At 41.8% G+C, this 67,741-nt stretch overlaps 3 protein-coding genes across 6 annotated transcripts; 1 reads left to right on the top strand and 2 right to left on the bottom strand.

Annotated features, from left to right (window-relative positions):
• Window positions 1-845: 845 nt before the first annotated feature.
• Window positions 846-12,483, bottom strand: LOC306916451 (uncharacterized protein). 3 transcript variants are annotated; one of them, XM_079494312.1, is made up of 18 exons: window positions 12,300-12,483; window positions 11,740-11,843; window positions 11,320-11,495; window positions 10,553-10,660; window positions 10,089-10,144; window positions 9,632-9,708; window positions 8,777-8,827; window positions 8,059-8,394; window positions 7,478-7,795; window positions 6,343-7,233; window positions 5,810-5,902; window positions 5,488-5,673; window positions 4,648-4,851; window positions 4,314-4,418; window positions 3,898-4,089; window positions 3,187-3,306; window positions 2,128-2,245; window positions 846-1,055 (listed from the first exon to the last, which is right to left on the bottom strand). In XM_079494312.1, the coding sequence occupies exons 2-18, from the start codon at window positions 11,837-11,839 to the stop codon at window positions 938-940; spliced, it is 3,249 nt and encodes a 1,082-aa protein (XP_079350438.1). In that variant the 5' UTR covers window positions 11,840-11,843; window positions 12,300-12,483; the 3' UTR covers window positions 846-937. The 3 variants fall into 3 exon arrangements, with proteins under 3 accessions (XP_079350438.1, XP_079350439.1, XP_079350437.1); XM_079494313.1 differs by having other exon boundaries at window positions 6,343-7,215; window positions 7,478-7,813; XM_079494311.1 differs by having other exon boundaries at window positions 7,478-7,813.
• Window positions 12,484-13,802: 1,319 nt separating this feature from the next.
• On the bottom strand, window positions 13,803-23,917 carry LOC306916088 (protein mono-ADP-ribosyltransferase PARP11-like). Of its 2 annotated transcripts, none has more exons than XM_079493822.1 (8): window positions 23,849-23,917; window positions 22,921-23,051; window positions 19,991-20,111; window positions 19,746-19,821; window positions 19,155-19,227; window positions 18,476-18,603; window positions 17,278-17,429; window positions 13,803-16,751 (listed from the first exon to the last, which is right to left on the bottom strand). In XM_079493822.1, the coding sequence occupies exons 2-8, from the start codon at window positions 23,038-23,040 to the stop codon at window positions 16,435-16,437; spliced, it is 987 nt and encodes a 328-aa protein (XP_079349948.1). In that variant the 5' UTR covers window positions 23,041-23,051; window positions 23,849-23,917; the 3' UTR covers window positions 13,803-16,434. The 2 variants fall into 2 exon arrangements, with proteins under 2 accessions (XP_079349948.1, XP_079349949.1); XM_079493823.1 differs by having other exon boundaries at window positions 23,565-23,900.
• A 1,872-nt stretch (window positions 23,918-25,789) lies between these two features.
• Window positions 25,790-60,440, top strand: LOC306916364 (sodium- and chloride-dependent betaine transporter-like; the record flags this gene model as incomplete). The annotated part of the gene is made up of 15 exons (XM_079494197.1): window positions 25,790-25,997; window positions 29,757-29,891; window positions 31,928-32,068; window positions 34,245-34,365; window positions 34,835-34,885; window positions 38,621-38,750; window positions 39,191-39,325; window positions 46,809-46,912; window positions 47,540-47,664; window positions 51,940-52,052; window positions 52,888-53,019; window positions 53,239-53,341; window positions 55,134-55,234; window positions 58,551-58,697; window positions 59,949-60,440. The coding sequence occupies 15 exons, from the start codon at window positions 25,790-25,792 to the stop codon at window positions 60,111-60,113; spliced, it is 1,911 nt and encodes a 636-aa protein (XP_079350323.1). The 3' UTR covers window positions 60,114-60,440.
• Between the last annotated feature and the right edge of the window lie 7,301 nt (window positions 60,441-67,741).

Below are 67,741 nucleotides of genomic sequence, written 5' to 3' on the forward strand. Positions count from 1 at the left end.
TTTGGGGACCCCCAGTTTTGCACACTGCAGAATGATCACTTTATATTCACTCGCACATCCATGGTTTAGTCTATACAATAGCATAGAAGCAACAATGGTTGATCATATTGCTATAATATGCAGTATTTTCTAAATATGCCTACTCACTGTATAAAGCGGAAAGCCTAGTGACACTGCATGATCTGCATGATCCTATCCAAACACTTCTAGTAGGCCTAGAACAGTGGTTTCCAAACCTTCATGTCAAGGACCCCAAAATTGACACCAATTAGCCCACAGACCCCCATTTGAAAAGATATGCCAGGGACCCCCCCCCCATAAGAGAATATTTTCACGGATCTAGCAGTGATTCTCAACCCGTTTAATTTCAAGGACCCCCAGTTTGACATGCATTAGTCTACAGATGTTGATGTTAATTTAACTCAGTGTAGAAATGGAACCAAATGGACCAGTTAGTCCATTTGTACACTCTCAGAGTTACAGAACCATAACGGTCATCCATTTGGTTCCCATCTATCATTTAGCTGGGGACCCACTGGAACTCCCTCAAGGACCCCGGACCCAACTTTGGAAACCACTGGCCTAGAAGACTATCCATCCCATCTATAATGGAAGTCCATGGTATTGGATGGCAGTTGAAAACATGTACGGAGTATAGTATGAGGCTGCAATCTGGGAACTCACCGGAACCGCACGCGTCCCAGTGTGAAGTTGGATGTCTGCCCATTCACTCTCCTTCAGCCCAACTTCCGGTGATGCTTTGTTTTCAATCCCACTATCTATACACGTAACGGGAGTTGTTGACAGATTCAGCTGCATCTGTCTTGAGATTAATGAGGCTGTGATAATAATAATGTTCTTTAATAAAACAGTGACAAAACAGTATAAAATGGAAAAATGCAAATTAAAAAACAATGGCCAAGATGTAAGACCAAAATCACTGCAGAACAGTTTTCTTTGCAGATTTCTTGGCTTTCTTTTCAGGTTTCTTGGCTTTGAATGTTGGGGATCTCAGGAACTGTGTGTCCGTCCATTTGTCTCCACGCCTCAGTTTGCTAAACAAAGACAATCACAATTTAGGACTCTTGCGCATTATATTTCCTGGACAAGAGTCTGTAGTGAAAAGTACTAAATAAATCATTAATATCAGTATGAATAAATGCACTGTGGGTTATGTTACCCAGTTAAGGTAATTACTTTAAAGAGCGTTGCAGTCCCACCCCCTTTCATGACGACGACAGACCCAAGAAATAATTCCCCATGCATTTGTCTGATAGACATTTCAAAAAGTATACATTTAAAGACCTTTAAAGTCTCAAACAAAGCCAACTCGGATCGTGACAAATAATTACAACACACTTTATTGGGCCGAACAAATAATTACAAAGAAAAAAGGGCAGGGTACAAGACTTTGTTGATTCTCTTTGAAATAATTTGTTCGGCCCAAAATATTGTGTCGTCATGATTTGTCACAATCCGAGTTGGATTTGTCTGTGGCTTTAAATAAATACTTTTTTGAAATGTCTATGGGAAAAAAAATTGGGGAATTATTTCCTGGGCCTGTCGTCTTGAAAGGGGGCAGGACTGCGACACTATGTTAAGACACTTTATTGATTTACCAGAGATACTGCAAGGAGGCAGTCAAATCTTTGTGTGATAGGGACTTTATATCTACATTAATCACTTGAACACTTTCTCCAGCCTGGGGCAGAATTTTAGCTGAAAATGACAGATCTACAAGTGTGTAGATCAGCAATTTTTGACGAAAAGGTTGTGTACAGGGAAAAAAAGAGCAGACCAAGTACAGAGCCAACGGTCAAGTTTACAAAGCACTGAGGGTTAAGTGGTTAAATGTCTGAAAACACACATTTAACATTAATCCAGTATGTAGTGGAGGGTCCCCGCTAGGGTTGTGAGGAGAAAAAAAAATCGTTTTGAATTTAAATCGTGATAATAAACAATTCAGAAGGCTACGAGTGCGTTTGTCTTATATTCACTATTCCAAAGCCCATGGTACATATTTTCAGCAATGGGAGAATACATTTTTGGGTGGGTAGATGTTGAGCTGGTAACTTTAAAAGTAGTTCATGTCAAAAAAGTATGGACACCCATCACGTAAACACTCACCAATTGATAGATGGTTCCTTGTAACAAACGGCGGCAGGGCGTCTCCTCCGTGGCCTCAAGGCTCCCGTTGCTTCTTCTGAGGCCACGTTATCCTCCTCGCGCGCAGTTACCACCCTCCCTGTTGTAGCAAAGAAAAATCTAATTCACGTGACAACTGTAATCACATGAAACACAAATGTGGCTAAAGAAAAGACCAGTGTTCCAAGAATGTAATAAACAGGGATGGAATATCAAAACCCTGTTTGAGAGACATTTGTCACATGAGTAACGTCATAATATGAACTAATTTGGTGAAAGAATTGTGCCAGGGGTCTACAACAGGGTGTCCCCACCGTTAATGGTTTTACATTAAACCACTGAAGCCTAAAATCCCTAGTATTCTGAGAACTTTTAGCCAAAAACAGCCGCTCTATAAGCTCAATGCCTCGTGATGCAAGGCTTTAGAGCTTGTAGATCGGCTATTGTCAGCAAAGAGGTGTAGACAGTAAACTTTCACTTTTTCCAACTAAGTATTGACGGTTTAAGTGGTTAAATCTCTGAAAATACACATTAACATATAGCCGAATCCACGGAGCGGTTCCCTGGGCATCAGCCAAGTTATTTCCTGCAGTTGGAGCCTACAGGAACATGCTGCAGTGGAAAGTAATTTCTGCTACGACAGTCAATGGCAGGTTTCCTACACATTTGGAATTTTAAATTTCCATACTTTTTCCTCAGACTTTAATTTCACTAGTTTGGGTGCCGGGCAGGGTACAGGCTTTAGTTCTGACATACTATTGGTCCGACTGTCATTAGAACAACAACCTACCTCAAACCCTAACCTAACCACAAGCACGGGAGCAGCGCATGTTCGATCGCATGTCCGACCGTTTCCGCATGTCGGACCTTGTCGGGCAAACGTCCAATTAGTTTTTTGGGTCTTGAGCTAAAACGTTTGGGAACCACTGAGCTGGACTGCACAGCACTCTCTCATCAGCTGCAAACTGACACAGACAGGCAAAAACATAATATCCTAAACAAAATCTAAAAACGAGAAGTAAAGCATGCATCATATCCCACCTGGAGATGCTTCATCGGGAACAACAGGGTCTTCATAGGTTTCAATGGCTGGAATTTCATCTGGGACAGCAAGTGCCACTCTGGAGTCTCTTCTTGAAAGTTGAACAGTACCTCCATTATCTGTGGCCACAATGGTGTTAAGACAGTTATGTTATTATTTCTGCCATGACACCAGTGTTGATTCCATCGACCAAAACCATGATGAAAAATGTCAGTCGACATTTGTCCGATTTAGTTTTCACAGACGAGAAATGAAATAAAAACTACGATATGACTAAAACTGAGGGTAAATATTCTGACAATTGTCACCGAATTAAAAGCTACACTGAAATGTTAGTGAGGGGCTAGTGGAGAAGAGATCCAGTAGTCATTTTATGCATGGTTGTGTGCAGATGACACTCTCCGAAAATAGCCAATCTACGCATTATACCTAAAACAACTTGATCATGGACACGACGGGTGTGATGTCCGCTGACGGGGCACGTGCGCGTTTGTGCAGGGCACTGGTGTGTGCATGTGCGTGAGAGAGCAATTCATTAATTTTGTGCCCATCCCTGTACATAATTTGGTATTCATATATTCGTAAGGACTACTAATCAAGAACTTTATCATTAGCTGCAAACCGACAGACAGCATAATATCCACTTCCTGACCTATTAAGAGATAAAAAAAATCTAAAATGAATATTGGTTAAGTAAAGCATGCTCACACCTGGAGAGTCATCGAGTGAAATTACAGCAGGGTGTTCATCAATGGCTGAGGAGTCATAGACAACAAATGTCTGTCTGGATGTTGCTCTGACATTTCTTCTAGAAGGAACGTGGACTTCTGCTGCAGGTCTTTCTCTCACACCTCCGTCACCTGTGGCTGTGTTGGTGCATGTTGGTGGTGTCGACACACTCTCTGCCATGACACAGGATGAACAGACAATAAATATCTTAACAGTAAAAAATAAATCATAGATCAAGCCAAAATATTTAATTACTGATGACCTACTCTCACATGGCCAGCCACCAGACTGTTGCCTCCCACAATGTTCAAATGAAGACTTTTTCCATATCAGTTAGTAAGGTACAGTATAGTCATAACAGGGCTGAAACTTGTTGTTATAATTGATTGACATTTACCCAAGACAACAAATGTCTCTCTGCATCGTCTGTTACGTCTTGAACGACCAACAGTAACTCCATGATCTGTGTCCGTAGTAGTGTTGGTCAGTGACGTTAAGATTTCTGCCATGACACAAAGGATTAAACAAGAATCATTGTGGTTGGTTGATATTATTGTTGTATGTAAAAAGCAAATGTCTTATTAGGGCCCGCTGCTAAACAGACATAACGATAACAATGTCCGGCCGCTTCCTGGCCTATCAGAGATAATGAACACAATCTAAAATTGATATTGGTAAGTAAGCATGCATTGATTAAGAGTGTAATGCCTAAATTGTAAATCATGTCACACCTGTAGATGCTTCAGCTGGAACAACAGGGTCTTCATACAATGTTCCACTCGCAGAACTTTCATTGTTGTTCTCTGGAACATTTAATGTCTCTCTGTCTCTTGGTCTGCGGTTTCCTCTCGACGGAATGTAAACTTCTCCTGCAGGTCTCTCTCTCTTGCCTCCATCATCTGTGGCCGTGTTGGTTTGTGATGGCAACACTCTCTCTGCCATGGCACACAATGAAATGACAAGTGATAAATCTAGCAAAAACACTGCATTAGACATTTTTTATAAACCACAACTATAACCAAAACCTTTTTTCCCCCCTCCCAAATATTGTAGTTATGCCAATTGTTTCCTTCCCACACACAGATCTGTGTTGTTACTGTTGTTCGTACCAGCGCGCGCACACACACACACACACACACACACACACACACACACACACACACACACACACACACACACACACACACACACACACACACACACACACACACACACACACACCTACACACACACACACACACACCTAAGAGCAGACCGGAAGCGCTAGCCATGCCCGTCCACTTAAAATGGAAATGAAGAGTTTACATAGTACATGCAGAAACTTTCCTTAATGATTATATCTGGTTTCAGTATTAATTTATGATACATTTTCTCTATTTTGAAGGTTATTTTTTGCAGTCAGTATTGGGGGTGGGGAGCGGGGGGCAGGCCAAAAACATTGAGAACCCCTGATTTAACTGAAAGTTGAGTCAGTGCATTTATGTGATAAATTACATGGAATCGGATTGGCATAGATAGAATGACTCTAGATAGACTGATTCCAATACTGGTATCAGCTACTCATATCACACCTGGAACAACAACGGGGTCTTCATAGGTTGCACTTTCAATGTTGTACTCTGGGACAACAAATGTCTCTCTGCATCTCAGTCTGTCGTTTCTTCTAGAAGGAACGTGGACTCCTGCTGTAGGCCTCTCTCTCACACCCCCATCATCTGTGGCTGTGTGGATTCTGGTTGGTGGTGTCAACACTCTCTCTGCCATGACACACAGGATGAACCGATAATAAATATCTTTGCATACAGAACAGTTAAAATAAATAATCACCACGCATAATCATATAGTTAGGTAAGGTTAAAGGTAGAATTGATTTAAAAGCCGTATTATGTTTACCCAAGAAAACAAATGTATCTCTACATCTTGGCCTGTTTCTTTTTGAATGTCCAACAGTAACTCCATGATCGATGGCCGTAGTGGTGGTCAGTTCTGCCATGACAAAGGATGAAATGTGTTTTTAGAACAAATATAACCAAGATTGTTCTCATTACTGAAGGTTTGTTAAACCACATTAAACAATGTTAACTTGCTTTGATATTCAAAAATCAAAAAACAGCAAAAGCAGCAGATCTAAAAGCTTGTAAAGAGGCACAAAGCGAGACATTTAGAGCTTGTAAATCTTATATCTCCCTTGATGTTTTTAATTGTGTGACGTTTTCATTTTATGCTCTGCCTATTGTAGCACTTTGAGATTCCTTGGAATGTAAAGTGCATTATTAAAATTATTATATTTTTGCAAGACGCTGTAGTATGATCCAATTATGATCTTAATTTACAAAGAGGGAGTAAAACAAATATTGGCTACTCTAAATTTAGGAGAAAGACATTTTGAGATAAGCTCTCTGCCTGACAATAGTGCCGTTACCCACCTGTAGATGCTTCAGGTGGAATTACAACAGGCACAGCCGAGGTAGAGACCACAGAGTCCAGGTCGAGGTCAGCAGGGCCGGCAACCAGTGACGAGTCTTCCGACATGGATTCCAGAATACCGTCATTCTTCTTTCTCTTCTTGACCCTCAAAGGGCCAATAACGTTCCCTTTTCCTGCGGTTTCGTTATCGCCTGGACAATCTGCAGGAGTCATCTTCTTAACTCTCTTTCTGGTCAAGGTCATGGGAGGACTGCGACTAGGTTCTGATAACGGGAGTGTGAGAGAAAGGCTGGCTTGCATATCATTGTGATCCGTTTCATGTTCTTGCGCATTATCGTCGTCATCCGACTGGAGCTGTTGTGTATCAAACCTCTGGAAGTCCTCTGGAATGTCCCTTTCTGAAGCTCTGGAGCTCGGTTCAGAGTTCAGGTGACAAGCGGGGCGCTGCCTTAACTTGGGAATACGAGAGGCGATGTGATGTTGCGTACCAGAAGGCTGGACCTCTTCCGTATAGTTGCATATCTGCAACAAAGTGCTAATGGGCTTACTCTGCATCGTCGCCTCTAACTTCTCAGCCTCACAGTCACCACCAGCACCTTGAGGATCTGTCAATGTTTTGTTTTCTTTTCCAGCCTTCAGCCGCACTGCTTTTCCCCCCACCTGCGTCTTTTCCTTATTTTTCACAGAGGGCAGTTTCTTCTTGACAGCGTTTGCTGCGGTGACTGCCTCTGTCTCATCAGATGCAGTCTGCTCCACCTCCGCGTTCAGAAGCATGGTGCTGCTTGTGCTTGGATTTCCAACAGCCATGGTACTGGGAGGGTCAATGACTCGAGCCGAGGCAAGTGATGGCGACTCCTCACATCTGTTGGAGACTGGGGAAGTGTGCAGGGCTGTCAACGATTACAACATTGAAAGTTGATTAATTGACAAAATAAATGCGATTTTATGCCTCAAGTGTTATTTTTTGGCCATTTAACATTGGAATAAAATTACATTTCCATTTAGTATTTAGGCTTCCCAGAAATGACACATTTAACATATTGACTGCCATGGTCAGAGATCTCCGTCTTTTGGGGTTAATAATCCAGAATAGCCTACGGTTGGATAACTGCAACAAAGTGCTAATGGGCTTACTCTGCATCGGCGCCTCTAACTTCTCAGCCTCACAGTCACCAACAGCACCTTGAGGATCTGTCAATGTTTTGTTTTCTTTTCCAGCCTTCAGTCGCACTGCTTTTCCCCCCACCCGCGTCTTTTCCTTATTTTTCACAGAGACCGTTTTCTTCTCGACAGCGGTTGCTGCGGTGACCGTCTCTGTGCCGTCCGATGCAGTCTGCTCCATCTCCGCGTTCAGAAGCATGGTGCTGCTAGGATTTACAACAGCCAAGGCACTGGGAGGGTCAATGAACTGAGCCGAGGCAAATGATGGCGACTCCTCACATCTGTTGGAGACTGGGGAAGTGTGCAGTGCTGTCAACGATTACAAAATTGAAAGTTGATTAATTGACAAAATAAATGCGATTTTATGACTCAAGTGTTATTTTTTGGCTATTGAACATTGGAATAAAAATTACATTTCCATTTAGTATTTAGGCTTCCTAGAAATGACACATTTAACATATTGACTGCCATGGTCAGAGATCTCCGTCTTTTGGGGTTATTAATCCAGAATAGCCTACGGTTGCATATCTGCAACAAAGTGCTAATGGGCTTACTCTGCATCGGCGCCTCTAACTTCTCAGCCTCACAGTCACCAACAGCACCTTGAGGATCTGTCAATGTTTTGTTTTCTTTTCCAGCCTTCAGTCGCACTGCTTTTCCCCCCACCCGCGTCTTTTCCTTATTTTTCACAGAGACCGTTTTCTTCTCGACAGCGGTTGCTGCGGTGACCGTCTCTGTGCCGTCCGATGCAGTCTGCTCCATCTCCGCGTTCAGAAGCATGGTGCTGCTAGGATTTTCAACAGCCAAGGTACTGGGAGGGTCAATGAACTGAGCCGAGGCAAATGATGGAGACTCCTCACATCTGATGGCGACTGGGGAAGTGTGAAGGGCTGTCAATTACAAAATTGACAAAACAAAAATTGCAATTAACGATTAAATTGTTAATCATTTGGCCAATGAACCGACGTATTTAACACATTGTCTACCATGGGTGGAGATCTCCATTTTTGGGGCTTTTATAAATCCAGAATAGCCTCTTCCATATAGTAGTTATAGGAGTTTGCCCTCACCAAGATGGCTGCTGCATAGACTGCTCTAATGGCCGCGATCTTTAGTGGCGTCTCTCGGAATTGAGGCTCAGATTTAGGAGCCCAATAAAAACAATCTGCGCTAACTCGGTTACTAACAGTTGAATGGGGTGACCGTCGCTTCTGATGAAAGCAAAAGTAACTAGCGACAGATCAGAGTTAATAATTTTAGTTTTGAGTTCACCTCTCCGGCCAGCCTGCACCTCCTCCACAACCGAAGGCTTGCTAACCAAGTCTGTGAAAAGAAAACGTTACATTTTATTTTTGTTTCACTTTTTATAGACACTTATTGGAAATTATTTTCACATATATATATTTTCGCAATGGTTCTCTCTCTCATACACATATATAAACCCAGTGTCAAAAAATAGGCAGTATACAAGCTTACAGCGCATCACAGACACATTGCAAGCTTGTAGATGGCATATTTTCAGTGAGTGACGGGCTTCCATAGTAAAGAGAACTTTAATCCATCAATGTGGGGTAAATGTCCTCCAAAAAGATATGAATGACTGATAATTTTTGAAAATGTTTAGTTGCCGTTATTGCTGCATAAGCGGGGCACACACACACACCACGTCTAAGGGCCTCAGTTATCAACATGATTTACACCAAATAACGGACATACAGCGAGATCACCGCAATTTCACATTTATCATTCCAGCGTGACTTTGACATACGCCACGCCAAAACCTACATCTGGCCGGGAGCTGTCATAGGCTTTGTCTGCACCCGTTTCTGTCGTAGAAGCAGTTGAGGGCTGATTTCACCCCCATGCTGATAAATGCCACGTTGACGTGGGCATTCGCCAAAACCCACACTCAAATTAAGGCAGAATATACACTCCATTGATAAAGAGTTAATACTCATACTTTTGCCACATACAGAAATGAAACATCGGAACATTTTCCTCAATAAATTAGTAGTTAGGAGATGATGCTTTGGGTCATATTTATGCAGAAATATAGAAAGTATTAACTGGTTCCCAAAATTTCAAGCACCACTGAAAATTGCAGTTATTATACTATACCAGTAGTACCAGTAGAGTTGGAGGGTCTGTGCCGGTCATTTGTTGAGAGATCTGGCATGGAAGGAAACTGGACTGGGTGTTTCCCACTGAGTGAGGGGGAGATGGGAATGGGGGGGTCAGTACTCAGTACTAACAGAATCTGTCTTGAGAGATTAGTAAAGCCTTTTTCAGACGCGGAGCGAGTGGCGCGGGCGTTATTGCTTGGATCAGCAGCTAGGATCACGCCAAAAAAAGCTGACCACATTCCAGTTCTTGCCGCCAGAATTTCATGCGACGATGGTTTCCCCTCAACATCGCAGTGCGGCGTGCATCCGAAAAAATAAAAATCACCCCCGGCTCGCATTGAAAATTAATAACTGAGGCGGGTCACTCACTCCCAGTCTGATAACGGCCTTCAAAACAGAACACACTGAAATGGACGCATGTTTCTAATGCAACCTACTGTATATCTTACTAAATGTCTCACCTCTCCATCTGTATATCGTCATCACTAGTGAAGCTATCGGATTTATCTGGAGTGTCCTGAAAAATCAAACACAATCACATGCCCAGTAATAGCAGGCACTTATATTCTGAAGAATCCTCCCCCAAAATCACAGGACAGTGCAGATCTAGACTATAAATCACAGGACAGTGCAGATGTAGACTCTAAATCCAGAGCTGTTCTATGCAAACATATAAAATGTCACCATTCTACAAGCTCACAACGTGACTGGTTGTGGTCTTGTAGAGTTCCCAAACTGGGGGTCCAAATTGTTTTGAGAGGGCAGTACCCAGATGATTAGGTTAAGGTTCAAAGGAGTCAAATTAAATGGGGGGGGTTAAGAGTTTAGACTGTAAACAAAAACGTGTAGATATGAATACATAGAAGTTAAACTAAAGCAATACATATAATCAATAATTTGCACAGTGTGAGAGAAATGTCCTTACATCGTCAGGAGAGACCCGGCCAATCATCATGTCTACGTGGGTTTGGAGATCCGAGGACAGGACCGTTGCCTTGGCCACGTGGGCTTTTAGACCATTAAGCATGTCCAACTGTGGGGTGGGAAAAAAAGAACATTGTTATATAATTTTGTCACTTGCATTTGACAGTGTGACAACAAATCATCCCTTTGGTTCAACACTGTGTGCCCATTATATATCCCACAGATGAAAGCGAAATAGAATCGTATGACTGAAATATTTTGTATGACCAAGTCCTAATGCGTCATTTCCTAAACAATGAATAATATTATGTTTTAGGAATAATGTTCTTGCCATTCTACATACTGCCTAGCACGAGGGGAAAAACGATTGGTTTGCCTTTATATAAAATACCCCAACTATTACGATTTTATTTTGCAGAAGATGCTTCAGAAACATATTGCTAGTTTGACCACAATTTGATTCGAACCCAGGAGGTATGGAGTGGGAGTCTAATGACTAGCGAGACATGCTACCGAGCTGGCTGCCAAAATGGGTTTTCAGGCTGTGTTAGAATGACAACACCCAACTCATGTAAAAAGAAAGAAGCCCCACCCAGTAGGGATATATGTGGCCCTGGATGAACGATTTCAACCTTTTGCAGCATTCAGTGAACTACAAAATGTATAGGGATTAAATGTTTGGGTTAGACTCGCAGCTTGCTCGAGTCGTGACCCATAGAAACTGGTCCACGACCCACTGTTTGGGAAAGAGTGCACTACAACACTAACCATTCTCCTCTCGTGGCCCCTGCTGGTGGCCAGGTCAAACTTGTAAGCCTGTATGTCTTTCAGCAGGGCCGTGTTCTGCACCTGCAGTCCTCTGTTGTTGTTCTTCAGCAGTGTGACTTCCTGAGCCAAGGCTCGGTTCTGGCTCTTCAGTGACAACTTGAAGAAACTGGAGCAGTCTGTTGGTGTAGTGTAGTCACAGACAAAAAACAGAGCGGCCATGTTCATCATTTAACATTCGGCACTGGAAAGTAACTATTAAATCACATTTACTTAACTACCGTACTTAGTACAACATTCAGGATTTTTTTCTCAGTATTTACAATGTGCAATACTTTTAGAAGGACACTGGAGCAGCACAACAGTAGTTTGTTTGAACCATACTGAAATAAAGCTTGTGATTTTTACACGTAACCAACTTACTTAAGAGTTTCTTCTTGACTTTATAAGCGGCAGTTAATGTTTGCCGCCTCTCGGTAGGTGAAGACACTCTCCCAGTATTCGATGTCTGCGTGAGCGGCATGACGCTAAAAAGGTCAAAATAAATCAAAGAAGGTGGTCAAAACGCCAAGTTTTTAAGTTTAATTACAAGGTTAGCTAAGTTAAACTTAGTACAGGAAACTGTCTGCACACAGAGCGCGTTTTTGGGATTTTTAGTGGAGTTTCTGCATCGGTTTTCCGAAAAACGCGTCCAGTGTGCATGCAACCACCACTGTCTGCTAAAGTCACACACAACAAGTAGCCTGACTAGACTCTGAAATCGTCGTCTGTTAAAAGCCCCATTCGTGAGTCGGGACCCTAGTTTACCTTTTCTATATTTAGGACGTCGGTAACTAGATGTCCCCAAATACAGAAACGGTAAACAAGAGTCCCGAAAGCGTTTTACACAACAATTAAGTAACGTTAGCCGTTAGCGGGTGTATGGTCACTATGGTGTTTCTATGTCACGACGACCACATTTGAAACAAGTACAAAGTACAAACCTGATACAAATCAATCTCGTTGATGAGAGATATACTCTTGGGCCTGAAAAGTAAACTAATATCGCGGAGGAGAAGGCGAAACAGCGTCTCAATCACATAAAAATAGCCATGGAAGACGTTAACTAAAACTCCGCAGCCATCCAGTTGAGTTCACACACTCGCAGCTGGATTTTCAAATAGCACAACAAGCAGTGACTTCCTGGAGCAGTGGGCGTATCCCATAGCCCTTTAGCCAATCACACATGTGAAGCGTAGTGTGACGGTTTAATTAGCCTAATTAATGTACGTGTGTGTGTGTGTGTGTGTGTGTGTGTGTGTGTGTGTGTGTGTGTGTGTGTGTGTGTGTGTGTGTGTGTGTGTGTGTGTGTGTGTGTGTGTGTGTGTGTGTGTGTGTGTGTGTGTGCGTGTGTGTGTGTGGCCACCAACGTAATCCAAAAAGTCACCCAAAGAAAGCATGGTCAACAAAAACACCTTGAAGACCCTAACTGGGTTTCTTCAACTATGCATGCACCTCTTGGTACCACAGCACCTCAAAGGCCCTTAAAACAAGGCTCCAGACTTCCCAAAACAAACCTGTCAGGCTGTACTTGGCCTCACTCCAGGCCCCGAAACCACCTCACCCCTGCCCATTTTGACAGGCTGGAAGGCTGACGACAGAGTAGGCTATAGCACCTTGCAATGGGTCTGGTCCACAAGATTTGCTACACCACCAAGATACCTGTCTAGGCTGCAATTCAAAACTGGCCCCTATAAAATCTGAGTCCCCCCCCACCCCTTTCCCCCTTACTGTATGTTTCTTTCTCCCCAATTCCTCCTTGTATGATGATTTCCTGTTGGTTTAATGTTTGTTTTAAAAACGCCATTGACAATGAAGGGAAAATGTACGTAATCTTGTCCCTAACACATTAAATGCCATTAACAATAAAGAGAATTTAATGTTTGTTTAATAGTTCAATGTTTGTATTAAAAACGCCATTGACAATGAATATGCATTATGATGCATGTAATGTTATGGTGTAAAGTAAAATAGGCACCAATAGGAAGTGTCAGGGGAGAACTGAAGTCGAGTGGGCACTTCAGACGACTGCATGGGCACTGTGGGCAGGCACTATTCTCTCAAGTGCATAGTATTCAGAAAAGGAAAAGATAAAATAAAGTGCCAGTCATCTCAAGTGCATGGCCAAATATGTGATTACTGCAATATTTACAGTTTGATGACACAGACTACATAGGCCTATCTGAAATAAACGATCAAGTTAAATCTACATTAAACACATTAGTTAACTGCCTTCACTGAGCATAACACATAGCCTATCAACTTTCTTTTGGAGGGTGAACACATTCTGACAGGGATAAAAGTACCTTGAAATTTATATTAGTTAGATCAGTAATAGTCTAATAGAATCGTACTGATTTTGTTATAATGCAAATTAATTGCATTGCTGTCCAAAAAAAGTGTTAAAAGGTTAGATCAAAGATCATCAGTCATAATCAACACAATAATGCATGGTTCCTGTTTTATTTACAGTAGTAGTTACACTTGGCCATTTTACGCAAGTTTACATAAAACCTTTTTAAACTTGCCTTCGCCTCATCAGCAGATCAAAAAATGGCACAGAAAGTTCTCATAACGCAGCCACAATAAATTAATCATCTCACATCTCAGTGTTTTGCACATCCATTAAAGTATTGCCCATAGCATATGAGTTCATGTGAAATGTTTGATTTCACATTGTGATACTGATACGATTAAAAAAAACCCTTTCATGGAAAGGAAAACTAAATATTGGGTTTGGGCCAAAATGTTCAGAGTTCAGAGGTAGGTTTCGCCAACAAACATAAAAAAGGCTTCCCATGCATACATAATATATTTGCGCCGTGTGATGACAACTAACAAGGTCACAGTTCCAATGAGTAAGCAAGAAAAAGCAGTGTTTTTTTTGTTTAAAGGCGGTATTCTTAGGCAACAGGAAGCTCAGAACACTAGTAGACAGTTGGCCAAAGATGTTCTGAACTCTACAACGATCCCTACACAACCATAGTAGCTCATGCTTGATGCGGTGGATTTGGATGCAGTGGTGTATTTTCTACTGCACATAGCGGAGCAGTAGACACCTGATATCTCCCTATAGGGAAGTGGTGTGTTCTACCGTGTTACGCTATATACAGTAAGTAGTATGCCCTGCAGACATATATATTTTTGAGTGGTGCAACCATAGGGTGCAGCCACTTCCAATGCCCAGCTTTGTCCGTCCCTTGGCTGTTTCCGTATGTATGTTTAGGGTACCAACAGGGGGCGCTGTTGCACCACTCACTTCAGACAGGTCAGATTTTTTAAGCGTACTACTGGCCACTAAACTTTTTTTTTTAAATGAATTGACCACAAGCGACTATACGCAGGGATGTCATGCTTGGGATGATTATCGTATGCCCTCCGTAATAAACTAGAACACACCCCTGCTATAGGGCCTAGGCTAAGGGTTCCTCTTTTCCTTGCCCTAGGACAAGGAAACGTTTACCCTTTGCCTGAGCGTTTTGCTGTTTGGCTTCCGGTATGGGGGCGCGAGACAGGTTCGAATGCAGGTAGTGAGTGACACCTACAGTATAACACATCCTTAAGCCCAAACAACACCAATGGGTCGCCATGCAACACAAACGGTTGCAAGGAGTTGCATGGCGAGTCGACCCATTGGTGGCGTTTGGGGCATTGAATTGAACCAGTTGAATCACTTGGGTCGACGTGCAACAGGACAGGACACATCACACCGCTGGGAAGAACGCTAAAGCCGTCTCGTCCCGTCTCGACCCTTTGGTGTGGATTGGGCTTAAAGACGCTCCAAGTGTGCATGTGTCACCTATTTTAAAACAACTGCGCACAAGATACTCGACACACAGGCAACAACAGGTAGGCTACTGTATAAAATACATACTTACAATACTTTTTCATTGCAAGACGCCTCAGGCAATGTGTGGCTGTTCTCCGATTTTGGGCCTTTCTTTTGCACATATGGTAAGTTTAAGTTATATATTATATAGTAGTACAAAACCTATACAAAACACAACATAATTACATACATTGCTGCATTGTCTTCTTGTTTTCATCCAAAAAAATCCCATAAAAGGCACTTTAGATCAGTGGTTCTCAACCTGTGGGTCAGGACCCCACATAACTGTTGGGGGGGGGGGGAGAAAAAAATAAAGGAAAGAAATTAAATTATATTAAATCATTACAGCATCAAATGTAATGAACAAACTATACTATCAAAACCTTTGAAAAGAGCTGATCTACAAGCTCACAATGTCACGCGTTGAAGATCAACTATTTTCACAATATTTATCAGTGGAACCGACTCCCCAGGTCAAATGTGATTATTTTGGGGGGGTCCCCAGTTCAAATAAGATTAATTTGGGGGATCCCCAAGTCAAATATGATTATTTTGGGTGGGGGGGTCGCGGAAAAGGTTGAGAACCACTGCTTTAGATCACCCCTTTACCCAGTTAGGTGCTGAATCTAACTAACGAAACACCCATGGTCCCCCACAAATCCTTTTCTACCGGTCATTTGCTTTTTATAACCGTGCCCTTTATAACCTAAATCTAATCCAGATTGGAGATGTGTGTTAGTTTATATATCTTTTGAAAAGATGTGCAAAAACATCAATGCACTCTTCTTGTCAAGACATTAGGGCATGTCCAGGGCTTTAGGGATGGAACGTTGTGAAAATTACATGTCACGATTATTGTCGCAAAAATAATTGCGATTAACAATATTACTGCAATAATAAAAATGCTTATAACTTAAAATTCCACTTTTGTTTAACCACTTGAACCCCTAGCATCCCTATTCTGAGGATAACGTTCGCCAAAAATAGCCGATCTGCAAGCTCACAATGTGTTGGTTATAGATCTGCTATTTGTGGTGAATCGATTTGTGAAATGAGAGCATACTAAATGCACTCTTTACAGGTCCGTAAGTATAGAGGGTTTAAGTGGTACTGCATTTGCAGTTCAACAAAAGCTAATTCCAAGTGTATGACTGTGGACAATTTCACGAAAATCTGAAAATCTCCATGATACGAGTGTTTTTGCCACAAAAAAACGATAATAACGCTTATCATCCCATCCCTACAAGACATCAGTAAAATTCGATCAGGTACTCGGGGTAAATCTGGTTGCTGTCGAAGATGACATAGATCTTTGGGTTTCCTGCGTCATCCACACAGCTGTCGTAGAAGTGCGTGAAGCCGGCGTCCTTGGAGGGCGGTCTACAGTACTGAGGATGGCCCGCGGTGTACTCCCCCACCAGCACTCTGGCCAGGAACATGGTCTTGTAAGGAGGCTCGGTGGCGAAGATTGGCGGAGCGAGCCCGTGTCTCTGCAAGGTGGTGTTGTGCTTCCCCGTCGTCAGACAGAACTTGCTCGAGTATTTGGCGTCTCTAGCGAAATAGCTCCCTGGTTAGAGAAGCAAGAAGCGGAAGGAAGAATTGACGTTAGCATCTGAACAAAAAGGGGTTTCAGAAATATTAACAGAGAAAAAGTGTCATTTTAGATTTGAGCGATATAGCAGCATAATTAATCTATGCAATGTATGAAAACAAAGGTACAAAATGTGCTGACGGCTATGGCGTTTCTAGCCCAAGGAGTGTTTTTTGTGCTAAACCAATGCTTGGAATGGATTCAGAATCATGAAAATCCCCTAGTTTGACATGTCACATACTACTTAAAGCATGATGAAATGTAGACAGTTTTGCCTTATATGTTAATAGTATGGTCACATATAAACCCCTATAAAACAAATGGCTCAATACCAGTGGATTCATGAATGTATGGGAAATATTTTAGACCAATAAAAAATACTATATACCAAATTTATATTTTGGTATAGTCCGGCTGCCGGACTATACAGGAATTCAGAATGGGGGAGAATACGTGACCCAGGTATGTCGAAATCGTATGTAATGTCCCAACGTGGTACTACCTTTGCCGTAGACATCGCCGTGACTCCCCGTCAGGCGCCAGTCAAAGTTATACGTGCATATAGCCTGTACGTTGCTGTGGCCGGTGCCATGGAACAGCATTCGCTCATCGATGTCCAGCGTGCGCTTGATCTTTCTCAACTGTGTCTTCTTCCTTTTAGGGAGAACCGGCGAACGAGAACACAACAAAGCATAGTTGTTATTGTCAAGACCAAAAAAACAAAAAGCAAAACAAAAAACAGGTGAATCACTGACTAAGGCATCGATGCACTCAAACATGACAAATAATTGATAACCAAAGTTAATGGTAATTGAAAAGTGATTTTGTTTAAAATGATAGTATTATATAGTACTATATACTGATAGTACTCATTGCTATAGAGTGTCAGACAGTCACACAGGATACAGATTAAACAAGTGAAATTGGAAGTGACACACAGAAATGCAAAATGGGAACTGGAACACTACAAATGAAGCTGATGAATGGGTACTCTCTCCTGAATGTTTTTTACCCCACCTACTGGAGAAAGGGAGACTGCTGTTACTGAACACTCACTCTAGTCTATAGCAATGATTACCATCAGAATATAGTGCTTTAACATTTTTAACCTTTTGTTTTAACCAAAAACATATCACTTACCCTACCTTTAACACTGACTGTGGACGGTGTTTTCACAAAACCCATTATTTGGTTTTGAAACTACACATTGGTTTTGGGAAATCAGACATTGATTCTTCTCACTTCAATTTATTTTTAAATATGTAATCTTTAAAAGGGAAGGAGTTTGTCTGCAGAGGAAGTGTGTCTAAAAAAACCCTGCAGCTCTGTCTGTCTCCGTGTATGTACCATGTATGTATGTCTGTACAGGGCTATGTAGTACAGCTGTTGAGCTTCACACTGACCTCTATAACAACAGAACAGTACAGAGCACTCACGCACGTACGCTCGCACGCACGCACGCACGCACGCACGCACGCACCTCAGCATAGCTCACACGGGTGTGATTTATTTTGCTTAACCAGTGCAACTGAATTCCAAAACCCAAACAAATCATCCTCGTTACGAAGCTCTGACCCCGCAACAAAACACGGAACGTTTTGTTGTTGTTGTTGTTGTTGTTTTCCTTTGTTCTTTTCTGTTAAAAACGACCCTCGATCCACCAACACATCAACATTCTAATATACTTTACTTCTGCATGCCTGCAAAAGAACTCCCATAAGTCTAGGTTCTGGATCCTCTGGATGGACTTGATGGGGTGTCCCATGGTCCTGTCATACAGCCTGGCCACTTCTTTGAACTCGTAGGTTTCTCTGCCCAGCTGAACGAGCTGAAAAGAGAGTAAAGAAAGCAGTGTTCATTTTATCAACTAGCTTTTTTTCCACTAGCGAAAACTAAATCAAAACTAATCTACGATGACTAAATCTATTTTATAGATACACGTTTTTTAAAGATACCGGTATATACGTTGCCGTATTTGATAGATAGTAGACTAACAGGAAATGGGAAGAGAGAGAATTAAGAGGAGTGACATGCCGCAGCAGGTCGTCGGATCAGGAGTCGTTGTCAAAGTACTATGGAGACTTTCTAGTGGGTTTATGGGAAGCAGGTCAAATAGCTGATCTACAAGCTCACAACGTGTCGCTTTCCGCCACGTGGTGAGCTTGTAGATCTGCTAGTTAACAACTTAACATAAATAACTAAATGCATTTGAAATTAAATACAAAGGGTTACTTTTCAGGATTCCAATTCAAAAATAGCAAAATAAGAATTCAGGATTTTAATTCGAATATAGCTGATCTAAAGTACAAACTCAAAATGCATCGCACTGCGACACATTTTTACTTGAGCGGCTATTTTTGCACATGGAGGTTTACTAACCTGATAGGGTTCGTCTGTATTAATTCTTTCCCAATGACAGGGAACAGGCAACGCGAGATTATCACAGATGAACCTGGGAAATGAAGACGTCAGTGTGAACACTGGGAATATAGCACATTTCAACAAGGACATCAAGTACTTTCTGTATATTACAATGACACATTCAAATGCTACACCGCGAGAGTGAAGAAACAATGGCAGCCGCGTTGCATATTAACACATTTTGTGCCCAAAACGTCTGTGGACGTCCTGGGTATTACCGCACGTGCATAGCCCAAGACGTCTGTGGACGTCTTTGAAAAAAAAAGATATATATATATATATTATTTTTTTATTTATTTTTTTAACACGTGGTGCCAAAGTTTGTGTTTTCGCCATTGAGAATGCATTTGGCGTTTAAATTAAATAACTCAGAAACTATAAAACATTTCAAAGTAAAAAGTTCCAGCATGTGTCTCCACAGTCAGCTGAATTATAAAAAATGTGAATGGATTTTCTAGGTGAAAGTGATTTTGGGCAGTTTTGCGTGGGCTCTCTAACGCACGATATTTGACCTTTGAACCGGCGTTCACACAAGTTCCTCAAATGTACCTGAAGCCAGTTGCAGAATGCAAGGAGCGCTTGATTGGCCGCTGCTTCCCTGTCGTCACGTTGATCTGTTTCATGACTAGGAAGGAAATGCATCAAGTCAAATGTTATAGAGCATAACAGTGGCGGTCATTTTGTGGTTCCACAGATAAAAAGTCCATTCATGTTTCCCCGAAGTGATTTTCAAAAATATTTATATTCTTTGACCCGGGGCGAATAGTGTATGGTACTGGTACTCCCAATGTTACCTGAGAAGTCCAGCTTGTAGGTGTACTTGGCCGTGTAGAAATCCATGACACCGTGTTGGTTCCTGCTGTAGAACTGTTCAATCTGAGCGCTGGTCACGGAGCACGCGGCACTGGGGTCAATCTGCAGGAAGACGAGGAAGGAACAATGTTTAGCTTATGAGCAAACATCGTGATGGACCGGCTGGACATTAAAGGGACATTTCACCGCTGGAAGAAACTGCAGTCACTCAATGTTAATAGTATTTGTAGTAGATAACAGCAGCACAAATTTGAAATTTGCACCCTATGGCCAGAACAATAATGTAGTCTGTGTGTTTGACTAGGGTTTGATGAATTCCTACAATAACCATAATGCTTTGGTGCACTGTTCCTCCTTGTGGAGACGGGGATGGCTGTCTTACCAAAGACTTTTTCTATATAAAGATGGTCGATCTCAGTTGGAGCCACTAGAGGCGAAATGGTACACAAAGCCTACAAATGGTCTCCAAAGTAAAGCGTGGTTTGCTTCTCTCCCGACCTTCCCACCTCCCTCCAGTATTGAGAGCATTATATGGCAAATGTCATGATTCCCATTTCCCAAATCAGCTCCTACCAACCAAAAGTCTAAGACAGTTATGGAAAATTATATTATTAAGCATTGGAACACACATTTTATTTCACTTTTAATATGTCCATTCATTTCACGTTATAATATTAATCTCATATGGGGCCAGAGCCCTTTATGAGTCCGTCAGACTGCAGATGGACAGAGAGACTCTTTCGGACTTTCTAGCAAGTTTGTTGCTAGAAAGGTCGATAACAATGTAATATTCTCCTGATTTGTCTCGCAAAATAAAAAGCCATTTTAGTATGAATATCTTGGAAATAGTGTGCCTTGTGATGATTGGGTCCAGTATTTAGTTCAGTGACCATGGAGTTAAGGAATGGTTCATAAGCTGTGTTCACGTACATTCTCTCATTGGAAATGAATAGACTCCAACCTGCTTCCCGTCTCCAAAAAAATGTGTCCACCCACTTCCCGCAGATACGGAAAGTAAACCGAAGAGCACGACTCTTGCTAAATCTCTTTGGTCTTACTGAGACAACATATGAGGTCCAGGAAGGTAGTGAGACCATTGCCTGTGACATCACAGACACTTTGAATTACTAAAATATCTACATATTACACAATACACACATTAAAACCCCAGGAAAGTGCATGTTTGTGGTGTCCTAAACATCATTAAAATAAGATCTGGTTGCAAAAGGGGTGAAGTGGCCCTTAATGAGATTTACATAGGCCTACTGTATCAATTGTTGGAAGAATAGAGCACCGAAGACTGACGTCACTTTCAGTAGAGGGCGCCAGTACACAGGTTCATGTATTTTTTGTATTTGCATTGAAATCCCCATAGGGGGATTTTAGGTCGCTTCATATAAGAACTGTGTTTGAAAAATAAATCGATCATCCCGGCCTTTGTGTCAGGGGGGTGGCTGTGCGTCGTTAATGATGTCCATTCATATTTGATACAGCCAGTTTCTGGAGAAAATGGAATTAATGTGGCCGCAATAGCCTTGAAACTACATATGAAAGCAATGTCGCTGCTAATATACAGTACGCCACACCCAGCTGTCAACACATTGCGTTCCTGAGATTCCTCGTTGACATAAGCTCAGCTGGCGGTGACTCGACTCGTACTAACCACGAAACATTAAATATCAATAAAAACTGAATTAACATGTCAGTTTATGTTGTGCGACGGGCAGCTGCAGCCTCCCCGCCTACCCGGAAATGTAGTCTCTGGGTTGTTTGACTCGTTTCTAGCGCTTATTGTGTTACTCTTTGGGTATATTTGTACATTTCCACCTCGATGCTTCATATCCATATGAGTGAAAAGACCGGGATGATCGGTTTATTTTTCAAACACAGTTCTTATATGAAGAGATCTAAAATCCCCCTATGGGGATTTCAATGCAAATAAAAAGTACATGAACCTGTGGACTGGCGCCCTCTACTGACAGTGACGCCAGGACTTCGGTGCTATAGGTGGATGGCAGGATGTATAAAGAATAGAATGGAAGGATGCACTATTAAGGTCTTAACCACACATTTTAAAACTGTATTTAATATTTAACATCACATGGTTTATGTCCCTCAAACGTATTTCTAGTGGTTCGAGCCTAAATCACCACGCTGATATAACCAGTCCAAGTCATTTCTGTCTGGCTTCTAAAGCAGTTTCAGCTGCAGTACCACAATGTCCTGATGTGGCTGGTATCGCTATTTATCCACCACAACGTTTTGGTTAGGCTTTTATTTCAGTCATTATATCTATATATATATATGATATGATATTACTGCATCCCACAAGGGAAAATCAACAATGGTGGGCATTGTAAACAAAGAGCAAATGCTAATTTGGAACTGAAGAGAGGGGGAAGGATTATACTAATTTGGGCGATACATATGACAACACTGGTACCACCACATCAGATGGCCTGTTCTGAGACCTATTGGGTATTGGGGAGACACATAGGGGAGCCCAAAAAACACTAAAAATGTGAAAGTTGAAATTCATGGTGTGGTGTGGTGTGGTAGGACCTTTAAGGCTTATAAGATGTTAGTCTGAAAATGAGCTTAGCTCCGGAACCTGCCTCCTGCGCTCCGGTACTCTAGCTAGAAGGCATACCGCCACCTCAAATGCACATACAATACAATATTCTTTATTTAGACTATTTATTATTAATTCAGCTTTCACATTTTCCCATCAATGTCCCCTCCTGCAATGGAAAAACCGTGGATGAAATTAAACCGAGTTAGGATTGTAAATCTTCACAAAAAAAGCACTTACAAGTTATATACTGTACTTCGCAGTACAGTATGTACTACTACTTTACCACTGCTTTTATAGTGGGCAGTAACACACAGGCTCATGGCTCATACACAGTACCTCAAACATGTGCCACACTCCACACTCGGCCAGATAGAACCAGGACCAGTTGGGTTCCGAGGTGTCCATCTCCTCCATCTCTGGGGAGGAAGCCTGGTCCTCCTCTGGCGGTGCCGACATAATGACACAATCTGAAAGAATACAGCCACAACATTCATAAGCAATAATAATAAGCCCCCAGCACAACATCATCTTACGCTGTTGATGTTCTTCATATTATACTGATTGAATACTTTATTATTGGTGATACTTAGTCTGTTGGTCTTTAAATGTCTCGATTAATTGAATACGCAGGACCTCAATGGAAATAAGCCCTTCTAGGCTTTTTGGGGGGGTTATTATCCTTTTAGAACTCTTTTGTATAAATCTGTGCTAACGTGCCTTTTTTTTATGTTTTTGCAAACTTCTAATATAGTATTAAACCAATCAATCAAAAATAACAGTTTTCAGATTGTACAGAGGTAAGGTTTACAATGATTACCACAAAATGCCTTGTTGACACACACACACACACACACGGGGCTTGTTGTTTCCATTGTGGTCATGTTCTGTGCATTCAATGCATCAAGACATGTAAAGACAGTTACATACAATAATAATAATAAATACATAATTAACGTATATTATGTACATATCTATATTACCTCACGTTGAATGACAACGTAAAAAAAACACGGGAAATGTTCAAGTCAAGTCCGAACCAGGAAATGTTTTCAAAATGTTAGTGTCACAACAACAGCTGCCATTGTTGTGTATATCAATCTATCCCCAGTTTGATTAGAAACGAGATGGACATGGACATGAAGCGGTGGTCTTCATCCATCACGGATGGATTAGATTATTAGCAGAAACCCGGCGGTTTAATGACAATAATAATATAATTATAATTGTACATAACAATCCGCTCCTCCGCCGCTTTGTTGTTTACGTTTTCTTCCGGCTTTGTCGACGTAGGGAATGACGTCACTGCGTTTGGTCCTTGTCCCCGAGACGAGGGCGTGCATGCACGCTACTGAGCTGGACGACATAAAAAATAAATAAAACAAAACAAAAATTATAGTCTGCTCCAAGCTTTACATAACGCATTGATTGCTATTTTGTTTAAATAAATACATTAAAAAAATTATTTCCAATATTTCTCTTTTCTTTCTTTCTTTCTTTCTTTCTTTCTTTCTTTCTTTCTTTCTTTCTTTCTTTCTTTCTTTCATTATTTCTTTACAAGAAAATAAATCAAAGTAGGAATTGGAGGACAACAAATTAAACAATTAAAAAAAGGCTACTGGCCTAAAGTTATAATCAATAAGCACACCGATTTGGTTGATTTGCCACAAACAATAAGTTTTACTCAGTCAGTCTGTACTTCTAGCCTACGGTGTGTCGCTTCATCGCTTGCAGAAAACAACAGATCTGTCTGCTAATTTCTTTGCGCAACACCGTCGTGCGACGAAGTAGCTCAGGCTTTTTCATCCGTCTGCTGATAGGAGCCGCGTGCAGACAGAACCGTCCCGCCCCGTCCCTCCCTCCCCATAAAACTTATATTCTTTTCAAACTAACTTCTTATTTCATTCAGTCAGTCAGAGTAGTCGGTCCAAGGAGTTCTGTTCTTATCTAGATTGACACATCTGTCCCAAACCATCTGGTGAGTAGTTACATCCCCGCTAATTGGATATGTTTTAGATTAGATTCTTCTTTCCTTTCTTTTTTTTTAGAGCATTATGATGATGAGCTAGCCAGCCTATAGCCTACTGACTGAGGCTCAATATTGGTATCTGTAAGGTTAAGCAATTGATGCCTATTATTATTTTTTTGCTTCATGCTTAGAAATAGATGCATAAATTGTCATTGCAATAAACACAACCAAACGTATAGCTAAGGCAGGAATTCCTGCACGTTTGATTGATTGATTGATTGATTGATTGATTGATTACTTTATTAACAGCTCGTTTTCAGATTGTAGGCCTCCATTATACCACAATCATTCAGAGTTCCCTTGCTGTTGGGGTGATGGGGTCATTTCGTTTTTTTACCAATTACTGTATCGTGATGTTAGTTTTTCCTTTTGTGAAATTGTTTTTCTTTGCCTCTTTTTGCATATGGGAGGTTTTACACAGAGCTCCTAAATGTATTGGCAAGACTGTTAAGAGGATAATCTGTGTGGATATTGAGCGTATATAGCATATAGTTTGTGTATTTCAGGGAACTATTTTTTTTGTTGAAGTTCATCCCTGTGGTTTCATATCCTATGAAGGTGAATATCGCCTATTATGCAAAGAACTGCAATAGGCCATTTACTTATTTTATCTGACTGTCGGGTGGAAACCTCATATAGTCCAATAGGCCTACGGTTTACTTTTCAGGATTCAAATTCACAAATAGAAAATGTAGCAGATCTACACGTTCAAAACTATAGCTATATAGAAGTGTATATTTGTACGTCTCTAAATGTTCTGATGAATTGAAAATGGTGGACCCTATTGTAAACAAGTGTAATGCTTAAAGTTTATGGTGTCGTCCCACAACAGTTTTTGTATGGAGTTGTGCTTGAAATGTACTATAATTCTGCAAAACTGCTAAATACTTCAATCAATCAATCAAACAATCAATCAATCAAACGTACCACCAAATCGATGCATTTTGACCTTGTGGATCTGCAACTTTTGATGCTTTTGTGTGACACTATAGCATTATTAAGTAGCCAGCGTTAACTGTTAAGTTACGAAAAAAGAAAAAACAACAAAAAGTTAGAATATGGAGATAAGAGGTTTCTGCTCGACAGCAACAATATATTTTGTCTTCCAACAACAGAGACGGGAAGTGGGTGTCCATCAGGAGAGAGAGAGAGAGAGAAAGAGAGAGAGAGAGAGAGAGCATGGCTGAGGAGGAGAGTGGGGGGATCGCAGCAGAGAACTCGGGGCCCCACAAAGACCCGGAGGACCCAGAGGTCGGGGGTGACGGGGTCCAGGAGGCGAGGGGGAAGTGGGCCAACAAGACGGAGTTCCTGCTGTCCATGGCTGGAGAGATAATCGGCCTGGGAAATGTCTGGCGCTTCCCTTATCTCTGCTACAAGAACGGAGGAGGTGAGGGAGGATGATGTGATGGAGTGATGAAGTTGTACAGTCATATTAGTGATGGATGGATGCAGGGGGTGATGATGGTTTGTCTGTATACCAGCCTGAAATTCGTTATCTAATCCAGAGGTTCTCAAATTACAAGTAAAACCCGCAAACGCGGGAAGCGAACGCAGCTCGTAAATTGCAATAACAATAAATTACAAATTATTGAGAAGTGTGTGGTACTCACAGCACGTGAGCTTAATTGTACATCTGCTATTTTTGAATATCCTAACCCGTTTGAAAGTTTTTAAAAGAATATTGAAAATGTTTTGAAAATGTCAAATCATTTTGAATTTGTGGAAACGCATGGAAACTTGAATTGGTTTTTGTTTTTGTCACATTCCTAAGCCAATAATTTGATGAGAAGCAGCGGTTCCCTATGGAGAAGTTTTTACTAAGAGTAAAAAAAAAACCCACTGCTTTTCATCATTCTCCACGTGTGGAATGCATCAAAAACATAAAAATCTCCATGGGGTGAGCAATCAATACAAAATAAGTAAGGTTTTGTGAGAAGCTGCCTAGCTTGAGAGATACTCAAGAGTCAGATATTGTGCATTTTACTCCACTACAGATATTTGACAGATTTAGATTATTACAAAATAACGTCTTGGTGGTTAATCACAAACTTGAAAAAGTTAGTCAAATTTGATTACTTTCACTTTGGATTTGAGTATTTGATGCCAATACTTTTCTACTTTTACTCCTGACATTTTTTAATGTAGGGCATCTTTTTACTACCAGAATATTTTCTATATTGTGCTATTGCTACTTTTACGCAGTGGTGGAAACGTATTTTTCACTTAAGTAAAAGTATCAATACTGAAATATAGAAATACTGTTACAACTAAGTAAAAGTTCAGAATTCAAAGTTCACTTGAGTAAAAGTACAAACTAGTAAACTAGTAAATGATACGTAGCTTGCAGAGTTAGTTCAGTCAGATATACTCGAGGGGGTTCATGCCGTGCTCAAGGGCGCATACTATACTCAAGGGGTTATGCTGCATTACTATAGGTGCTGCCACACGGTCAAAAGAGCTGCGCACGTTCTCGGCTGCGCGCTGCTTAAAGCTTGAGTTTTTAGACAGCTGGTGGATGGAAATTAAGCTCCACCTCCGCCGAATACTTGCGCGACGGCCAGATTCCCGGAAACGCTCTCCTCCGCTCAAGTCTTCCGCGGAGGTGGAGCTTCTTTTCCATCCACCAGCTGTCTAAAAACTCAGAATTTAAGCTGCGCGCAGCTTAAGAAGTGCGCAGCTTAAGACCGTTTTGCGCTATGGTGTGGAGACGGTGTATGTGGGTGTATAAGTGTGTGCAAGTCCCACACGTCATTTGCTGATGTGTCAGTCAGCTGACCAATTGGGCGGGCTACTTAAGCTCACTAGATTGCATGCTCTTCCTGCCTTCCTCTGCATATGGTTCCTGGTTGTTATGTGATGTTTGCTCCCACCACCACCCCAGCACCACCGGTGGGCTCTGTTATTTATGTAACCCATGGGGGTTTTATTGTATATCTATCTCCCTGCTCTTAATGTTTTATGATGGTGTTTAATCGCGCCGAGCAGGGAGAAAATGCAGCAGAGCCAAACGCCAAGATAAATATCATATACACACTTATATTGTATTCTCATTCTATAATAAATATTGGTTTAATCTATTCGTGAGTTGTCTGACTGAACTAAAGTTGTGAAATAATTGTAGTGGAGTAAATGTACAATATTTGCCTCGGAAATGTAGTGGAGACTGTGGAGTAGAAGTAAAAGTAGGCTACAGAAAATCTGACAACTCTTACCCCAGAATTGTACTCAAGTACAGTATACTTAAGTAAAAGTACTTAGATACTTTCCACCACAAACAAAGAGGAGAGCACAAAACAAAGGCAATGCAGAAAAGAAGGACCATTTGGAAATAATTTATCACTCCATGTGACTAGGGTCATTTCAGAGGGTGAAATGAGGCAGTTGTTAGGTTTAATTATTCTGGTTTGACTCGACATGACAGCTCTGAACGCTAGAAATGTGCGCGCAAGATCCGTTAACCAATAAGTATTTTGTCGTTGTCGGGCAGACAACGACACAACGTGTTGTGTTTATTCCTATGCCCTCCTTCATCACACACAAAAGCATCAAAAGTAACAAGATCCACAAGCTCGAAACGCGACACAAAGCGATGTGTTTGGAGCTTGTAGATCTGCTACTTTTGATGCTTTTAAATTTGAATCTTTAAGTAGTTTTGAACATACAAGGTTTCCACCCGACAGAGACGACTTAAGACGTAGGCCTATTTATCAGATGGGACTGCACGTTTTTCTCTCAGATTTGTCATGAAAAGAATATGAAGAAAATGTGCCAGGTTAGTTTTTTCTATAAAGAGGGAAAATTGCTTCAATTTGTCTCCATTGCAATGTCACTGTTTTTCTTTTTGGATTGTTTTGGATTGTTTTGGATCATTTGTCAACATGTGCAGTTAGACATAATAATGTTAAAAAGGATAACACACAAGAAGAAGAAAAAAGTCCCGGGGACTTGTTTCCATTGTGGTCCTATGTATTCAATCCATCAACATAGCATACAAAATCAACACAATAATACACGTCAACATCAACAAATTCAAAACATTACATGTACAAAAGAGATGGGGAAAATTACATTTTCTGTTGCACATGTGTGTACTATGCATTGCAATGTTCGATGCTGAAACGATGTATTGTGCAGTCCCTATAGTGCTTCATGTGTGTATCTATGTATGTGAGGGGGTATTTGTGAGAAGTAACGATTAGAGAGATTCCGTGAGATTGATCGTGAGAAAGAGAAGAGTGTTAGAAGAGATGAGTAACTCATGTCTGCACGCAGTGGGTGGGGCTTTAGAAATTAGAAGGCTATCTCAATGGCTCTCTCTGTATTCACTTCATTATAAGGGTTTCCTTTCAAAGTTCTGGGACTCTTCTTACCCAGTTGTTCTCAAACCATTTCGTGCCAAGGACCTAGCCTCGCGTTGCGATACTAATATACCTCTGCGCTGCACTATCTGCCTCGGGGCATATGCATATGCAATAGGGGCGGATGAAGTCTGGCTGCGCCAGGCTACCAAGGACGCCCCGAATTGATATATATTTGGCGGCCCAATGAACGGCCGCCGGCAACGGCACTGAGTTTCCTGACTGAACTTGCTTTGCACATGTCTGTGACAGGCGCAACACTCTAAAGCTCACAATGCATTGCAACGTGATGTGTTGTGAGCTTGTAGATCGGCCATAATTATTCGCTGAAGAGACTTTGTGTAGAAGGAGAAAAAAGGGAGTAGTTATAAATAATAAATATAATAAAGTATATTGGCTCTGCCGGGTGGTCAAAAACTGTTACTTTTCAGGATTAAATTTCACTTGTGGATCTGGTACTTTTGTCATGCTTTTGTGTGATGCTCAAGTAGGACGTTAAATGTACAGAGAAAAAATAAGAGTTAGAATATGGAAATAAGAGGCCAGACAGCAACGATATGGGGTTTAAGCGTTAAAACATTTGAATCGAAGGTATACAAGACCTTCACTCTTCTTTGCGTGTGTTGTGTGCGTGCGTGCGTGCGTGCGTGCGTGCGTGTGTGTGTGCGTGTGTGCGTGCGTGCATGCGTGCGTGTGTGCATGTGTGCGTCTGTGTGCGTCTGTGTGCGTCTGTGTGTGTGTGTGTGTGTGTGTGTGTGTGTGTGTGTGTGTGTGTGTTCGTTCAACAGGGGTCTTCTTCATCCCGTACTTTGTGTTCCTCTTCTGCTGTGGTATTCCCGTCTTCTTCCTGGAGACGGCGATGGGCCAGTACACCAGCCAGGGCGGAGTGACGGCCTGGAGGAAGATCTGCCCCATGTTTGAAGGTAAAGTAACTAGAAGTGCATGTACTCAAGTAGCGTATACTTAACTCATTTACTGCCCGAGTTGCTCTGCAGCCACTGCCAGTGTTTTTGAGCATTCATACTAATCTGTCATGACCCACGGAATATGCTGTTCTATATGTAAACAAACAAATATCTCAAAAGAAAGAAGAGAGTCTCTACCTTCATCAGGAAAATAAAGTGTCTTTCCGCCATGTTCCGTACTAGTTATTAGCAGTTGAACCAAAAACACCTGAAAGAAAGCAGGAGGAATAGAAAGCAGAGAAATGCATTTTTGCGAAAGAAAATCATATAACTTTTCCGTCTTGGTTTGGATGAGGTTTAATTTTTCAGGTTGTGTGCTTGGTGGGCTTAACAACGGTGTCTATATGACGCCAGTCATCTTTCTATACATACGCATCTGTGATATCGTTGGCCGAGGTTTCAGCACATCTGACAAACCCAATGTCTTCCATTGTAAAATGTTAGTGAAGAAATATGTAAAACATAATTTATGTGGGAAGGAAATGCATGGACGTTCTTCTTTGGCCTTTTGGCAGTGTGCACAAGAAATCTGGCAATGATCGGTACAGCGGTTTGCGAAATTAGCTCTTGGACGGATGGATGGACGGACAAACGGATGAAGCGTGACACTGTAATAATATGTTTGTGCTGTAACACTTTGCTATGTGATTTTTGTGTCCAATACAATTAACTATTGGATGCATTTGCGTGTTGAATCTGGCATCTATCACGAAATGTGGAAGGAATAGTGCACCGAAGTCTTCCCAGGGTTCGTGTACATTTTTATTTGCATTATAATCCCCATAGGGGGATTTTAGATCGCCTTATATAAGAACTGTATTAGAAAAATAAACAAATCTTCAATTACTGCTGCCGAAAATGTTAGTTTCGCTCGGAACAGACTATCAAATATGAGTGACTGACTGTCATAAACGATACAGAGACACCTCCCAACAATATCACAGAGGCAGTTTGTTTATTTTTGGACCACAATGCTTATAGACGATGACCCCATGTTAAAATATCAGTATGAGAAATCAGAAACGCTCGATTTGATTTGCCAGAAACGATGAATGTACATAATACAAAACAACAAACAACAACACAAATTATATCTGTTAAAAACAGAGTTTACTGTACACAATAATTGAAGTGGGATATTCAACATTCTGTTCAATAAAAGTGTTTATGGGGAGGCTGTGGCTCGGGAGGTAGAGCAGGTCGTCCAATGATCCGTGGGTCGGCGGTTCGAATCCCAGCTCCTCCTGTCCATACAGTATGTCAAAGTGTCCTTGGGCAAGACACTGAACCCCACCTTGCCTCCAGTGGCTGCCACCATTGGTGTGTGAATGTGGGAAGTGAGGACGCTGGTGCTTCACCTCCCAATGTATGAATGAATGGACCGTTGTAAAGCACTTTGAGTAAGCACGTAGTGCATAGAAATGAATGTATTATTATTTCATTACTCACAACTAATAGATCATAATCTCGGCTTCTGCCCATGATCTTATATTTGACTGTTTTGTTTCTAAATGTTGACTTTAATATTGTTTTTATGTTATTATGTCGTCTCTGTTGGGTGTAAACATCATATGTCCAAATCGTTTACTTTTCAGGATTCAAATTCAAAAGTATCAAAAATAGCAGATCTGCAAGCTCGAAGCGCAGCGCAAAAACGTTTGTGTGACACTGGTATTATCGAGGAGGTAACGCTAATGTTACTACTGCTGAATTAGTAAAGAATTGGCTAGAAACAGACTGAATCAAATATAAGTGACAGACTGTCGTAAACGATTCAGAGAAACCTCAATATCGCTAATATGCTAATCGTTTGTTTATTTTTGGACCACAATTTTATGAGACGATTTTAAGATGACTACATGTTATTCTCCATAGAGAAAAACGTCCGTGAACCAGGGTATGAGTGAGTGACGTCAGGACTTCGGCGCTCCATTTGAAATGGAAAGCAAACATAGACATGATCGATGTGTGCATGTCTGCGTCCTGACCTACAGGGATTGGGATAGCCTCCCAGGTGATCGTCATGTACCTGAACATCTACTACATCGTGATCCTGGCCTGGGCTCTCTTCTACCTGTACAACTCCTTCAAGTACCCTCTGCCCTGGTCCACCTGCGACAACTACTGGAACACTGGTAAGATGCACGGCACGGGCGCGCGGGCATGGGTGTGCGTATGTGTGTAGTGCAGTGGTTCTTAAACGTTTTCAGGTCAATGACCCCTACATTAATGTGTACGTGGCTGCCGACCTCCATCTGAAAATCCTTCGTGCCAGGGACTTCCAGAAGCTGGAGAATGATTGTAGTTGTTAGACTTTCACTTTTGAAAAAGATTTGCACTTTATTCTTTATTTTTTTAAATAGCAGATCAACAAGCTCATAGGTAGATGAGTGTAAACCCCACTTTGAGAACCACTGGTAGTGTATACTGTATTTTGTATCATTGCATATTGTATTACTGTACCTGTGAAGGCCAAATGTTCCCACAAGTATAGTTAGAAATTGAGAAATAGAATATTGTGAGGAACGCATGTGCCTGGTCCTAACAATAAAAACAAAGTTTTATGGAATGTTTGTAGAATTAGTCGTTCAATTAGGGAAAGATTCAGTTTGGGTTTAGGAGTAGGATTAGCCATTTAGAGGTCAGGTTTAGACGGGAGACGACGGACATAAAATGTATGGATTGTAAGTAAGTACATTTACGGACTTTTAATTTTTTTTAAATCACACCCGTGTGAAGTCTAACTCATGTTGCTATGATTAGGTAGTAATGGTGATGTAAAACAAACACGGACAAAACAAACTCTAAATTAAACTCTCTTTATTGTCAATGGCATTTAATGTTTGTGTTAGGGACAAAATGACAACATGACTTCATTGTCAATGGTGTTTTTAATGTTTGTTCAAGGAAAAACAAACATTAAACCCCCCCTCAAAAAGAAAAGAAAAAAATCACACCCGTGTGAACTGAGTGGTGCAGTGACGTCACACACTAACCATAGCAACCATGCTCACATGTACGTGGGGCCACGTACAGGTACACAGGTAAACAGGTACATACAGACAAAGCTGGTTATTGGAGTGGTTTGCACCACTCAAAAAGACCATTACTGCATCAAATCAACAAACTATATTATAAAAACTGATCACATCTAAGATTTTAAACAGACTTGCACCTCCACCACTGAAACAGTTCATAGATCGAAGGGACAGTGGTGCCAGAGTAACCAGGGCAAGTTGGCAACAACCAGAGGGCGAGAGGGGACTGCAAAGTGCCATCCAGATGTACTGTGTTTGGTGAAACAGTCTTCTCTGTTAGAGCCTCCCAACACTGGAACAGTCTCCCTATAGAAGTAAGAGAGACGTCCAACTATTTGACCTTCAAACTTAACCGTGGTGGCTTAAAAAAAGCAAACCAATTTTTTAATCATGAGTAATTATCAGCTCCATTTGTCACTGGTGTCACTTAATCACATTTCACTGTAATTTGTCTGTCCCCTGCACTATGTTTACTTGTTTTTTTTATTGTATTGTATGTTTTTGTATGGATACTTTTATTACCACTTTTAAGTTTTAACACAATATTTGCCACACGCGAATTCCCGGGTTTCTCTGGGATTAATAGTATTTCATTTACCGCCTGTTAGCTGTTTTTAGCATCTGTCGCTAGCCTCCGGTTGGCGGCATTTAATCGGTTAATGAGACGAGTACAGCAGCAGTCTACCTAGAGAAACGAACGCGTTCTGGCATGCAGGCCTTCCTCATCGTATGTATGAGTATGTCTCACAAAGATGACATATATAGGCTAGCCAAACGACAGATCACAGCTGGGTCTCATTAGTGAAATCAATTCACTCACAGTTCATACAATGTAATAAGTTTCACATTCAGTATTAAAAAACTTTTTTCATATTTTACAATTTTCTATTTTCCATATACCATATTCTAAACTGTTCATTTACAAAAAACAATTCAATAAAAGCTCTTCATTAATTCCTTTAGGAAACTCTGTGTTTAAGAAGTGGATCCAATAAGCCTTTTACAACAAGGCAGTGTCATGAAGAGCCCGCTCTGGTGTTCGACACATGTGCAATAAAAGCCGCGGTTAGCCCACCAAACCCCAGGATTGTAGGATGTGTAAACCACAACGTATCCTCTTCTCTTTATCGAAGATTTACACCAGGAAGTTACATATTGTTATGGCTTTTTACTTTCTTTCAATGGTCCTTATAATGTTGTACACTTGTAATGCATTGGTTAAATGTATGTTAACAGTCTGTCTGTCAATCATATGCGTTTCCTCTCTGTCCAGAGATGTGTCACAACCGCCTGAGTGTCTACGCCAACCCCCACATGTTCAACACAGACTCCAGCTGGTCCTTCCTCAGCAACAACACCACGCCCTCCTACTACTCTGACGACTACGGTGAACTGTAAGTTTATGTTTTATTTATTAGCACGTAAAAAAGTTAAAAACAGAAGAAAGATACATACATATATTAATCTTGTGCAAGAGAAGTTACAGGCTAAAAGTATACACATTAAAAATACCAGTAATACATGCAATGTTTAAATACAAACATACATGCATACATGTTGGTGTTAAAATGCTTCCAAAAGGTTAAACCGAATTATTTCCATATTTCCATTTAAACCATAACCCCAATACTGTAGCCTGAGAGACGGGTGCTTGCCTACAAACCAAACATCAGGGTTCGGCATTGACATCATGAGTATTGGAGTGTATACAAATAATCTCTCAAGAACAGATTCTAAGCAATTCAAAGGAAAAAACAGCAGAGGGTGCAGATTGATTTACAAAAAGAACACTAAAAGTTGCAATATGGAGATAAGAGGTTTCTGTCCGACAACATAATACAATGTATTATAATTATTTTTCAGCAATGGGACCACCATGTTTGGAATCAAGTCGCCCGAGGAGGAGTTTTGGATGTAAGTGACAACACATACACCCACCTGCGCATGTATGTACACACACACGGTTACACGCATTCTCAAAAGGCTCATAGATTCAGTCTTCTTCCCGGGGTTTTGCCCAGGTGGACGTGGTTTTGAGGTTGGGTTTAGGCAGTTTCTGTGAGGTTATGGTAAAGGTTAGGGTTATGCATAGTGTTTGTTAGGGTTAGGGTTAAAGATGGAGTTGGATCACCACCCTCACCACCAGGCAAACCAGGCATACTTAATGAACTGGTGTCCACATAAAAACAACATTTTAACAAATACTGTACACCTTTTTGAAAAAAGTCTTCCTCCTTATATAATATTAACACCTGATGTTCAAGTTTTCGGATGGAAAAAAATCACGGCACTCCATCTTTAAGGTTAGGTTTAGGCATTTTTTGGGTTAGGGTTTAGGGAGTCCCCTCATGAATCACAGTTCAATCCTCTGGTGCTGCCAGATCATTGGTTCATGGAAGCAATCTTCTGCGGTTATGTTTCCCACACAACAACATGGGTTTATCTTCTCGTTTATATATCTCTGGCACGATGGAGTCGTGCCAGACAGACAGACGCACAAAGAAATGAACCAGGAACAGCGATTTAAAAAGTAAAGTACATATTTTATACTTTCTTCAGTTCTCAATACTTACTTCAGTTTTATAATTACTTCTGCCCCACTACATCTCAGAGGAAAATATTGTACTTATACTACACTACAATTACATGAAAGCTAGTTGCTTTGTAGCTTGTAGATTCATGTCTATTTTAAAAACATTCTGCACAATGAGTACTTTTACTTTTGGTATACTTTAACCTTTGTACTTTTACTCAGGCACATTTTTAATACGGGACTTAAGTTATAGTCCCGTATTGAAGTCTGCTTGTAATAGAGTATATCTACATTGCATCATTGATACTCTTACTTAAGTAAACCGTGTGAGTCCTTTTACCACCACTGACCAGGAACGGTCCCTGCAAAACAACATGGAAATGATTCTGTTGTTCTGTTACTAGAGTGAGTCCCCAATCATCTCTGTTTACATACAATAATACCGGTATGCAAATTCCATCAGGTTTTGAACTTGATCAAAGGATCAAAATGTCAGGGGGCTTTCTTTCGTACGTGGGTGCAATGGTGCATGCTCACCACGTGATGAATGAATTCCTGCCTCCTTTTGAGGCTCAGATGTTGGGAAATCAGAGGAGAACTTTGCTCTGCGCTGCCCAGTACAGATCAGAACAATATGTGTGCTGGCCTAAGCCAACCCCGTAGGCAGACCGAAACATCTGTATTTATGTTGCAGATGTTTCCAGACTCTTTCTGCATTTGAGGAGGGAGTCCATATGGACACAATGAAAGGGGAAAATGTTTGGAATATGTATCCCCCCCCCCCTCCCACCCCATGCTGTCCTGCTATGATGAATTGGTAGAATGTTAGAATTATTCTGTGCTGTATGTTGCAAAAGAATAGCTTTTTTGAAAAAATCATTACAGGCGTAGAGCAGTGGTTTCCCTAACGTTTTAGCCCAACATCCAAAAGAGAAATTAGACGGGACCCAAACTAGTGAACAATCTACACGTTTGTGAGCTATTTTCACTACTTCTTATTATATATTTTTTATTTTTTATTGGATTTGTTGGGGTTTTACTCGAGAACCGTTCGCCCCACTGACTTCAAATTCGACACACGCGTGCCACACCACCGCAGGGGGTGGGGTGCCCGGTGTCAAGTCGGTCGGACCCACGGTTGTCCAGAACCGCCCCAAAAAGGCCTCTGCCCGGGCATGTATTTCCAACTTGCATCGTTCCAAGTAGGCCAGTAGGCCTCTACAGCACCGCTGTAGAGGCTCCAACGGGCACCGCTCTATACTATAGAGTCTATAGTATTGTTTAAATGTAGGAAACAAAAACAATGGAGGGGATTTACTCGCAAGTCACAACCCATAAAAATGTATCCGTGACTCATTGACATCCCTATATATGCTTCCATTACACCATTAGACAGCATAATGTAGGCCCAGGCGGTGGCGTAACCGTCTGGGCACCCGACTGGTAATCCAGTCGCAGTGTGCCGCGGGTTCGACTCCCGAGCCCGACACGGCCTTTACTGCATGTCTTCCCCCATCTCTCTCCCGTTTCCTGTCAGCCTACTGTCTGTCCCTTCAAAAACCAATAAAAGGCGTAAGCCGCAAAAAAATATCTTAAAAAAAAAAAAAAAAAAAGACAGCATAATGTAAATTTCCACATGTTATGGTGATGACTGAGCCACGAGAGGTCTCAGGTTATCGGGTATTTTACAATGGCTGGGAGGCGTAGGCAGACCCGACGCGCAGCGGAGGGTCTTCTACCTCCCAGCCATTGTAAAATACCCGGTAAGCTGGGGCCTCGAGTGGCTTATTGCTTTTCTAAAACGGTTACAAACATATAGCAATATTAACCTAATAAAACTACTAAATGCACAAAAGTAGCTACGCTTTGCGCCACCAGAGCGAGCCACATCACTTCCTTGTTTTGCTTTGCAAGTAGGCTATGTGACGGGAGAATAGCGCTTGATGTCTTTACGGGGCTGCCTGGAGCCACACATTCACAGTCATATGAGCCGGGCGGTGCTTAGACGCCCGCACGGCATGGGTTCGTAAGGCAATCAAGCACTCCCCTTCCCCAGTACAGCTACAGAGATGTGGAATCAGCTGCGAATGATATAAAGTGATTGAAGGTGTGGGTTATCGGTGAAATTTACAACGGTCACGTGACGGTAACCAGCCAATCAGAATCAAGTATTGGGACTAACCGTTTTAGAAACTCAATTTTATAACAAACCCAGACAGTCTTATATAGTCTGACTGCCTGATAGCCTCCATAAATCAATGGAAAGGTAAATGAGGATTTTTTTAATATCTTTTTTACCGAGACCTAAATTATTTGGCTTGGGAACTTGGCTCACCACTCACCATGACTAAAGTTAAAAGTTAGCAGCATGTGCCATTTTAGATTCAGATTAAAAGAGTAAAGCCAGGCGCACCACCGCGGAGGTTGTGGGTTTGAATCCACCGTAGTGGCTTTGTTGATCTACACACAAACACAATTTGCACATGTTGGGGATGAGGGACGCCGGGCGGGGAGGGTGATAATTGTCACTGCACATACAGGTAATCCTACGGGCTGGGGGCGGCACCTGTCAGCGGGACAGGAGTAGTAGGACCAAAGCCCTACGTCCTCCCGGTGGGGGCTCCTCACTGGGAGGTGAGTCAGTAGGATACAACAGCAGTGACAACACACGCATGTGGGGAGGAATGAATATAGGCATAGTAAATAAATTGGGGAGAAAAGGGGGTGAAAAAACACCAAAGCCCATATTAGCAATGTGTCCTGCAGGGCAGTTCATGTGGTTCTGGTCAAAAAGTTAGAAAAACACAAAAAGGGTAGAATATGGAGATAAGAGGTGTCTGCCCGACAGTGTGACAATATGGAAGGGGGTGTTATAATGTGTTTATCAAGTTTCTTCTTCTTCTTCTTCTTCTTCTTCTTCTTCTTCTTCTTCTTCTTCTTCTTCTTCTTCTTCTTCTTCTTCTTCTTCGTCGTCGTCGTCGTCGTCGTCGTCGTCGTCGTCGTCGTCGTCGTCGTCGTCGTCGTCGTCGTCGTCGTCGTCTTCTTCTTCTTCTTCTTCTTCTTCTTCTTCTTCTTCTTCTTCTTCTTCTTCTCCTCCTCCTCCTCCTCTTCTTCAGGTTACGTGTGTTGAGGATGTCAGACGACATGTCTGTGGGGCACATCCACTGGGACCTGGCCTTCTGTCTGGCCGCAGCGTGGGTCATATGTTACTTCTGTATCTGGAAGGGAATCAAGTCCACAGGCAAGGTGAGGACCTGCTCATAATAGAACACAATCCAAATCCACATACATTACATTTTAGAATCAGAGTAAATTACAAAAGAACAAGTAAATCAAAGCAAAATAATAATCTCCGGTATACATTTCCCACGGACCGGCGCCGGTCCTTAGATAAGATCACATCGTATTTAAGAACTGTTCCCAAAATCCACACACCACCCAAGAGATGTGTTGTTTTATAAGATATTGAGTTTAATTTGATATTGTGATATTGTCCGTGTTTGGAGAACACTTCTTACTCTTTACTTTATACTTGGGATAAATTTGTACTTTTTCACATTGTCAGTTGCTTTACCATAGTAAAATCGCACCAGCAGACACTCAATAGAACCCTGCATGCATTGAATGCAAATTTGTGTGTGTGTGTGTGTGTGTGTGTGTGTGTGTGTGTGTGTGTGTGTTTCTAGGTGGTGTATTTCACTGCGACGTTCCCTTACCTCATGCTGTTCATCCTGTTCGTCCGTGGCGTGACGCTTCCGGGCGCCGCCACGGGCATCAAATACTACCTCATGCCTGACCTCTCCAAGATCGCCGACCCCACGGTAAGACCTCGCTAAGAGACGGAGGACTCAATGCAGTGTTGATTTCGTCGACTAACACTAGATGAAAAATGTTCGTCACCTTTTTTTTCACTGACAAAACTAAATGGAAACTAAATGAGAAAACTAAGCTACGATGACAAAAACTAAGATGTAAATGTATTGACAATTTCGTCAACAAATAAAAACTAGACTAAAATGTTAGGAAGGGACTAGTGGGCAAGAGATCCAGTATAAATAAAAGACAACACTTGGTACACTTGGTGCATGCTGAAAATAGCCAATCTACAAGCTCAAACAATATGTTGCGCTGCGACGCGTTGTGAGCTTGTAGATCGGCTATTTTCAGCAAGTGTAAAATCATCTATTACGATGCCATCAAGGTTTGCCAAAATACATTTTAGACTAAATCAACTGTAGATTCAGTCGACTAAAATCTTATATTTAGTCGACTAAAACTAGACTAACACTAAAACATTCCAGGTGACTAAAATGTGACTACAACTATAATGAAAACTATTCCAAAGACTATGACTAAAACTAAAATCAAAATGTGCTGTCAAAATCAACACTGATTTCAATGAACATTCTGCGGAGAGCAGAGCTTTGCCAGGCCAGGTGGCCTAACCTGGGACGAGCCACGCAGCCGTCAGAACCAGAGGAATGAAGCTTCTGACATACAGTTCAACTTTTGGCTGCGGTGGCCCCTATCAGCAGAAGTGAAAGTGCAATCTTTTTCACATGGAGTGCCATGTTTTCATTTTTGTGATAGTCAGCGTGCCATACTTTATGATACCACATCCAAATCCAATATTCCCAGCTGATTTTGATTGTCCATAGGACACACATAGAAATAGTTTCTTTTTTTTTGTTTATTCAAGATTTCAGGGTATACAGTAAATCAGAGAATATAACAATATATGTGACAGACCCATACGGGACATACGAAAAAGATAACATGTACATATATGTCATAACCACCATATGCAAAATATTGTGGTAGCATAAAAGGAAAATAAATTGTATAACCTTAGAAATAGTTTCTCTCACATCAGGTTGTAATGACCATTAAACTCCCCCCAGTCATGAGTTAGGAGTTTGAATCAATGTACAATTATGTGCAGGATGTAATTTGTGGATATACCCCCTGCTCTAGAGACCCCTCAACAAACTACTACAATGTGGGCTTGATGTTGATGTTGCGTTCATGATACATGACATTTAACAACATGCTATATCACACTTAATAATAATAAGAAATATAGCCCCTCCCGCTAATTTCGGAAGGCAATTGTAGACAAACAATATGGAATATCAACAAATTGCTCATGTGACCATTTGTACGTAATTTGGTGAAAGGAATCCTATGGTATGGGTCTAAGTGAAATTGCTTTTTGTTCTGCGTTGTAAACTTCAAGAGGCCCTTCTCAGTAAGTAATACTAATGTGAATTAGACCGGAGGTAAAGATATAATATATACAACAATAAACAATAGGCAAGTCATATGTTTTGGTGCCATTTCAAAGTTGGAGAGTTTGATTGTGTAACTGTAACCCAAGTAAACAAACGAGCTGATACTCTGCCAGTGGAAATGATTGCACAACTCCAGACCAGTGGTGGAAAATACATGTACTCAAGTACTGTACTTTAGCACAATGGTTCCCAACCTTTTTATACTGAAGTACCAACTCAGAAAATATTTGGCTCTCCAAGTACCACCATAATATCTGAAAATACAGGAGCGTAGACCTGCCCTTTTTGTTCCATTCCTAAGCCAATAATGCTGCTGCTCTGACAAAACTCTGTCTAATCACTAATCAGCACAACTGATGATATTTCTAATGTGATTAATCCGTTCTCAAATCTTCTATTAAGGGCTAGGTGTGCTGTCATGCTCATTTCAGCACGGCTGGAGACCAATCGCTTGGTCAGAACTACTACCTGTAGTAATATAAATATTTCATTCCACTTTTGTCTTTTTTTCCCCTTTTTTGGGGCGACTCCTCTGAGTACCACCAGAGGGCGACTCCTCTGAGTACCACCAGAGGGGGGCTCAAGTACCACCCCTGGTACTAGTACCAGTGGTTGGGAACCTCTGGCCACACATTCCAGGTGTTTTTACTTTACTGGAGTGTTTTCAATTGTCAATACGTTTACTTCTACCCCACTACATTTCAGAGGCAAATGTTGTGGTACAATTATTTGAAAACTTTAGTTACTAGTTGATTATTATGACATAATATTAACCACTTCAGCCCTATATATATATATATATATATATACTTTGGCTGTTTGAAAATAGCCGATCTACAAGTTCACAACGTGTCACATCACTGAACTTGTAGATCAGCTATTTTCAAAGGATTTTCATACATTATAAAAATGTGTTAAACAGGACATTCTGCAGAATGAGTACTTTTACTTTTGTTACTATACTACGTATATTATGATGCCAATAATACTTCTGCACTTTTACTCGAGTACATTTTGAACACTGGACTTTTACTTGAAACAAGAGATGATGGTATTGATACTTTTACTTAGCCTAAGGAAAACAATGTTGAATCTTTCCCCCACCACTGCTCTTGACTCCCACTCAGCCTCGACCTCCATATCTCTCTTTTCTGACAGAACATTCTCAGTCTGTTGAGATAAGAAAGAGCCTCTCCTCCTTGTCTTCCCTCTCCCGCTAGCAGTGTTGATTTTGACAGCAAATTTAGATTTTAGTTTGAATCGCAGTCTTTTGAATAGTTTTCATTTAGTAACCTTTTGTCACATTTTAGTCATCTCAAATGTTTCAGTGTTAGTCTAGTCTTAGTCGACTAAAGGATTTTCGGCGACTAACTTTACAGTTGATTTAGTCGACCAAAATGTATTTTGGCGGGCCTTGATCCCGTCGTAATGGTTGATTTTACACTTGCTGAAAATAGCCAATCTACAAGCTCACAACGCGTCGCAGCGTGACACGTTGTGAGCTTGTAGATTGACTATTTATAGCATGCAACCAAGTGTAAAATGACTTGTGTCTTTTACTTATACTGGATCTCTTGTCCACTAACAAACATGTTAGTCTAGTATTTATTTGTTGACGAAATTGTCAATATATTAGTATATATATATTATATATTAGTTAGTTTTTGTCATCATAGCTTAGTTTTCATTTAGTCTTTGTCAGGGAAAAAAGGTAGTCGACAAACATTTTTCGTCATAGATTTAGTCGACGAAATCATCACTGCCCTCTAGCAGCTCAGCAGTGTTGCTCTGTCTGCTTATTATAAGCGATTCGGGGCTTGTTTTTCTGTAAAGTTGCTTGTAAATTTTGGTAGTTGCGGGTTGCATTTATTTTTTTTACTTTTTAAGTGTAGTTGCTTATTTGGGCTTGTTTCTATATTATTTGGGCTTGTTTGAAGTGCTTATTTGGGCTTGTTTCCTAATGCTGTTTAAACCAGTGGTTCTCACATGTTGCCAAGGACCCCAAATAAATATGTATTTGTCCACCGATCCCCCCATGTAAAAAGGGACCTCCCATTAGAGCCCTGCAGGTTCCATTTGATCCATCGGATCCAGGACCGGGCTTGGTATAGTTTAAAGTGCTCATGTGGCCTAATAGTCGCTTCCTTTTGGGCTCGTTTTCATAGACGTGGCAGCTTATTTCTCTCGCAAAATCTGGCAACGCTGGTTTCCAGTCCCGAGGGAGGGCGGTAGCGCGGCAGTCTTAATAAGACTGTAACAAAGTTTATAAAAGGAAGCTAGCCAGCTAGGCCCATAACGTCAACACCTTAATTAAAACAGCTTTTTCCACGGCATCTGAAACAACATCACCACATGGGGGCGGAAGGTTTAGCTATAGTTGAGTAAAGTTGGAAAGAGATTCACAGATTGATTTGCTCATTTTGTGGTTCCACAGATAGAAAGCCCATTTGTTTTTCCCATACACATTTCCAAAAAATTATTTATATGAATTATTTTAAGCCATCCAGGCTCCTGGTGAATCATGATTCATGATTCATCATGATTCATCATGATTCATTTGAATCATGATTCATGATTCACAAAAAGGGTATCTCTATTAACCCATTTTGGACTGAAGTAGATTAAAAAAAATGTTTCTATGTCAGTGGTGCTCAACCTTTTTCATGTCAAGGACCCCCAGAATTATTTCTATTGTGCCACGGACCCCCATCTCAAAATATGTAGTTCCAGGGACCCCCCAGAAGCCAATATTTTAGTTAAAAATGTTCGCTCTGAAATCTATATTCAAAGATTTGCGCCACATTTTCACGACTTTAAAAAATAGAAGATCTACAAGCTCGTAGCGTGGCGCGCTATGAGCTTGTAGATCTGCTATTTTAACACGGTTAACACTGCTACGGTAACAGCTCCAGACTTCCCTTTTCAGAGCAACATTAGCAACTTCCTCCTGGGGGATCCATTCCCGAGGCGTTCCAAGGCCAGTGTGGAGATGTAATCCCTTCATCTGGTCGTTGGTCTGCCCGGTGGGACGTGCAGTGAGGTCCTCCCTACGGAGACACTCGGGAGGCATCCATACTAGATGCCCCGCCCAAACCACCTAAGATGGCTCCTTTCCAAGTCAAGGAGCAGCGACTCTAGCAGTCTCTCTCGGGTGACTGAACTTCTCACCCTCTAAGGGAGAGGTCGGTCACCAGGCTGAGAAAACTCATTTTGGCCGCTTGTATCCACAATCTTATTCTTTCGGCCATGACCCAAACTTCATTCAAATATTTTTGGACCGTAATAGAAGCGTCCGTCCGTCTGTCTCCTCACAGCAGACACATCATTGTGTGTCTTCACAACTCAAGGTCAATGTCAGCAATGTGGGGTCAATTCCTCTCTGTCACTGTCACCCACTTCCTGTTTTAAATACCGCCGTCCAACAATGTGTGTTATGTTATGTGCATGTGTTTGATTGTGTTTATTTTGCAGTACTGCTTGCCTTAATTTGTCTGTATTTGTGTCCGCATGCATGCATTGTGAGTGTGTGCGTGTGGTGTGCACATGTGTGTGCGTACGCGTGTGTGTGCGCGTGCGTGCGTGCGTGCGTGCGTCCATTTCCGGCTGGCGTTCCCCTCAGAATCGGGATGCTATAGGCCCTATAGCACCCCTATAGTATAGGGTTCAAGTGGTTAATGTAATAATCACACAAAATATGTTGCGGCCCCGCTGTAGTAACTCTGAGTACCCCCGAGGAGGGTCCCGGACTCGCTGTTTGAAGATCCCTGTAACATAGGATTTGTGTGTTTATAAGAGCAAGGAACGCGACTGCTCAAACAACTCAACTGGAATATCCGAGGAATCTGTTAATCTGACTCTTACATTTTAGAGATTGATTCTGGCTGCTGGCAGTCTTTAAGCCAATAAAGATGCATTGTGTCTTTGAACAAAGGGGGGCAGTCAGAAGAACTGCCCCGAAGCATCTTGGGAATGTGGTTTATTCCCTACTCCACGAGTGCGAGCTGGAGTACAGCTCCGCTGGCAATTAGAAGCCAGATGAGCACACAGTCAGTCAGTCAGGAAGTTGTGAGAATTTTCCTCCCCTTTTGTTTTGCGTGTGGGGGAAAAGTTCACAGTGAAAGCAGCTGTGGGGGTCAGAGGGTCGAGGTTATGCAACTAACGCCCAGGCTGAGGCACTGCAGTTCAAATGAGACTGACTGAGCGTGCAAGCGTCTTTATTCTCTCCTCAGAGTGGACCTCCAGTGCGGTTGAAAGGGGTCCGTTGTTGCTCGCGTGCGTGCGTGCGTGCGTGTGTGCACGCGTGTGTGTGTGTGCATGTGTGCGTGCGTGTGTATGTGTGTGTGCCCGCACGCCGCGCGGAGATGGATTTGGGACAGCTCTGTTCAAAATCTAAATCTTTAAGTCTGTACAATGTCCTTGTTTGGATGGATGGATGGATGAGTCAGAGAGGCCAGTGTTCCTCACATAAGAATGGGAGTGAGGGGCTCTGGGAGCTGGGTAACAGAGCGTCCCATAGTGGGGTCTAGCTAGCCCCACAGGGCTCTGGTGGTGCTTCATGTTAACCAGATGCCACCAGAAGTCGGCAGACAAATGCTTTCAAAACCAAAAGGAACCACCAAATGACACCTAAACGCACGCATGATGCCAGAAGTCTAAATCTCACACACACACACACACACACACACACACACACACACACACACACACACACACACACACACACACACACACACACACACACACACACACACACACACACACACACACACACGATTGTTTATATTGGCATGAAGCAGGCTTTACTTAATGGTGCTGTTGACCTGAGACTAATGACTTTTTATTACCCTACAAGGAAAGAACTTAATGGCAACCAGATGCTCGTGCTTATCTTTCCTCACCGGGTGAAACGTGTCACACTCTCAGTGTGGGACGGGTGGCTTTGAAATCTTAAAATGGCCTTATATTATTTCCTTTATTATCTTTTGTCAATTTGCCAAAGCAGCCACCCCTCTCTCTCTCAATTCAAATAAATTTCATTTAATTCAGAGGAGCTTTATTTTGGTATGAGAAAACATACGTTTACATTGCTAAAGCAAGTGTCAAAACATAAATAAAAAATCACACCCGTGTGAACTGAGTGGTGTAATATAGCCTGTATGACGTAATGAAATCATGTCTGACGTAATGAAATCACACCCGGGTGAACAGGGTGAACATAGCAACCATGCTCATTTTTTCTGCACTAACAAAGCCAGTTGTAGGAAATCACACCCGGGTGAACAGGGTGAACATAGCAACCATGCTCATTTTTTCTGCACAACAAAGCCAGTTGTAGGAGTGGTTTACACCACTCAAAAACTATTTAAGGTGGCCTTGGTGTGGTTTGAGGGTGACTAACACTTAAACATTTCAGATGACTAAAATGAGACTAAAACTAAATGGAAGTTTATTCAAAAGACTGAGTGGCCTGGACAGCTGGCGTAGCTGTCTGGGCAACTAGGCTATGTCATTTCAGTAAAAGCTAATGTAGGGCAAGTTCACGATGCGCACGTGTATGACATTTTCGCCATTATGTGCGGTTATTTGCCTCTTTTTTTGTGCCTATTTTCCTCTATTTTTGCAGATATTTGCCTCTTTTTTGGGCATATTTTCGTATTTTAGTAAAAAAAAAAATCCACCCGGAACTACTGTATATGGCAGCTTCCATAACTTGCCATACCCAATTGACTGTAATCCAGCCTAGCAGCGTGTCGCGGGTTCGACTCCCGACCCCGAAGACCTTTGCTCACACGCGTCAACCCCCCCCCCCATATCTCTCCCCATTTCCCTGTGACTGTGTACAAAACTGTACATAATCAATCAAAATATATCAAAAAATAATTCAATAAATGAATAAATTAAAGACTATGATTAAAATCAAGATTTGCTGTCAGAATCAAAACTGTCCCTCACCCTGGCCTCTCCCCATCTCTGCCTCTCCTCTTACTCCATTTCTCTCTCCATCTCTCTCTAGATATGGCGTGATGCAGGAACCCAGGTATTCTTCTCCTATGCGGTGTGTCAGGGAGTGTTAACTGCCCTGGGAAGTTACAACAAATACAACAACAACTGCTATAGGTCAGTAGCAACACACACGGGACGCACGCACGCACGCACGCACACACGCACACACGCACACACACACACACACACACACACACACACACACACACACACACACACACACACACACACACCATCATCGGCGGTCACTCGTATCCGAGTATGACTGTCCTCCTTCTTGGTCCTTGTGGGTCGTCAGGTGGCGATGGAGGCCGATTCTGGACCCGATTATTCTGGTGCAGTGTGGACAGGGGAATGTAGTGGTGGGTTTGGGTTGGACCGGTTTACTGGTCTCAGACTCAGACTCAGAAAGGAGAGAGCATCCAGTACACACACACACACGCGCGCGCAGCGAAACAGTACAGTTATATATCGTATTTTTTCCATACATCTCATGAAAACGCCCTGCTCTGCTTGATCATATTACAGCGTCTCACACACAGTCACACACACACACAAAAGCATCAACAGTAGCTTGTCGATCTGCTACTTTTGAGTTTTAATCTTGAAAAGTGACAATTTTGGACAACAGATATGATAGTCTCTGAAGACAGACTGTTGACTCAAAACTAGGGGCCGCTGTTTTTCCGTTGTTTGCCGATTCTCAGATTGCAGAGATGATAATGTGTGGTGGTTTCACAGGGACTGCGTGGCACTGTGCTGTCTGAACAGTGCCACCAGTATCTTTGCTGGTTTCGCCGTGTTCTCGGCTCTGGGATACATGGCTCATGAACTGGGCGTGGATGTTGCCGACGTCGCATCATCTGGTGAGTTCTTTCCTTTCCTTCTTTACTTCTATTTTTTTTATATTGAATGCTTTATTAGTAGTGATGCACGATATAATCGGTAGCATATAAAAATCGGCCATAGAAATGCCATATCGGTATCGGATCGGGATGACGCAATAATAATGTGACCGTCAATGGCTTTGTACTCGTAGAGCAGCCAGTCTGCCTGTCTCTGTCTCTTTTGTTGTGTGTATTTCTGATGTATTTCTGATGTTTGAAGGCAGACGTGACTAGTATCTCTAGTCTAGAACACAAGCCAAATCAAATAAAAAAATAAACTTTCACTTGGAAAAAGAGTAGGCTATATTTATTGATTGCATACTTTATGAACAGGCTTTGGGCCAAGCCCCTAGAGGGCCTAGGCTTGTTTCCATCGTGGTCCTCTGTATAATATCGGAATCGGTCAGAATCGGTATCGGCAGATATAACCCTGCAAATAATCGGAGGTCATCGGTCATAATTTCATAATCGTGCACACCTAGTCAGAAATGTAAAAGCCACGTGGTACAATCAGACGTTAAAGGGGGAATACCGCTCATTTTGAACAGTGAACTATGCCATTAACCCATTTAGTGCACCGACGTGATCACATGACAACTCCTTGCAACATGTAACTACTTGCAATTGCTTGCAAACAATATCCCTAATGGCAGTTGCAAGGACTGGCCTTAAAACTTAATTTTGAAAGAGACCAGTTGTAACAAAGACTCTCACTTCCATTCATATTAGCGGATCTGGGAGAGTGTTCATTGGATATTCAGTCCCCATATATGGGGATATCCGACTAGGACGCTGGGCATATGATATGTTTAGTATGACAATGCCTATATTTGAGCCCGAGACGACCTAGTGCTGATATCAGATAGATATGGTAGAACCCATATATGGATAGATCTGACTGGCTTAGTCATCATGACAAGCCTAGTCGGAGGATATATAACTGGGGTTTGCTCCAAGTTAGGCAGAAGGCGAAGCATCCTGGTTTAAGTTCTAATCGGACACCACTGCGGCGGGTCCTAACTCAGACAACCAGCATCAGAGCTATGAGCTATTTTATACCAGTGTTACGCCAGGGCTCCACCGGACGCGTTGCGTCTCCGTCGCGTGCGTCAAAAAACGCACCGGTTCAATTTTAATGCACGCGTCGCGTCTCCGTCAACGCAACGCGGGCAGTGGAGCCACCCTTCATTGATTCAAAAGGGAACATTCCCTGACGGTGACGGAGACGCGACGCTGACGCGCCCGGTGGAGCCCTGGTGTTACAGTGTCTTTTAATGGATGCTGTGTTTTACTTTTGCTACTTTTGAATTTGAACCCTGAAAAGTAACACTTTGGGACAGGTTTCGGCTAGTGTTAATTTCGTTGACTAAAACTAAAAACTAAAAACAAAAGTTTGTTGAGTACCCTTTTTTCACAGATGAAAACAAATTTAAAACAAAATAAAAACTAAGCTATGATGACTAAAGAGACTAAAGCGTCATTACGACGGCATCAAGTCCTGACAAAAAATAAATAAATAAATAAAATTGTCGACGAAATCAATTTTCTCGACTAAAATCTCAATGATATTTATATCAAATGATATTCAGTCAACTGAAACTAGACTAAAACTAAATCAACATTTGCTGTCAAAATCAACACATCAGTGACGTGACACCCCTAAAAAAGTGTTTTTTAAAAACCTTTAAATAACAGGAATAAAAATGATTTACTTTTGTTCTACTCACTCTCATCTTTATGGAAACATATTTTGTTTTTAGATATTTTATTGGAATCAGAATTTATTCAGCATTTTGTTGTACTTGTGCCTAAAATCATCATATGGTGTGACATGACAATAATTGTTTATAAAATGAAAATGGAGTACACCTTTCTTAAGTTCACTATAGTTTTGTGAAAATGTATTAAATCTGTATATTATTTTCGTAATCAACACTCAATGTGAGGCCCATGTTGTCGGTCTTTCAACATATTTTGTATTTATTGTGACAAAACTTTCTCTAAAATTACACAAATATTTGTGACTCTTCCTGATACTATTTGCTATGTAATCCATGAACATTAATGGTTTCATCATTAATAAAGGTATGATTTTTTCGCTATTTGGAACGTCACACCTAATGATTTAGTGTCACACCGTATGATCATATCTTCATTTTTCAAAGCAAACTGTGTTTTAACCTACCTATTAGTGAGTACTGAACTTTACAGATTGATTAAACAATTACTCAGGAAAAACAGCAACAGGAAAATTGCTTTAACATTGAATAACATGCAATGACTGAATAAAACAAAATTAAACACATTTTATTGTGGATAGTTGCAGATTTTAGGTGAAGCTGTTTGAAACAAATGTTTAAATGGACAAAAGAAACATGGGTCTTTGTTATTTATTGTTATATCTGTAGGAAAATACAGTTTGCATCATATGGTGTGACAAAAAAGTCATATGGCGTGACAGGCAGACAGTCACACCATTATGATATAGTGTCACACCATATTGTGTTTTCTGCACTTAACATAACCTTGAGGCTACTAGCTACACATTAGCATGCTAACAACATGCTAGCTATAACAAAGCAACATAGATTTACATGTAATTATGACCAAAAAATCTAATAACTTTAGCTTTTTTAATGAAAAAGGTGTCACACCCACAGACACTCGGATGAGTCGCATTGGTCAGCGTTCCAACAAGATCGTATTTCATGGAAATGTTAAAATGATAATTCACCACAGACACCTGTCATGCTATTGTAATGCAAGTGCTGAGCAGCCTTACTGAAGAAGGACCTCTCTATCCCAATGGGTGTCCAAACAATTGCCTGTTGAAATTTCCCAAAATGGTGTCACACAATATGATTTTGGTTTGGGGGACAAAATATTTTTGATCAGAAATTACTGAAAACATTATGCTTGGACTTTGAAAAGATTAGGCTCACAAATAGACATCTATATTATATTTATGGTATTTTTAAAATAATTTTATCATTTTTTCCCCTTAGTTTTATTCAAGTTCCTACTTTGAGAAACAGGGCCAGGACAGTCGCACCATATGAGTTTTGCTATGTTTGGTTGAAAATTCTGAAGAAATGAGGAATGAAATGTTTTAATCTTGAGTATGTTCACATGAAGCATAATGTCCTGCACAATATTCAGAAGGTTTTTGACAAATATATTTTTTATTTATACGCGTTTGACACTGAGGACAGCAAAGGACAGCATGTCACGTCACCCACCCCTGTATGAGAGCCTAATGCCGCGTTCACACCAAAGGAAGCTAGAAAAACAAAGCTCTTCATTGACTTCATTCCCAGCTTCAAAACGAAAAAGCTGGTATGCATAGAGATAACATGGGCGCACGAAGCAAGAAGCTGCTTCTAGCTTCCTTGGTGCGAACGTAGCATTAAAAGAGGTTGTGTTTTGGAATGATTTTCACAGCCATAGTCGGTGGCATTCATCTTTTATTGGATCTGTTTAATGATTAGTTTATTAAAAGGGGTGTGAGTGATATTTGGGGGGGTTAAAGGCCTGCCTGGGTCATCACAAGACTTTTATGTTACAAGATGTTGACTTTTACTGCTGTAATTCGTCACCCCGAGGTTACAATGAAAAGAGTACATAAAACAATGGACTCCATGACCTTTTAAACTAGCCTTTTAATGTATTATAACTTGCCAGTGGTATGATATATGCAAGGCTTCATAGGTCACTGGTGAATCACAATAGCACATGTGTGCTCTAAATTAAATTAACTACTTTCTTTCTTTCTTTCTTTCTTTCTTTCCTCACTTGCATGCATTCGGTATGGACAATAAGTGAAACTGCTATGTCAACCAATGTCCAGTAGATGGCACCTCATATACAGTTTAAAGAGACACAATATTCTTACTTGCTTTCTAGAGCTGAATGGCCGCAGCGGTCAATAGTCTGTTTGAACAGAAATATGTCCACTCCCTTAACTCTGAGTGATTATTTATTTGAAAGGAAAGCCATCATGATTCTCACCATTACCCCTATATATTTGTTAATCTGTGTTCATTAATTTACACCAGATTTAATCCATGAATGTGAAAACCACAACAGGTTTGTAGCCTGCACAATCTTGGTGGTTGGGACATTGTGATTTAGAAGGCATTTGTAGAATCGTTCTTAATGGATTAACTGTTTCGGGTTTGCTGTGTAGAGCGGGAAAAAGAGCAGACAAAGTACAGAGCCAACGGTCAAGTTCAATGTGTCTTGTGTGACCACTAGGTCACGGGCTGGCCTTCATCTCCTATCCTAGGGTTCTGTCCATGCTGCCTGGAGCCAACGTCTGGGCTGTTCTCTTCTTCCTCATGCTCTTTCTGCTGGGTCTGGACAGCCAGGTGCGTGTGTGCGTGCTCACAGCTTATAGATCTGCTATATTTTTTAATTCTGAAACCTTCGAACAGCTTTGAGTGTTTGTGTAAACACAAACATTGCGTAAACACAAACATTGAAGACGAAGGTGAGGATGCAAATTCTAATTGGGCGGAATAAGATGATGTATTATGACTGGATGAGCGCCCCTCACTTCACACAGGTGTGACACTCAAGTACATTTTGAATTCCGGACTTTTATTTGTAACAGAGTTATTCGAAGTTGCAGTATCGATACTTTTACTTAAAGACCACTTCACCACTTTTCAACCTATCTTCATATAATATGTCCTACTAATAATCCTGATAAAATGGCACGATTTTTTCCTACTCAGTCTGTGTCTCATAGGAGGGCTGTGGGCAGTTTAGAAACCGTCCTACAGTGACATCATCATTAGGCAGATTTTGTTTTAAACAAGGTTTTTTTTACAAAGATGTTTAGATTTTCATTATCGTGAGAACGATGGCTTCCATTTTCGCATTGCTACTTTTCAGGACAAGAAAGCCTTCAGTTTCTATTAGCTTGTATTCGATGATGTCACTGGAGGACGGTTTCTGAACTGCCCACATCACTCCTATGAGACACAGACTGAGTAGAAAAAAATTGCGCCATTTTTTTCATGATTATTAGTGAGGACCTATTATATGAAGATAGGTTGAAAAGTGGTCCTTTAAGCAAAACATTTGAGTACTTTTTCCCACCACTGCTTATTGCTGCATAAAGCTTTTGTCCCAAGGAGTCCCAATACCGGTGTGGTTTGGGACAACGCGAGCGCTGACCGTTGGGTTTCCTTCCACCAGTTTGTGTGCGTGGAGAGCTTTGCCACCGCCGTCACGGACATGTTCCCGAGGCAGCTGCGCGGCCGCAGGGAGCTCCTGGTGCTCGCCATCGCCGTGTCCTGCTTCCTGCTGGGCCTGCCCCTCGTCAGCCAGGTATACGCCTAGTAGAGACGGAGAGGAAGGAGAAAGGGGGTTTCTCAAAGAGGGTGCCTTAACCCTATAACACCCAGCGTTGCAATACTACAACATATTTGAATTAATTGATTAAGTGTGTGTGTGTGTGTGTGTGTGTGTGTGTGTGTGTGTGTGTGTGTGTGTGTGTGTGTGTGTGTGTGTGGTGCGTGCGTGCGTGCGTGCGTGCGTCTGTTATAGGGAGGGGCTCTGATCTTCACACTGATGGACATTTACGGTCCCAGTGGAACCAGCCTGCTCTTCATAGCCTGTTTTGAGACCGTCGTCATTGCCTGGGTGTATGGTACGTTCTGTCACCGGCGGCGGCGGCTATTAATATAGACCAAAGTCTTCTTATCTGGCCTGGGTCACGCTTTTGTTTCCCCATTCTGAATTCCCACAGACGTGTTTAATACCGTGGCGTATAAGAACTGTGTTCCAAAAACAAACAAATGAGCCCGGCAGTTTGACTCATGGCGGTTTGACTCATATGGATATGAAGCATTAACAGACGATGAGAAAATGCTAATATTACCGCCGCCAAAGAAATCAACCTTTCAAATTTGAGTGACTGACTAAACAATAACAATACAATACAATCTTAAACAATACAATAAATGCACCATGAAATACAAAGCCCCCTCCCTGATAATATTGTTTATTTTTGGACCACAATTTTTATATGCTGCGATATTCATTCACGTCTATGGGATTTCAGAATGGGGGGGGGGGGGGGGGGGGGGGGAATAGTCCCACTTTTTTATTTTATTTTTTATTCAACTGCACTCAGTGACTGCAACACTGTGACCCTCCAGAGGTTTGTAAACTAATTCAATAGTTGTTCTTTCCCAGTTTTAATGGGTAAATATAGAGCCATGCTATTATGGAAAGTCAACAAATAATAAACAAATATCTAAAGTTGTAAACAATTGGCTTTTCTTATGATTTGAAGCCACTTTATGTACATTTTAGATGAGAGTATGATTGGCCAAGATCCCAGATGTTGTGTATCTTGGATAAGCTGGAGCTAGTTTAGTTAGAAGCACTGTTTGGTATTAAAAGGATTACCGTTTCCTCTCAAATTTCAGGTTTACATTCCCAAAGGAAATACCAAAGGGGATTAAGTATCATGGAGCAATATTCAAGGCATCAGTAGCGCTACAGTAATTTAATAATGTTTGTTTGTGTACTCTCCAGTCAGCCAGCCAACATTCCATTAGTCCCACATACATTTTTCCAAATTACCATTGGTCTGTCGGTCTCTCCTAGTCAGCCATAAATACTGTTAGTTTGTGTGTGACTTGGTTGTTCATTGTGTTGATGTCCTTGGGTTCATGAAAGGCGCTATATAAATTCAAGCTATTATTATTATTATTACTGATACGTCATGACAGGAAAATTCTATATATTTTCAAAGTGACATGTCACAATAAAACAAAATAGATAAACTACACAATTTAATTATCTTGCTTGTAATAATAAAAAAAGGCTCATGCACTCACTCACGACAAGACAACAAACGCTTAAGGGAAATTAGTACTCTAACAGATAAACGCTCCTTGCCAATTCACAACACGTCACTGAGATCACGTCTCAGTACAGCAACAGGAGAGAATTCAGGACCTTTGTACCACCAGCCCAGTGCATCTGCCCATCTGTTAAGAGTGTGTTCCCCACGGTATGAAAACAGACAGATTGACTGCATGTGATCTGGACTAGGGGAACTTCAACGTTGTTCAGGCCAAGGACCCCTTAAGCTGAGAATGAGACGGAGCAGGGACCCCCACTACTAGTACATAGTATTGTATAAAGTTGCGTTGCAGATTCAACCTATTCATAGATTTCATAGATGGCTCCATAGACTTGACAGCAGTATCATCAGTGTTGTGTGAATTACACTAAATCTGTTGCCGAAAATAGGTAAACTACAAGCTCGTAGATCTGCTATTTTCCCGCGAATGCTCCCCCATGATAGGATTCTAGGGTTCAAGTGGCTATAGCTAGGAGTCCCAGGCCCCACTGTTGAAGACCACTGCCCTATGAAAATAGATAGGCTGACTGTGTGATCTCTAAACATTGTGACGGTGACTTCACAGGCGCGGACCGTTTCTATGACAACATCGAGGACATGATCGGGTACCGGCCGTTCCCCGTGCTGAAGTACTGCTGGCTGTTTGTCACGCCGCTCATCTGTGGGGTGAGGCACGCACGCACACACACATACACACACACACACACCAAATTATTAATTCCTCCTCACACACATTTCTGTGTCGCCACTGCCGTCGTATCCTAGTACTGCCTCACCTGCCAGTGAGGAGCCCCCACCGGGAGGACGTAGAGCCTTTGTCCTACTCCTCCCGCCCCACACACTCCCTGCTGACAGGTGGGACCTATTTTGTACTTTGTTATTGTGGGGTCACTGCTGTAGCAGCGGCACCAGTGTAATCTTGTCAAGAGAAAACTTTGGCACCTAGTCCTAAACACTTTCACTTAGAAACTCCATTCAAACGTTGACAAATGTTTGACTTTGTTCAGCTTACTGTGGAATCGTGCGGAATGTTTTGTATTTTCCGAGATATTTTACTTTTAAAATTATAATGGAAGTCAATGGAGGATTTTGCTACGTCGAAACTTCTTCATACTTTCACCTGGAGACTCCATTCACAACCTTACTGTGGACACACAGGCCTGAACTTTTTACTTTGAAATGTTTTGTCTTTTTTTAGATATTTACCTTTTAAAACTCAAGTGATAAAACTTTGGACCCTCCCTATTCCTTCATACTTTCACTGAGAAACTCAATTCACAGTTTAAAAAATCCACTTTACTGTGGACATGCACGCTTGAGATTATTATGCACCCAATGCATGGTCAATGGCCATCGCAACCGCTCCGCAGTGCTGCATGTTATAAGTCTGGGCTGGCAAAACACGTCTCGAACGAACATGTTTTGAGCTTGTTGATCTGCTATCTGGGGCGGCTGTGGCTCAGGAGGTAGAGCAGGTCATCCAATGATCCATGGGTCGGCAGTTCGAATCCCGGCTCCTCCTGTCCACATGTCGAAGTGTGTTGACTGTTCGCTGCTTCAGCTCCCAATGTATGAATGAATGGACCATTGAAAAGCACTTTGAGTAGGCATGTAGTGCACTAGAATTTCGCGGGCCTTCGGCCCGCTCATCCCAGAGTTGCGTTGCCCCGCGTTGCGATACAGAAGTCCACAGATACAGAAGTCCACAGTGACACGCGTTGTATGCAGCTGTTTTGTGTTGCAGCGCGTGCGCGCGCGCGCGTGTAGTGTTGTTGTTATCCATATATGCGCCTCGGTTCGTCCCGTTTGTTCCACGCCAGGTGTCGACGCAGTCGTTTGTGCGATTGGCGTGTTTGCATTATTGTAACTGTAGGCATACCATATTCTGAATTACCAAAAAGGACACATGCGCGCGTGCATGTGGATGTGGATGTGCTCATGCGCGTGCACGTCGTGCACGTCGTGCATGTGCCGTGCGTGGGCGGTTCTGTTAAATTGAGATGTCAAAAGAATCTATAGCCTAACAATAAATGGATCAAATATGCTCTGTATTAGTTATGTATTTATTTAAAGCAGTGGCTGTGAAAGGTGTGATCCAGGGACCCTCATGGTTCCTTGAGGGGGTTCCAAATGGACCCATTATAGGTCTGTAACTGTGAGAGTGTAACACATGGACCCAAATGGACCCTTACAGGTCTGTAACTGTGAGAGTGTACAAATGTAACCAAATGGAGTGTTGTATAACTGTTAACTGTGATACTGTAGAAATGGAATGAAATGGGACTGTTATGGGTCCATTTGGTTTGACTCTCAGAGTTATGGGGGTCCTTGAAATTAAGAAGTTTGAGAACCTGTATGCAATGGCTTATCTGTTGTAAAAAGAGAGACCAGCCTATTCTCCAAACCATCATATGTTATGCTTTGCTAGGTTGTACGAAATAATATTGGGTCATTATAATTTGCAGGACTCACCGCGCGCACAGCTGCCTTGTCTGTGTTGACATGACATGGGCTTGCAGGACAGAACTTGTATTTGTGACAGACACATAGTTCCTTTGCAGACAATCCAATGTGCTTCTCATTGGTCAGTCACAAAGCTAAGAAAACAGCAGCCTACTTTTTCTGCATGTCAATGATGAGATAGTTCTCCGCTGTCTGTCTATCTGCAGACAGCGGAGCAGCCAGCGAGCCTTTCTCTGATCTGCGGTCGGGACCAGTGGTAGTGGTGTGAGCGTGCAGCGCATGCAGAGTTATGAAGAATACACATTCCGGGGTTCGGGCTGAAAGTCCACCTCTCACAGTGTTTTGCCACTACGAACCATTGAACGTGCATTGTAATACACATTGGTGTGAATGGTCTGTGAGCGTAGCGATACACTACAGGCGATACGTGTGAAACCCCGGACATTTGAAGGAATGTATAAAACCACCCGGACTGGCCGGACAGGCCCCCAGAAGAGGACGTATGGTAAACTGTGTATGTAATCGCGGCGCTGTCCATCCAAGTTAGAATGAGTGTGTGTGTGTGTGTGTGTGTGTGTGTGTGTGTGTGTCTGGCTGCCCTGTGTTTTGCAGCGTGGGGATCGCCATGTGAGGGGGCTAGCCAATAAGGGCCCTGTGTTGCATGTGGAGAATTCTGTAGGTTAGTGTGTGTGGTGCAGGCGAACGGGGTGGTGAGAACATGAGGGGGATGTAGCACAGCAATCGGTGACCCCTACATTAAGCTGTGTTGCTCCCAAGATGCAGTGCAAATGCGTGTTGTAAGCAACCGTAGCCAATGGGAAAACAGGATGCAGTGTTGCCAGGTCCGCGAATTGTAAGCGAGTTGTAAGTAGCGTGTTGAATGGCATTTTTTCTGGGCTTGTTTTCATAGACGTGGCAACAAATTAGGCGGGGGTGTCGGTGCTTGTGGCGTGTTTGTGTTTATTATTGATATTGATATTGTTTGCGAGTGTGGACGGGAGCCGGCTTTAGTGGCAGTGCGATGACAATTTTTACGCGGCTGGTGTCGAGTGTGGCCGTGCGGCGCGACATGAGGAGATAGCCGTGGATCGACGCGGAGGGTAAGGCTGTGTCGTGTTAGTGTGTTGTTGCAGTGTGTGTTGCAGCGTGTTGCAGCGTGTCAGTGACGTAGTAGCTGGTGCCTTTTGTTCCTGTGCGTGCTTTTGGGCACATGTTTTCAATTGTAATATAGGATAGAAAAGCACTATAAAAATGCAATCCATTATTATTATTATTTTCGAATGAAAGGGAATAGTTTTGGACATAATAAAATATTATTGTTATATTCTGGACAACCGTGTGTCCGACTGACTCGACACCAGGCACTGCACTCCCTGTGGGGGTGTGGAACGCGTGTGTCGAATTTGAAGGTTCTCGAGTGGATTACAACAGTACACACACACAGAGACTTATCAGACGTATGACAGGCCTAAATGGGTGTTAAACGTGAGTGTCCTGTGTTCCCTGCACTGTGCTGTAGGTGACCATGATGTACGACCTGGCGGTCCAACAGCCTCTGATGGTGTACGACTACGTCCCCAGTGTCGCCACCACCTCGCTCTGCTCCATCCTCATCATCGTCCCGTTGATGTGCATCCCCGTCTATATATTTGTTGCACTGGTGCGGGTGAGTGAACCTCACTACTTAGGATGGTACTGCACAGCTTAAAACCCATTCAAATCGGGAAAGCATATCAATCTAGATGTTAGCGTTGGCTGTACAAAAATAGGAGACGTTACAAGCTTGCAGCGCATCACTTTGTGCCACACTGTATATCTGCCATTTTTTAACTAAAAAGCGTGTTTGAAAAATCTTCTCTTCTGGGGGTCCCTCGTCCCTGGCACACAACGTTTTTTCAAATGGGGGGTCCACAGTCTTAACCCATTCTGGGCGGGAACCGCTTTTGGTGTTTTACCCCCTCAGGCCGTGAACCCATTTTGGGGTTCTGTACAGTATGTACAGTATTAAAAAATGTAAACATTTTGATGCTGCTATATAAATATTTGAAGTTTTTCAGAAAACTTAGGTCAGGATTTAGAGGCGTAAATGGGTTAATACATATCATGTTGGGGGTCCTTGGCACAAAAAAGTTTGAGAACTACTATAGAAGGCATTTTTGTAGAATCGGACTCAGGTCTCAATGGGTTAAGAAAAAGGCAATGTTGCCATTAAAAAGGTAAAGTTAAAAAACACTGAAATGAGCGCCCCTTAGAGTAATGCAGGTTGGGTGGGAATCATTGTTATGATTCTGTCTTCGTCAACCTCATACAGTATGTGAAAGGGCATCCTTTTGGCATGATAGCATCAGACTCCAAATGTACAGCTGAGCATGCAAGCATCAAAATATGACAAGCTGGTAGCCGTCCCAGTGCTGAATTTCAATTTATAGTTTGAGTGTATTTTCGTGGGGAGTGAGTGTGTGTTGTTAACACTCTCACTGCGTTGAATTGATTACCTTGATATAAGGTTCACGGCGGGGATTTACACTGACCTTTGAAGCATCGCCCGGTCTCGCATGTACGTCCGTTTCACGAAAATCCACCTGATCGTTTGTCGTCGTGTTGAAAAATAATCCAAACTGCGGATCAACAACAAAGAGTGAAGGAGGAGAGCTCCACTGCGCGCCGCCATTGCCTGTTCGAATGCATTGAGCCTCAACTTCCCAGAAGCCCCTGTAAGCCAGTGATGGGTCAATATCCGGTTATGTCATCCCAAAGCATCATCCTCGTCGCTCTGTCCGAGGGAAACCTCTTATGTCTTAAAAGTTATCAAAAAACGGCAGATTAAACATATAAAACAAAAGGTGGGTTTAGCAGGGAAAGACAATTGGAAAAAAGTGTTAATATTACCTTTAACAGGACTGGGGTTTTCTTTCAGAATCCCAACGGTATGACCACTCCCTCCAGTGACCTGCGCCAGGCGTGGCCACACCGACCCATCCTGACCTTGTGTAACGTGAACGTCTACAAAGGACGGGAGAAGTCGCACAGGAGCGACGTCGAAATGGACGAGAAAATGATGGTGGAAGCCACTGGTGTCTGATGTATGGTAGTCTCGCGTAGCCAGACAACTATTCCACAATCTCTTGAATGCTATAGAGTCTGGAACTACACCTCCTGAATGCTGCCTATACAATATACTCTGGAACTACACCTCCTGAATGCTGAATAGAATCTGGAACTACACCTCCTGAATGTTCTATAGAGTCTGGAACTACACCTCCTGAATGCTATATAGAGTCTGGAACTACACCTCCTGAATGCTATATAGAGTCTGGAACTACACCTCCTGAATGCTATATAGAATCTGGAACTACACCTCCTGAATGCTATATAGAATCTGGAACTACACCTCCTGAATGTTCTATAGAGTCTGGAACTACACCTCCTGAATGCTATATAGAGTCTGGAACTACACCTCCTGAATGCTATATAGAGTCTGGAACTACACCTCCTGAATGCTATATAGAGTCTGGAACTACACCTCCTGAATGCTATATAGAATCTGGAACTACACCTCCTGAATGCTATATAGAATCTGGAACTACACCTCCTGAATGTTCTATAGAGTCTGGAACTACACCTCCTGAATGCTATATAGAATCTGGAACTACACCTCCTGAATGCTATATAGAATCTGGAACTACACCTCCTGAATGTTATATAGAGTCTGGAACTACGCCTCCTGAATGCTGACTATATATACTCTGGAACTACACCTCCGGAATACTACACAGGTCTCTTGAATGTTATATAGAGTCTGGAACTACACCTACATCCGACAACGGAAGTTGTCATATGTTCGTCATTTTCATTCACGAAAATATTATTTTAGAATTTCCATCTCGGCTAAGCAACAAGCTGTATACTGCATGCTTAGGTTAGATCATTTTTATTTACATTGGGACAAATGTGCGCAACTGTAAAGACAAAACGTATTTGTACTGGAGTTGTTTTTGTTTTTTTAGTTTTTTTAATGATTGTTTCATAGCAGGGGTCTTCAACAGGGGGTCCAGGACCCGTAGGGGTCCTCAGAGTTACTACAATGGGGGCGCCAAATCTTTTGTGTGATAGTAACTGTTTTTACATTAACCAGTTAAATCCTAGCATTCCTATTCTGAGGAAAACTTTAACCAAAAATAATAACAGATCTACAAGCTCACAGTTAGATTGTAGATTTGCTATTTTTTGCAAAGAGGTTTGGTGTATAGTGAAACAAAACATACTCTCTCCCCATGCCTTCGGCCTGGTGGAGACAAAAATAAGAGCAGAGCCAAAGGTCTAGTTTACTACCGGTAAGTATTGAGGGTTTGAGAGGTTAAGGGCCCTATCTTGCGCCACCCCTTACCCCTTAGCCCTAAACTTATTTGCCATTTTTTACTATTTTGAAAAACATTTGAAAATAGTTCAACTAGCCTATCTATACATCGATAGGTTGTGAGCTTGTAGATCGGCTATTTGAACTATTTTAAAAGGTCGTGGCGCAAGATAGCCCTAAATGTCTGGACATACACATTAAAACACCCCGAACGCCCGGGGTTATTTAATCCATTAAATCGGAGCGCCCAGCGATTTATAGCAGCGGAGCACATTTAGCAACGGACCAGGTGCTATCCCGGATGTAGCTGAAGTAGCTTGATGCAGAGCCTTAGATATAGACAGAGTTACGCAAACTGCGTTCACTTCATGGGGCCAGTCCAATGGCGGCTCTCCTACATAGACTTCTATTGAGCATGGGGAGTAGGGACAACCAACTGGGACAAGTCCTGGACCCGAAGTAGGCAGAAAAGCATTGGACCCAGGCAACAGCCCAGCTTTAATGATCTTAAATCACTTTATTTTAGATTATTTTGTAGTAATAGTACCACATAAACATAAAGAGACTTTAGTTCAATACTAAACACTTTACTGTACAATACTTTAAAACAGTTGTCATGTTGCACACATGCTTAAAATAGCTCTTATTTGCGCCGCCCTTGTTGAAAACAATGTATTTCCAACTCCAGCTTGTCTCAGTTCAGGCTGCAAGAACAGCGCTCGAACGCTCGGTAACTATAATCTCCGTCCTTTTTATAGATCTCCGTCCTGAGCGCTGGGCGTTACTAATTGATTGAACGGAGAACTCCGTCCTTGCCGCTCAGGGTGTCCATGAATCCAACATGACAGTGCTGTCAAACAAGTCTATATGAAGCCGTCTATGGAATCTATGACAAAGTTTAATCTGCGACACAATTCACCCTTTGTCAGACTTCTGATTGGTCCCTGAATGACTAACCAGCAGTCTGTCGGTGTCTCTTCCGGGTTTTTAGACAGCTGGTGGATGGAAATGAAGCTCCACCCACACGGCAGAATGCCGCTGGGGCAAGCTTTTCCGGGAATCTGGCCGACACAGCAATCTGCCGCGTGGGTGGAGCTTCATTTCCATGAAAACTCGTGGAAGACCCTGCTTTAGAGTCCATTGGTGTTTCTAAGAATGCTTTGGCATTTATTCATGACAGGACTTTTGACAGCTAATTTAGATTTTTGTTTTAGTCATAGTCTCTTGAATAGTTTTAGTCACATTTTAGTCACCTGGAATGTTTTAGTGTTAAGTCTAGTTTTAGTCGACTAAATATCATACGATTTTAGTCGACTAAATCTACAGTTGATTTTGTCGACTAAAATGTATTTTGGCGGGCCTTGATGCCGTCGTAATGACTTGACGTAATGATTTTACACTTGCTGAAAATAGCTGATCTGCTATTTTCAGCATGCAACCAAGTGACTTATACTGGATCTTTTGTCCACTAGTCTCTTCCTATAACATCCTGTGAAAAGTCTAGTTTTTATTTGTCGACCAAATTGTCTTAATTTTAATCATCATAGCTTAGTTTCCATTTAGTCCGTGAAAAAAGGTAGTCGCCAAACATTTTTTGTCATAGTATTAGTCGACAAAATCAACACTGGACAGGACTCTACGCAGTAAAATGCTCAATGTTAGAGACATGTCCATTTAGTTCTATTTGTACACAAGTTAAATTAAGGGTCTAATAGGCCTATTGCTATATTTTTTATATATATTTGGACGAATATGTGAAATATAATACATCCACAGAGCCTTTTTTAAAAGGTGTGAAATAAAAGTATTAAAAAAACATGATATTGTGAAAGATTTCTTTTTTAAATTGTGTCGCATCCAATTTGTTTACCTCTGTAATGTATCCTATGTGTTGCACACATCAAATGAATGAGTCCATATCAGTGTGGTTTGAGTAATCAACACACTATACTATAAAAACTGGTTAATATTGTCAAATAATATAAGAAGCAGCACAAATTGTGATATATGTACTCGGCTATATAATGTATACAAGCTTATAGATTGGCTATTTTCATTGAAACAGTCAAATAAAATGGTTCCCATTTAGGGGGTTGCCAGTTCAAATATTATTATTTTGGGAGGTTCCCAGTTCAAATATCATTATTTTGGGGCGTTCCCAGTTAAAATATCATTATTTTGGGGGGGGTCTCCACTCTCCACTCTCCAGTTCAGATATGATTTTGGGGGGTCATGGCCTGAAAAGGTTGAGAACGTCTGAATTAGACAACAATAGTCTAGTCCAGACGTCTGCATCACAACAGTGTTGATTTTGTCGACTAATACTAAGACGAAAAATGTTCGTCGACTACCTTTATTCACTGACGAAAACTAAATGGAAACTAAATTAAAACTAAGCTTTGATGACTAAAACTAAGACTAATAGTATTCAACAAATAATAACTAGACTAAATTGTTAGGAAGGGACTAGTGGACAGGAGATCCAGTATAAATAAAATACATGTCATTTTACACTTGGTTGCATGCTGAAAATAGCAGATATACAAGCTCACAACGCGTCGCAGCGAGTAGATCAGCTATTTTCAGAAAGTTAAAAAAAAAATACGACGGCATCAAGGCCCGCCAAAATACATTTTAGTCGACTAAATCAACTGTAGATTTAGTCGACTAAAATGTTATGATATTCAGGGCAGTATTATGCGTGTCTTAAGTACCAGGTCTTATTACTTAACTTAAGACCTGGAGGAGTGATCAATGCCATTTGGCTAGTCTGAGTGGCCAAACAGCATTGACCACGCCTCCAGGTCTTAAGTTAAGTCATAAGACCTGGTACTTAAGACACGCATAATACTGCCCTTAGTCTACTAAAACTAGACACTAAAACATTGCAGGTGACTAAAATGTGACTAAAACTAAATGAAAACTATTCAAGGGACTATGACTGAAACTAAAATCTAAATTTGCTGTCAAAATCAACACTGCATCACACTGCAGTACAGGCTTCCTCTTTGACTGACATCATTCTGTAGCGCTCACTGGAGTGCATGTGCCCCCTTGTGGCGCGGTGGAGCTATTGCTCCGTATGTGTTGTCTCTTGCAGGAATCGAACACTTTAGTCAAGACAAATGAGTCATGAAATGACACATGCATGAACTTTATATATGTTTTGATATATATACAATTCACTTTTACTACCATGAAATCTACTATGAACTTGAATATGAATAGCTCAAAACAGGGTCCCATGCAGTTTAAATATGATTATTTTGAGGGGGGGGGGGGGGGTCCCCAGTTCAAGGATGATTATTTTGTGGCCTGAAGCTGTGCTTTGTTAGCTACCAGGGCATTGTGTAAAACCAGAATTACCTTCCTATGCACTGTCAACGTCCTGCAACAAGCAGCATGTCCACCATTTGGTAACTGCAAATACAGATTAATTATATGAGCTTTAACATTAACATATTAAGAGGAAATTTCATCACCCATCTGGTACTAAGCTTTATGCCCCTCAATACATAGTTCTGATGTGCACAGGAAGTAAACAGGTAATGATGCAGCCTTTCTCATTCAGCAATGTTACAATAATATAATATCAATATTAAAGATGGATTTTTTCCCACCCTAAATCAGGTATTATTATTATTATTATAAGGAGGAAGTTTTTTAAAAAGTGTACAGAATTTGTTAAAATGTCGTTTTTATGTGAACCAGTTCATTGTCTCCACCAGGCCGAAGGCATGGGGAGAGAGTATGTTTTGCACTCCGTCCGTGTGTGTGTCCGTGTGTGTGTCCGTCTTTCCGTCCGTCTGTTACCAGCTAATCTCCGGCACCGTTAACCCGGTCGATGCCAAACTTTGCACACACTCTCCCTGGATGCCAACGATGAACCTCTGCCCCACATTTTCCAGAACGGCCTGTTATAGCTCCACCATGAGGCAGCTTTTCACATTTTTTACCTAAAACTGCACTGATCTGCGTGAAACGTTGCATGCACACTCCCTAGAGGCCAAGGACAAACCTTTGACCTGCATTTTCCGCATCTGCCTTGTATAGCGCCACCAGGAGGCCGACTTTTGTAAAACACATTTTTTGATATTACTCCTCCAGATTCTGTCCAAAAATCTCACAAATCGTTACACAGTATCTCTATGGGCATGTGCTCAAGTCGGATCTGTCCGATATTTCATATTCCATCCTAATTGGCTATAATTGGCTTTCAGAGTTTGCAAGATTGCCCCGTTTTGAACAAAAGCCTCAAATCATGAACGCAGCATGCAATTTACGTGAAATATTTCACACATTTTCTTACTAGGCTGAGGAATATATCCCACCCTTTTCACATTGGCCTGTTATAGCGCCACCAACAGGTTGATTTTTGCAAAACACATTTTTGGAACAAAATGCCTCAAATCATCCAATTGTCATCAAAGGCGTATGAATAAATGGCACCCTTTTCACATTGGCCTATTATAGCGCCACCAGGAGGCCACAACCTGACCTGCCCTGGTGGAGACCTGTGCCCCGAGGGGCACTTTTTCTAGTTAAGTATGGTATGCCCATGGTTTGCCTGGTGGGTGGTTGTAGATCTATTTTTGGAAAATGTGGCACAAATCTTTGATTCTGGAGGTGGGGGGGTGCCTGGAACAACATCTTCTGAGATGGGGGGTCGGCGGCCAAATACAGATACTTTTGGGTCTCCTTGACATGAAATAGTTTGAGAACCACTGCTACAGAAACATAGGGGTTTTCAGAAAACGTTCATGATTTAGAAGACATTATGTATTGACCGCATGTCTAAATGGGTAAAGTAAAACACTCAAGCACTTCTTCCATCACTGGCCTTCTCCCTCCTTTGTATCTCACAGCAAAGAGCAAAGCCTTCGGCCCGAGGTGATGTGGACCTTTCATGTTCAGTGTGCAACTACAGTACATGATGTGTGACATAGCAGGTCACACTGTACTGTATACACACTGTTCTGTTCTGTATGAATGCAAAGCAATCAAGCCCGGTACAAACTCAGTCATCTGTGAAATACGAACCGGCATTCAATTAACTGGCGACCGACCCGCAACCCCCCCCCCCCAACACACACACACACACACACACACACACACACACATACGCACTTACGTACGTACGTACGTACGTGCGCACACACACACACACACACACACACACACACACACACACACACACACACACACACACACACACACACACACACACACACACACACACACACACACACACACACACACACACACACACACACACGTGTATAGGCATAATATGCCTAAGGTCATGGAACCCCCCTGACCCGGTTCTGTACATAATATGTACAGAACCGTACGGGTCAGGGGGTTCCATGACCTTTCGGCATCATCAATATTGACATAACTACTGTAGTTGTAGTGCAGTGCTTCTCAAAGTGTATATAAATAAATATAATAATAATTATTATTATTATTATTTTACTTCAGCAATTTGAATATAACAGCTCCACAAGCATATAGATCTGTTATTTTTTGGCAAATGATTTGCTTCATGATGACGCAACACTGTTTTCTCACTCAAAATTAATGAAACAAACCAACATACGTTGTGACTTGTAGATCGGCTATTTTCAGCAAGTGTAAAATTAGTCATTACGACGGCATCAAGGCACGCCAAAATACATTTTAGTCGACTAAATGAACTGTCGATTTAGCCGACTAAAACTAGACTAACACTAAAACATTCCATGTGACTAAAACTAAATGAAAACTATTCAAGAGACTATGACTAAAACTGAAATCAAAATTTGCTGTCAAAAGGAGGAGAAGGAGCGGTCCAGTGGCGTAAATAGTCTCCGACCAGGCCCGGGGCGGGCCTAAAATGTATGCTAATCAGTAGGGCCGGGCCAGACAGGGCCTCGGGCTTTTTTTTAATAATAATACAAATAATAGTTCTGTTCTGTCTGTGTATATTTCTATTATGAAGATGGAATTTCACTTTTACTCTATTTACTCTATATACTGTATTATCTCAAATTCTGCCCAAACTCGACCCGACGTTTTATGGCCAGAAAATCCATGCTAATTCGTCGGGCCGGGCCTCAGGCCTTGATTTTCAGGCCCGTTGAGAACTCTGCCCCTGTAAGAGTGGATGAAAGACCTGGCAACATTAGCTTCCTATCTATGTATGCAACGGCCCTGCAGGTGTCCCTCTGTGTACACTAATAACCGCCGCCAGCATTGACTCATGGACAGGACACGTGTCCAGAATGACACCCCATAGCACACAATAAGGAGAGCTGGAAGACAGAAAGTTGCTCCAAATCTTTGTTAAGGGTGACCCAGCTGTGCTGTTAACA

Source organism: Electrona antarctica (genome assembly GCF_951216825.1).
Source record: "Electrona antarctica genome assembly, chromosome: 23".
Taxonomy (NCBI): Eukaryota; Metazoa; Chordata; class Actinopteri; order Myctophiformes; family Myctophidae; genus Electrona; species Electrona antarctica.

Bases quoted from the DNA above. Each gene is read 5' to 3' on its own strand.
- LOC306916451 (XM_079494311.1), bottom strand. From the start codon at position 11,839: ATGCCGCTCACGCAGACATCGAATACTGGGAGAGTGTCTTCACCTACC. The intron at 10,145-10,552 runs GTAAGGACATTT...TTGATTTTTCAG, and splicing joins GCCGGGTCTCTCCTGACGAT to GACACTCCAGATAAATCCGA. The intron at 7,234-7,477 runs GTAAGCCCATTA...AATCGTTGACAG, and splicing joins GTTAGAGGCGCCGATGCAGA to CCCTGCACACTTCCCCAGTC.
- LOC306916088 (XM_079493822.1), bottom strand. From the start codon at position 23,040: ATGTCGGCACCGCCAGAGGAGGACCAGGCTTCCTCCCCAGAGATGGAG. The intron at 18,604-19,154 runs GTTAGTAAACCT...CTCTCTTTTCAG, and splicing joins ATACAGACGAACCCTATCAG to CTCGTTCAGCTGGGCAGAGA. The intron at 17,430-18,475 runs GCATGCAGAAGT...TCTCCCTAAAAG, and splicing joins TTATGGGAGTTCTTTTGCAG to GAAGAAGACACAGTTGAGAA.